This window comes from Vicugna pacos, unplaced genomic scaffold (genome assembly GCF_048564905.1).
Source record: "Vicugna pacos unplaced genomic scaffold, VicPac4 scaffold_18, whole genome shotgun sequence".
Lineage (NCBI taxonomy): Eukaryota > Metazoa > Chordata > Mammalia > Artiodactyla > Camelidae > Vicugna > Vicugna pacos.
This window is the reverse complement of record NW_027328739.1, coordinates 4510159-4582247: the sequence shown is the minus strand read 5'-3', so window position 1 is coordinate 4582247 and position 72089 is coordinate 4510159. Positions and strand designations below refer to the sequence as shown.

General features: G+C 42.5%; 2 protein-coding genes and 1 long non-coding RNA gene across 3 annotated transcripts; all 3 read left to right on the top strand.

The window, feature by feature from the left end:
• Positions 1-16580: 16580 nt before the first annotated feature.
• On the top strand, positions 16581-31905 carry LOC140692871 (uncharacterized). Its single transcript, XM_072957092.1, has 3 exons — positions 16581-16590; positions 27924-30245; positions 31734-31905. The coding sequence occupies exons 1-3, from the start codon at positions 16581-16583 to the stop codon at positions 31787-31789; spliced, it is 2388 nt and encodes a 795-aa protein (XP_072813193.1). The 3' UTR covers positions 31790-31905.
• LOC140692818 (N-acetylated-alpha-linked acidic dipeptidase 2-like) lies at positions 31808-47556 on the top strand. The gene is made up of 11 exons (XM_072957087.1): positions 31808-31819; positions 32287-32407; positions 33702-33767; positions 34567-34630; positions 35990-36057; positions 38018-38149; positions 39500-39607; positions 41505-41615; positions 41997-42058; positions 44283-44367; positions 47286-47556. The coding sequence occupies exons 2-6, from the start codon at positions 32291-32293 to the stop codon at positions 38063-38065; spliced, it is 363 nt and encodes a 120-aa protein (XP_072813188.1). The 5' UTR covers positions 31808-31819; positions 32287-32290; the 3' UTR covers positions 38066-38149; positions 39500-39607; positions 41505-41615; positions 41997-42058; positions 44283-44367; positions 47286-47556.
• A 12288-nt stretch (positions 47557-59844) lies between these two features.
• LOC140692820 (uncharacterized) lies at positions 59845-67184 on the top strand. Its single transcript, XR_012068424.1, has 4 exons — positions 59845-60119; positions 62781-62931; positions 63689-63796; positions 66936-67184. It is a non-coding gene; the product is annotated as an uncharacterized lncRNA (long non-coding RNA).
• Positions 67185-72089: the final 4905 nt, after the last annotated feature.

Below are 72089 nucleotides of genomic sequence, written 5' to 3'. Positions count from 1 at the left end.
CCCCAGAAAATGGGGCTGGGAGGGCGTGTTTCTTGGAGCAGTTTGCAAGGGGAGGAAGGAGCAGCTTCTGCAAAGTTTGGCCACAGATTAAACAAAAGTGGCCGTCACAGCACACAGAATTATCTGCTACAGGCATTCCTCACTGCACCATATAAGTGCTTTTCAGATAATGCCAAATTTCTGTGAACTCAAAACCATTTTTTGCGTTTTTTTTAAAAAAAAACCTCAAAAATTGAGTTTCAGTTCTTATCGCTTTTCAGTGATCAATGTTTTCCTAATACCATCACTTTACATTTCTCTTCCAACCTATTTCCCCCTCAGAGTTAATGGGAAAATCTGTTTTAAAAGACCATAACTGACAGCAACCGAACAATATAATCAACAAACAACCAAAAGCATATGGGCAGGCGGCCCTAAATACTAATGCACAGCACGCTTGCTATGTGCCGTGAGGCGTATGGATTAAAGAAATTGATTCTTATAACAAAGGCAAGCTGTAAAGGCTACACCTGCTCCATTGTACAGATGAGATAACTGAGGCACAGTCATCATTGTTAACTGATTTTGCGTAAAGTCACACAGCCACAAGCAGCAGGCCAGTCCTGAGCCCACACTCTCTCCATCAGAGTCCACTCCAGGGCACTTAAAGGCACACAGCAGGTAACACATGCTTTATTTTCCATAAATGCTCCTTAAATTCAACCGCAAGCTCTCACCTGAACAGCTCATTCTCAGGGCTCCCCCTGTGCACACCCACCAGGAGTCCTAAGATCATAGAAGGTGCCCAGCATTGGGGTGGCCGCCTGTTGTTGGACATCCCTCCACAGGGGTCATTTCTAAATCATAGGCACCTGCCTGGGTGGTTCTCTGGTCTATCAGGTTCCCTGGTCTGTCAGGCTCCCTGGTCTGCTGCTTCTGAGACACTCAAGGACCCAGAAGACTAGGACGCAGCCTCCAGGATGCCCACCAGGCAGCCTCCCTGACTCCTGCCACATCCTGAGCACAACAAAACACAGAGAGCAATCATACAGCTTTCCTCTCTCTGGCGATCCTATCCCACTCAGTTGTTTATGCTTTTGAAAAACAGAGCTGGAATCCTCGGAAGCTAACTTTGCTCAGGCAAGAAAAAAGCCAGGGGTACTATCTACTTGAATTAGGAATGAAAACGTAAAGAAATACTTGAGGCTGCTGTACAGCCCACTTGAAGCCTACTCACTAGACAAACAACAATTTGGGGCATCAGAAGGCAGCAAGTCTGGTTCCATTAGAATGAAAAGGAACACCAGGCTACCTAGATGGGCCCTGGGTACCAAGATGCTGAGAAAGGCAGGGCCCCTTTTGGGCTGGTGTGGGGTGGCTGGGGCTGAGCCAGAGGAAGAAAGGTCCTCTTCTGGGGATGTTCTGCTGGCAGTCATCAAAAATAGACCAGGACTGCAAACGGTAAATGCTGACGAGGCTGTGGAGAAAGGGCACCCTCCTACACTGTGGGTGCGGACTTTTGAACAATGGCCATTCTGGCTGGTGTGTGATGATACCTCATTGTCCTTTTAATTTACACCTCTCAGATAATTAGCAAGATTGAGCATTTTTTCATGTGCCTGTTGGCCATCTGGATGTCTCTGTTGAAGAAGTATCTGTTTAGAACTTCTGCTCATTTTTTGATTGGGTTGTTTGTTTTCTTGTCATTGAATTGTATGAGCTGTTTCTCTCTCATTTAAAAGTTGGGAGGGAGAGAGGTCAGAGTCGTTTGGTGGCTCTGCTCCAAAGAGCAAGTTTTTAACCTACAGGTGGTGGGAATCTGGGCTCTGCCTCGCAGCTCTGCTGTGCAAGGCCCTCACTCCCACAGTCACATTATAGTCCTGGATGGCTGCTCTGGGTTCAGCCATCACCCCAGCACTCCAAGAAAAAGGTAGAAAGAAAGGGAAAATAATTAAAAGGGTAGGGGATATACACCAGTTGTCTTTTGGAGAATGTTCCCAGAATTGCCACAAACGTTATCCCACTGGCCAGAACTGAGTCAAAGGGACACACCCCAGGGCAAGGAAGACTAGTTAACATGGACTTTCTCCTGGCCAGTGAGTGTCCATAAAAATTCTTGCATTAGAACAGAAGGCGTTAGTGGACACTAGGGGACCACAGTTGTCTCTGCTCCAAGAGCGAAGCCTCCTGAGTGGAAGTGGCGTCCGAAATACCAAGAAGAATGAGAGTTGGGATTTCTGAAGCCTTTCTCCCCCTAGGAATACTTGGTCCATGCACATCACTGGCAACAGTAAAGGCTGTGCTGTTACTTGAGTGTGTTGATGGAAGCCATGTCCAGTGATAATGATTTTTGCTTATCATTTTGACCATCACTCCTTGAATGCTTCCTACATCCCAGTCACAGCACTGAGGGGTTTTTTGTCACTGTTCCATTTAATCCTCACAATAATCTTGTGAAATTGGTGCCAACACTGAGGCCCTCAGAGGGTGAATCACTTGCTAATAATTAGAGGAGATGGAAGATAGGTAAATGCGTTACAAGAGCCTGCGGTCTCACAGGCCATCAGCACATGCAGCCACACCAAGCCTGGATGAGCAAGCGAGGGCTAAGTAAGATCCAGTCTGCCAATTTGTTCAAATGATTTATTTTTTAAAAAATATCATTTCTTAACATTTTTATTGAGTTATAGTCATTTTACAATGTTGTGACAAATTCCAGTGTAAAGCACAATTTTTCAGTTCTACATGAACATACATATATTCATTGTCACTTTTTTTTTTTTTTGCTGTGAACTACTACAAGAAAATAATGTCATTTTGCGCACATTTGTTACCCATGAAGCAGGCTGGCCTCTCGGGCTACAAATGGGGAGCGAAAAACTCATGGTGCTTGGAGACTTGTAAAGGTCACGTCAATAATCAACTAAACCCAAGAATAACTGTGATGATGTCCACCAAGGGCATCTCTGTGTCACCACAAAAGCACAGAGAGTCCCCACCTGGTCTGGTGGGTCTGGGAAGGCTTCCCTCTGGAAGAGAAACTTGGACTGAGATCTAAGGGTAGATGTTGGGTAGTGGAGGCTGAAAGTATTCTGGACAAAAAGTGCAGCATGTGCAAAGGCCCTGAAGTGGCAGGCAGGTGGCATACTTAGGGAACAGAAACAAGGATGGCTCATTAGACTGGAGTGAATATTTTTTTAAAAACATTTTTATTGATTTGTAATCACTTTATAATGTTGCATCAAATTCCAGTGTAGAGCACAAGTTTTCAGTTATACATGAACATATATATCCTCATTGTCACCTTTTTTTCTCCATGAGCTACCTTAAGATCTTGTATATATTTCCCTGTGCTATACAGTATAATCTTGTTTATCTATTCTACATTTTGTAATCCCAGTCTATCCCTTCCCACCACCCGCCCCCTTGGCAACCACAAGTTTGTATTCTATGTCTATGAGTCTGTTTCTGTTTTGTATTTATGCTTTATGTTTTGGGTTTTTTTAGATTCCACATATAAGCGATCTCATATGGTATTTTTCTTTCTGTTTCTGGCTTACTTCACTCAGAATGACAATCTCCAGGAGCATCCATGTTGCTGCAAATGGCATTATGTTGTCGGCTTTTATGGCTGAGTAGTATTCCATTGTATAAATATACCACATCTTCTTTATCCAGTCATCCGTTGATGGACATTTAGGCTGTATCCATGTCTTGGCTATTGTAAATAGTGCTGCTATGAACATTGGGGTGCAGGTGTCATCCTGAAGCAGGGTTCCTTCTGGATACAAGCCCAGGAGTGGGATTCCTGGGTCATATGGTAAGTCTATTCCTAGTCTTTTGAGGAATCTAGATACTGTTTTTAGAGTGGAGTGAATATTGACAAAAGGTGAGGCTAGAGGCATGAGGACCTGACTGTGAAGTCCACTGGAAAGACACTGGGTTTCACCCTAAGAACAACCAGAAATCTACTGAAGTACTTTAACATGAAGTGGTGTGGAGTTGGGGCGGGGAGGGGGAGTTGGGAGCCTGACACAGTTTGGGGTGCATTTTCACAAGGGAAGAACTTATCGTAGTTCCCTCTGGATTCCTTACACACAGTAGATATTTATATATATATATATGGGATGAACCAACACATTAATAGAAAACTTTGGAGAAATTCACTCTGGCTACAGTCTGGAGCATACTGTTTGGAAGGGGGAGTGAGAGGGTGCAAGGGAGGCCACTGAAGATCTATTTCAGAACCAAATGGAAAGACATGGTGATGGATGGCATACAGCCAAAGGGAGAAAATGGTGTCAGGATGGCTCCTAGGTTTTTGGCATGAGCCACCGGGCAGATGACAGCCCCATTCATCGAGACTGGAAAAAGGGCCAGTTGTGAGGATGAAGGTCACATCGTGGCAGCAGAAGCAGCTTCCACTTATACAAACACAAGCTGCGAATGCTGTCCACAAAAGTAGCAGGAAATCATGAAAATACATCCAAATGAAGCCAAAACTGTGAATCTGGGACAGGAAGGAGCCCTAGGTCTACTGCCCCTCTCCAGTCCCCTGGGCTCTGAGAGTCATCACTGGAAGCTAAAATAAAACTTCACTATGGACCCTCAACATTTGCGAACTAAGACTCAAATAAATCTGAGAAGCCAGTCTGTGTTGGCTGGATATGCACAGCATATAGTTACTGAAAGTGAACTGGTGTGGCAATAGTAGGGTAGTGAGGGGATGGTATGTGTAATGGTTTCAGGTCTTTTTAAAAAAATAAATCACCAACTAGAAGACTTTCCACCTCACTCAGCTGAGGTCCCTTCTGAGCAACTACAGAATTACCAGCAGGTTTCTGGCTCAATCTACCCCTTTTCAGCAGCCCCCACTCTCTGCCACAACCATATCTGCCAAAAACAGAGAACTCACAGAATGACCTAAGAGCTGATTTCAACAATTTATGACATCCCAGTGGCACTGCGGTCTCATCTGTCTTGAGAAGCTTGCCTATCAGACTTGATAACACAGTCTGTTCTAGGAAGGAAAGCTTATGACCCAGGGATCCCGGAGGCATAAGATTACCTGCTTTCTTATGCTGGGAGATTATTCACATACTTTAAAATTCTAAGTCTACAATCTATATATCCAGAAATCCATCTGAAGTAAGATATTCTGTTGAAGTATCTTTACCACTGGCTTCCTGCTTTCTCCTTCTGCAGAACAGGAATTTTCCAAAACTAAAATCACGTGGTTTCCCTGAGGTAAGGATGATTGACAATATCTCCCACTACAGATGGTGGAGCAGATGTGCACACAGGTATGACATCTCGCTGCAGACTAGCCGGCCAATTGGAGAGGAGCTGAGAACTGCATTCTGAAGCAATTATGAATTCTGCCCAGGGAGATCAGAGATCCATCTTGTACAGAATGGTTCTACTTTCAACCATGCTGGAGCCTAATCAAGGACTGCCCACATCTACAACTAATATTTCCCCAAGGAGTTTCTGTTCAAGAGATCCTTTGGTTAAACAATATTTGGGGTTAAGAGCAGAGTCCTTGGAGACAAACAGACCTGATATTGAATCCCTTGCTCTCTCTGTGAAAATGCAGGCAAATTACTGAGCCTCTCTCAGACTCGGTGCTTCACCTAAAACCTAATGCTATGAAGGAATGTTGTAAGTACAAATGAGGAGACGTGATGAGCGCAGTGTTTGGCAGGTACCAACACACAAAAGCATATTAGTTACTTTTAGAACTGTATAAGCAGTGCCCTGCAAATCATGGCGCAAAAACAATTCATTGTTTCCCTTAACCAGAAATAATAAGTAAGGCACAGCAGAATGAATCTTAAAAATTCCTATCAAAGGAGAAGAGCTAACTCGATGATTTGGGAGTTACCATCCAAAATAAGCAACTGTAAGAAGGATGTTTCTTAGCATTCTCCTGTCTCATCTTTTTAAAAGATGGTAGATTATTTGTTATTCTCCAAACTTCATCATGTATATTTTAAGATTTAAAATAATTGCTCTTAGGGAGGAGGGTATAGCTCAGTGGTAGAGTGCATGCTTAGCATACACCAAGTCCTGGGTTCAATACCCAGTACCTCCATCAAAAATAAATAAATAAACCTAATTACCTCCCCCAACAAAAAAATCAAAAAAAAAAAGTAAAATAATTGTTTTAAATGAAATGTTTTCCAGGAAGATAGAGCAGATTGATCCCATGCTCCTTGATGAGTCTGCCTGCCTCTAATGAGCATAGTGAGGAAGGATCAAGAACACTGGAGCCAGATATGAGTTGAAGGCTTCCATTTTGGGTCAACCTTTACATGGGCAAGTAAGTTAACCCTTTTGGTCTTAGTTTTCCGGTATGTAGAGTTATAATAAAAATATGTCCTTTACAAGGTTTGCTTCCATAACCTCTCTCCCACCCCTCCCACCCCCACTCCACCACTTCCAGCTTTATCAAGTCCCTAGAGGTACAACAAGACACTATTTTTTAAATTATTTTAAACATATTTATAGAATCTAATGCCACACACCATGGTAAAGGCTGAATCACTAAAAATAATACAATGTAATGTTTTAAAAGAGAATGTCCATGATGAGATCTGGCCTTTTCTGACCTGACCTGAAAAATGTCACAGCATTAGTACTACTGCATTCCACGGATTACAGCCGGTCACTAAGACCCACCCAGATTCAAGGGACGTGGGCAGGTACCCTACCATTTGATGGATGGAGTGCCAAAAATATGTGGGCATATTTTAAAGCAAATATGTAGGCAATATTTTAAAGAGTTCAAAAGAAAAAGAGAGAGAGAAGAAGGAGGGAGGAAGAGAAACACATGCAGACCTCTACACAAAAAGCTACAAAACATTAACAAGATTCATAAATTGAAGACCTCATTATTGGAAAGATACTAATTCTTTTTTTAATATTTAAAAAAATCCCAATCAACATACCAGCAAGCCAAAATCAACCAATGTAATTGATCATATTAACACACAGAAAAAAGAAAAAGAATATATGATTATCTCAATAGATACAGCAAAAATATTTTGAAAAAAATCCAATATTCATTCCTGATTTAAAAAAAAAAAACTCTCAGAGAATTAGGAATAGAAGAGAATCTCCTCAGCCTGAGAAAAGACATCCATAAATTTTTATAGCTAACATCATGCTTATGATGAAAGACTAAATACTTTTCTTCTAACACTCAAACAAAGAAAGGATGTTCATTCTCATCACTTCTATTTAGAACTGTAGCAGAGAATCTAGCCAGTGTAATAAGGCAAGAAAAAGAAATATAAGGCATCTAGAAGGTAAAAGAAGTAAAACTCCTTACATTTGCAAATTACATGATTGTCTGTGTAGGAAATCCCAATGAATCTATAGAAAAGTTATCAAAAGTAGTAAATGTTTAGTATTGTTACAGGAAAAAAAGAGCAAATACAAAAATCAATTATATTTCCTATATTCTAGCAATTAACAAATTATAATTAACAAAAAATACCATTTACAGTAACATCAAAAATATGAAATATTTAGGGATTAATCTGTCAAAAGTCGTGCAAGACTTGTACACTGAAAATGACAAAATATTGCTAAAATACATTAAAGATAAAACAAATGGAGAGATATACCATGTTTATGGGTCAGAAGGTTCCATTTTTTTCAGGTGCTAATTCTCCCTAAATTGATTTATGGGTTCAACGTAATCACTCATACACCAGGAGGCCAGTGTCAGCCCCAGCACCCCCCACAGCCACATGGCCAATTGGGCCATGACAGAGCCTTGCCCACCGGTAAGCCAACAGCCATCATGGGAGGCTGGGCCTGGCAGCCGGCTGGGCGGGCCAGCCCTGCCCACCAGCACACCCACAATCACTGTCCTGGCAACAACAGAAGGGCACAGGCAGGCCACCTAGGGGCACCCCTAAAGCACGTAGCTCTGCTGACCAGAGGGGAGTGTGCTGCAGCACCCCATGGGATGTCTCCTATGTAAGTCTGCTTCTCGAAAATTGGGAAACAGAACCCATATACCAAATACGTAGACATACACACAGATAATTAGGATATGAGGACACAGAGGAATATGTTCCAAAAGAAGAGACAAGACAAAACCCCAGGAGAAAAACAAAGCAAAGTGGAGATAAGGAATCTACCTGATAAAGAATTCAAGGTAAAGATGCTCAGTGAAATCCAGAGGAAACCAGATGGACACAGTGAGAAGCTCAGGAAAGAGGCAGAAACTATAAAGAACCCAACGGAGCTGAGGAATACAAAATCGGAAATTAAAAACACTCCAGAAGGAATCAACAGTAGATTAGGCGACACGGAGGAATCAGAGAACTGGAAGACAGAGAGGTGGAAATCACCCAAGGTGAACAGGAAACAGAAAAAAGAATTTTAAAAAATGAGGATAGTTTAAGAGAACGCTGGGACCATATCAAGTGTTAAAGGGATCCCAGGAGGTAAAAAGAGGAGAAAGGAGCATAGACTTTGAAGAAATAATAGCAGAAAAATGCCCTAACCTAGGAGAGGAAACAGACACCAAGGTCCAGGAATCACAGTCTCAAACAGGACGAACTCAAACTGGTCCACCCCAAGACACATTATCATTGAAATGATAAAAATTAAGGATAAAGAGAGACCCTTAAAAGCACCAAGAGAATAGCAACTAGTGTGTTACAAGGGAACTCTCGTAAGATTATCAGCTGACTTCTCAGCGTGAATATTATTAATTGGTGAATGGCTAATTTAAAACTCAATGAGCCTTTCTGCCATGGTGCACGACTTGGCTCAGCCTAGTTCAAGATGCTGACAAATTTCAGGGCTGGTGCTTGAAAGAAACTTTTCAAGAAGATGAGGTATGTTTGAACGTGTGACGATCGATACACACGGAATAGAGGTTTTGGCTTCCTTTGTCCCTTTCATGGTGGTAACAGGGGTGAGCTTTTGAGAAGGTGCCAAATATCTGTAACAGCATATATCTGCCCCATAGAGAATGTCTGTAGAATTCAATTCTATTATTTAAAATAGTTTTTCTACCAACCGGCCCCAGCCTGGAGCTTGACACAGTAACTAGATTGATGTAGTCTACAACTTCCATAAGACAACTTTGTCGACCACTTTAATTTTAAGTCCCATTTCTTTTGACTGTTTTAAAGATTATATGTCCCAAGGTACCCTTTTAAAAACTTTATGTGCTTACAATTTTTTTCTATAATAGATCATGCTAATGATTGAATTTGACCCCTTTGAAAGATGATTGGATTCCTAAGGGTCAGGGAGGAGTCTGTTGCAAAGGGCTTGGGGAGTTTTGAAGAACTGTTCTACACTTTGATTACAGTGGAGATTGGATGTATCAAATTTGGGGGTGAATTTTATTGAATGTAAGTTCTACTTCAATAAATGACTTTTGAAATTTAAAATAAAATAAAATAAAAATCAATGAAAAATAATGAATGAAAATTACCTAAGAGTTAAAAAAAGAATGAGTTAGACCTATATGTACCGGATAGAAAGATATCTTAGATATAGTTACATAAAAAGTTTTTCCAGAGAGGGGAGGGTATAGCTCAGTGGTAAAATGCAGGCTTAGCATGCACAAGGCCCTGGGTTCCCCAGTGCTTCCACTGAAAAAGTGGAGGGGAAGCTGCCAGCCACAACAGTGATGTGAGCCACAAGTTCACTTCACAGAAAACAGCAAGCACAGTGAGTGGCCCCAGCTCCCACCAATGGGACAGAAGCTCTTCCCACAGAACCAGGAACAGCCCCAGCTTTTGTGGGGTCTGCACTGAAGTCATTTTTTTAAGAAAAATAATACAAATTATAGTAACCCAATTAAAAATAAGGTCTTAGAAAGGCCCCTGCAAATAAGAGATCCTAGAGTTTAAATTTTATTAGCCTCATGGCCAACTTACCGGTACACAGAATGTAATTAAATATTGCAGAGATGTTGGAGGTAAAAATGCAAGAATTCCCAAATGGAGAAGAAAGAGAGTATTATAACCAGTAAGAAATGAAGTGTCACCTGTCAGAGGACTGTATGTTGTCAGTGATTTTACTTTAGCTTATAGCCTAAAAAAAAGTGTATGCATTCAAACCATAAACTATTAGAAGTTTACATCCAAGTCTTACTATTAACTTCAAGAACAGCAAAAAGAACGCAGCTCACATTTTTTTCAACTGATATGTTTTCAATGGAAGATTTCCTCCTGCTTTAATAATATTCTTTATGACAGACTCATTCTAACTTAAGCCTTGGAAAATTACTTGCCATTCTTGGGAGACTCTCTTGTGGGAGTACAAGGATGTGCTCAGTAGGAGATGAACGGATGAGAACCACACCGGCAGGCACGTGTGTCCAGGGAGTTGGAGCCGAGGCAGAAGCCAAGGGCATGAGGGGTGTTCCGTGAGCTCGGGGACCCTGACTAGTTCACTACCGAGTCCCAGTGTCAGGGACATAACAACCCGCACAGGGACCATTGTGAACTGAGACAGGGGCTGCGATCACTGCTCTGCCGACAGACAGTGTCCCTCCCCACAGTCCTCTGGGAGTGGCTCTTATGCCCTTTATGAAGGAAGCAAGCCAGGCCTAACCTGATTAGGTGGCTCACTTGAAGTCACACGGTTACTGAGTGGGAGAGCCTGATGCTCCTGTCTCCCCGGCAGCCCTTGATAAATGCCTATTCTGGGCTTCCTTCATCACAGCAGAAGAAAGGACAGGAAGGAAAGGGGGAGGGGAGGAGGATGGGAGCAGATGAGACCCTATGCATTCACCCTTAGGAAGCGGGCCGCTTCCCTGAGGGGTGATGGATGAAACCAACCAGGTAATTCTGGTTTCAAGAAGCCTGTGAACTGAGCCGAACATCAGGACAGGCCTGGGTACCAGGAGAGCTTCCCTCTCTATGTGCTGTGCATCACCCTCCACCTTGCCCTCTCCTCTCAGCCACATGGGCTCTTCTCCTGAGTTGTGCCAAGAAATCTTCCCCCTGGCTGGATGGTTGTCCACACAGTTACCACGGAGCTGTCCATTGTCCTGATCCTTCTCCATCTCTTTGGCTCCTACCTCATTACTATGTCCAGATCACAGGAACCTCTGATGGGGCTAAGTCCCTAAGGACACAACGTCTTTCCCTGGGGGCTGTCACCTCCTAGGGACACAGCCATGGAATTGCCACACAGGTCCCCTGCAGAGATCTTGCTCGTGGGCTTCTTCCTCCCTTCCTTGTTGGGGTCCTCTCCCTCCTCTCTCCTGGTCCTCAAAACCTGTCGCCTCCTCAAGGCCCCCTCTGCAACTGGCTGACACCATTCCCAAAGACCAGTCTTGCATTCCAGCCACACAACTTCAGACCCAGGCAGGATCCCTAATGCTCAGAGTCACACCGAGGGACCCTCACTTTTTAAAGAATCGGGAAAGGAAGAGCACGAGGACAAAAGGCACAACCCAACATTTCAGCACATTATTCTGCCACGTTGCACTGGATGAAGGGTGATGATTCCTGGTGATAGGTGAGGCACGGGGTGAGGAATGTCATAAGATGATCACGTTTGAGGCAGGAGACCCCGATTCTGGTTCTGGTTGTCTTTGAAATACCCAGTACATGTCCTGCACTCTCTGGCTAACTTTCTGTACAGCCCAGTGCAAAAGTGTATCATCTTCCCTCTTGGCCATTTCCACATGGATGACAGAGCCTACAGGACCAAGTCTGCTTATTTCCAGAACTCTCCTGGGTTCTCTAGTTTCACCAGCATTCTGAAAACCACCTGCAATTTCATGTTGGAAGAAAAGGACAGGAAAAGAAATTCAGCAAAACATTTCCCCCTAGGAGTAGTTAAGGCCCACAAATTGATTTAAAAGCTTTTGGACATTAAAACAAGTTATCACAGGTGAAGAAAATTATGCCCCTGGAGCTCAAGGTCTCATTTCCCACAGACCACAATCTCCCTTCTGTTTCACCTGATTCCTGCAATACATTGTTGGACAAAAAAAAAGGCTTATAAAATATTTAAGAACTTCCAAGAAACTTTCACTTGGAAAACTGCTGAGTTAAACCCTAGATGCTGCCAGCTGGTTAACCCTGTCCCCAGCATCCGTGACTGCTACCTACGGCCGGAGGGACAGTGTTCCAAAGAGGAGGGTAAACCCCAAATGTGGTTCATGGCGTAAGAAGCTTAAGTTCTAAAGCTTTGAGATCTTACCAGACCATGCCATGGGTACTCCACGTGCATTCTTCCATGATGTCGGTGGATTTTTGTCCCTGTAGTTTATATCACAGCGGGATAAGCTGTAAAACCAGGTCACGGCTCCAGCAAAAGGAAATACATGCTGATGAGTAACATATGAGCGAGGTGCCCCCAGAGCACGTCACCCGGAAATGCCACCTCCGGGATTCCCCTGATCACCTCGTCAGGTAGAACGAGTCCTCCCCCCATGGTGAACCCCATCTGCTCTCCTCGTTACTGAACACGGGGAGAAACATCCTCAGCGAAAGTCTGTGTCGTCTGCATCACCTCTCACTGCACAAATCTCCAAATCCAGCCCACACTTGCCGTGAGGGTCTAGAGCCTGCAAACAGTCCTTCCTGCCATCAGTATGATGAAGTTGGATCGTTTTTCATGATGCTCTAAAACCCAAAGTCAACAGAAAACACAGCTGCCCTGGTAATAAACAGGTTACAGTCGACTCGCCATTGTGGTTCTCCTCCATGATGTTTCAGTTCCAGGTGAGATTCTGGCGAAATTCTGATGGACTTACGGGCAGAAGATCCAGAAATAACCAGTTCCTGCCTTGTTCACCCAACTTTCCTGAGGAAGTCTGGACTAAGGGAGTGATGTGCAAAATATAACAGAAGCCTGGGAAGCAAAGTACAACCTAAATAAGAACTAGGAAGATTTCCAGTACTCGCAGTACGGTGACTTTTTGGCAAAGGTTAGATTGGAAAACACAGCATAGGCTCCAAGACCCAAGTTCTTTCTTCCTCCCCTAACCCTTACCTGTCCCCTCCATAATCTAGGATGGTTGGAGTCCACAGAGCAGGGAGGAAATGCTTTCCTTCCCAACCTCTAACCCAACAAATGGCCTGGCCAATTCTGATTAACAAAAAGCTCCTCCTTGCTGGTACAGAGCCAAGAGAGGTCTAGGCTGAGGCCAGTCTGATGCACAGGTGGGTAGGAATGCCCTCTCCCAAATAATGGCTCTTATTACAGTAAGTAGTGGCTTTTTTCAAGACAAACTTGTATGAATTCAACCCAACTGTTATCAATCATCATTTACAGTCAAAATGTTGCCACAAGTGTTTTTTTTTTCCTTAAGGACTTACGTTCTGGCATATTAATTACATAAGTAGAATATGATAAAATAGGATATTATGTGCAAGACACTAAGCTGGGTACTGGAAGCACACGTCAATAAATAAACACGTAAGCACTCTCCAAAGGACTTATGATCTGGAGGAAGAGATGAGAGAAACCATCAATCCCACACAGGTTGTGATGAGCACAGGGGAAGCTGAGAACCAGGTTAGGAGTCCTTGGGTTCTGAAGGTATCAGGGGAGGCATCAAGGAAGAGGCAATGGGTTCCAACAGGGCCTGGATAGATTGGTAAATAGCTTTAAATAAATATTATACATTTTCCCCAGAAGGTTAGTGCAGATTCACAACATAAATGTAGCCATTCGCAGGGGGATTTTTAAAAAACTTTTTATTGAAATGTAGTTGATTTACAATGTTAGTGTCAGGTGTATAGCAAAGTGATTTAGTTATAGATATACATACATATATATTTTTTCTTTTCAGAGTCTTTTCCATTATAGGTTATTATAAGAAATTGAATAGTTCCCTGTGCTGTACAGTAGGCCTTTGTTGTTTATCTCTTTTATATACAGTATTGTGTGTCTGTTAATCCTCAAGGCAAGAGGGTATTTTAATCAAGTGAGAAAATGAAGCAAATAGCCCCCAGGCACCCCCACGCCCCCAGATCTCAGCTCCTCTGTGTGATGGGAGGGAGGTACCTTCTGGGGGGGTGGAGAACAGCACATGGCAAGGCACAGAAGTGGGAAGGGAGAGAAGACATTGAGAGAACCAGATTTGCTGGGATGCAGGTGTTCTGTAAGGGAGGATGGAACGGTCTCTGTCTACCCTGCAGAAGCACCAGGAGGCCTGAACCTCCTCACAGCTGTGGGGGAGGGGGCAGCTGGGTTACGATGCTGCCAGAGAGAGAAGTGGTTGCCAGCTGTCCTCCCCACTTGCCCAAGCCCCATCTGCCCTTGCAGGCTAGATTCTTCTTAGCTGGGTAGCCAAGCAGCATCCGCCGCTAGGTACCAACTGGTATCCTCTAATTTCCTAAGGGGCAAAAAACACTACTTGAATCAGGGAGCCAGAAACACTGATCCCTTCAAGGGCCAAAGACACCACAGTCTGGCACCTAGACTGTAATGACCTTGACCAAGAGCAGACTACTGAAAGGACCACAGGAAGCCTGCCCGGAGCTCACACACTAACCAGTGAATCCCAAATCAGGAACTTGCAGAGGGAAAAAAACATGCACCTTCATTATCGCTAATCTTTAACAGCAGTATAGCATTTCCTTCTGTCACAAACCAGAGCAGTGTTAGCAGTACCTGTGACTTTGTCATTAAGAGAAAACACAGATATTTTCCTATCATGTTACAGTCATTGCTGTTCATTTAAAGTATCAATTTATCACTATTTCAAAACTGGTTATTAGAACCTCCACTGAATCTTGTCATTAAATGTGTAAATAAACAAGCAGGAAATTGTTTAAAAATAATTGGTTAACTATATTTCATTCGAATTAGGCTCCTTTATCATTTTATGTATTTAATGTTATGCATTTCAGTGAGCAACCCTGAGAAAGGTCCACAGGCTTCCGACTGCCAAAGTGGTCCACGGCACTGAAAATTAAGGACCGCTGGCCATAAAGGTTTAGAAGTCAGACTCAGCACCAAACCTGAAATACAGAGTGGCACTTGCTCTGAATACAATGAAGGAGTCCAGAAGGTAACTGAGGCAGGGGATGAGAGGGGCAACAGTTTCCCTCTAAGCATGTCATCCAAGAGTGGCAGCATTTTTTACGGTAACATGTGATGCAATCCTTTTTAAGATTGTGGTGGAAGGAATCAATAGGAATACAGGGTTTTGAGTCACAGAGAGAAGACAATCAAAGGTAGCATCTTTTTTCCTCAAAGAACTAAAAATAGACTTACCCTATGACCCAGCAATCCCTCTCCTGGGCATGGAGCTGGAGGGAGCTCTAATTCGGAAAGACACCTGCACCCCAATGTTCACAGCAGCACTATTTACAATAGCCAAGACATGGAAGCAACCTAAGTGTCCATTGACAGATGACTGGATAAAGAAGTTGTGATATATTTATGCAATAGAATACTATTCAGCCCTAAAAAAGAATGAAATTATGCCATTTGCAGCAAGGTGGATGGACCTGGAGATCATCATTCTAAGTGAAGAAAGCTAGAAAGTGAAAGAAAAATACCATATATCATTCATATGTGGAATCTGAAAAAAAAAAGACACTATGAACTCATCCACAAAACAGAAACAGACTCACAGACATAGTAAACAATCTTACAGTTACCAGGGAAAGTGGGTGGGAAGGGATAAATTAGGAGCTCGGGATTTGCAGATACAAATTACTATGTATAAAACAGATAAACAACAAGTCTTTACAGTATACCCCAGGGTTAATTTTATTCAATACTTTGTAGTAACCTGTAATGAAAAAGAAGATGAAAAGAAATCTGTGTATGTACGTGCATGACTGAAACATGATGCTGGACAACAGAAATTGACACAACATTGTAAACTGACTATACTTAAATTTTAAAAAAATGTAGCATCTTTTAAAGCATTTGCTTCCCTCTAAGTCAAAGGTCCTAGCTCTGCATCCAGCCCAGCCCATCCACGGGCTTCCCCTGGGCACACCTCTGACACAGCTGGTTTCTGCACTTGCTTCTCTCTAGCTGCTCTGGATGTGTATGAAGCCCCTGGTTGGGGAGGGGCCCTGGGAGTGGCATCTTATGAACTGAAAGAGCTAGACCGTTAAGAACTCTGACACTTACACGGACCAAACATCCTTCAGAGAGAAGGGTGCTATCTCAACTCATAATACCATGATCCTGAAGATGACTTGGCTGAAATCTTCCATGAAGCCAGCGAGATCTTAATTAGAGCTGTTCATATAAAAGGGAATTGCAGATCAAGACAGGTGGGGAAAACTGTGATGTTGGGGTGGCGGGGATGTACACCCAACCGGTGTGAGGGGCACAGTGCGAGGTGCATGGTGTGAGAGGCATGGTGTTAACGGAACCTTATCCTTTTCCCTTCAAATGTTGGATCACCGCAGACCCTCCAGGCCTCCAGTTCCACTCAAGTGGAAAAGGCATTGAGCTCTAAGTCTGGCACTGAGCTGAAGTCTGGCCTCAGCAGTGATTGAGGCACCAGCAGATGAGGAGAGGGAAGAGGAGGAAACGTCTGAATGAGGTGGGGGTGTGGGGCTACGGGTACCTGTGAGTTCGGTGGGGGAGATACTGTGACATCCTTCCACTGCCAACAGCAGGTGCGGGCAATGGCTGGAGGTAAGACAGACAAGCTGCTGAGGATTCTCAGAAATCAACTAGGAGGAACTATGGGGGTGGGGGAACCAGCTATACTGTCTTTGGTCAAGAAGTTAGAACCTTAAGAGAGAGAAATCTGGAAATTACCATAACTGTGGCCTCATTTCAGTAATGGATGGTCAAAGCCCACGACTTTTCCACTACAAAGTCAGGAGGGGATCGGTGCAGGTTGTTGGCTCTGGGGACCCGTGTCAAAGTTGATTTCGTGCTTAACTTAAAGTCACCTGCCCCCCTCCTCCACTTCTGAAGCAAAGCATCCAGCCTCCTTTTTGGAATCACAGCATAATGAAAACCTTATGCAATGTACAACTGCTTGTTCCAGAGTTTCAAAAATCATAACATGGCAAACCCCTCAAATTGTCTCTTCTCACTTCTTCCTCAAGAGTTTCAAAAAATTAAATCCAACATTTGGGTTCTAAAATTTTCCATCTGAAGTCATAGTTTTGCAAAGATGTCAGAGCAGGAAGAACTTGAAGGGAACTTTAAGAAAGAGAATTCTTCTAGAGAGTAATAAAAAAAAAGTAAATGACAAGTTTAGGTTAACAGAAATCAAGTTAAGTTCTTTATCAGTCTTACTATGAGGTCCTCACTTACAAGAATATCTAGTTAAGTAAATGCTCTTTTACAGTAATTGGCAATTAAACCCCAAAACAACGCAGCAGCAAACAGCGAAGAATAAGGACAAACTTGATACCCAGAATCAGTCTTTCCACTTCAAGACTCCTGTGCTTTATTAGAAACAGTGAAAATGTGGGAGATTAAGGAACAGGAGAAAGGAAAAAATGTAAAATAGTTTAACGTGTTCTTTAATAATTATGCCTTTTCAAAGAGAAGAAAGCTCAAGCCTCAATATTGAGAAAAGCAAACGTGAGATCATTCCTGTTTCAGTAGAAATTCTCCCTGAATCCCTCACCCAACAGCGTTACTTGAGAATTTAGCTGAATGCTTTCTATGCCTTGGGAGCTGTGAACAATGGCAACAAGGAGAGTAAATAATAATTCCAGGTCCTTTAACTTTCAAAACACAGTAACATGATACTTCCCAGTTGATATTAACAAATTTAACTTGTCTGATACTTTCAGTGGAAGAACCTAACATCGTCCTGGTACTGCTTGTGAGTGAGACGGCTTCGGACAAGAAGAGAAGAGGCTCGCTTTTTACGTTTCTCCCTGTTTGTATTGCTCCGAGGGCAAGGAGAGCTGTTACTGTCAGGGTCTCACCCGTTGACAGAGAGAAAGCCCATGACCGTCGGGAGGGTTGTGCCACCGCATCTGCTGGCCTCCCATCTGATTGGTAGGGCCCCCGCCCATCTCCACATTAGGACCTCCATCCTGCCCAGGATATGCCCCAACTTACAACACAGACTTTCATGTTGGACCAGGGAGAGGCTTTTCATTCTACAGTGCAGTGTAAACAACACTCATTTGGGAGTCTGGAGGTCTAGGATCTAATCCACCCTCTGCCACTAGCAGCTGTGTGACCGTGGGTGGTGACCAATTCCCTCACCTGTCAGATGAAGAGGATGGACTCCATCAGGGATGGCAAACTTACTCTGTAAAGAGCTGTGTAAGAAAGATTTGGGGCTCTGAGGGCCACATGGTCTTTGTCCAACTACTCAAATAAAAGCAGCCACAGATATTCATACTCAAGGAAGTGTGTCTATGTCCCAATAAAACTTAATTTACAAGAACAAGGAGCAGGCTGAATTTGACCCAAGGGCTGTAGAGATGTAGTTTGCCCACGCCTGGACAGGATGACTCCTTTCAACTCTTCTAGCTCTGAAATTCCAAAAATGAGGTCGGCAGAGTTAGTCCTAATGAGATAGGCCTGCGATGTCCAGGAAGAGCCTGTGGATTGGTCCAAAAGCTCTGAGGGCCACTCAGAATGCTTTGATGGTCTCTGAGCCAATAAATCTTCCCACATCTGACAGTGCAATAAGGCAAGAAAAATAAACAGTCTAAGCTTTGACAAGGAAGTAATAAAACTGTCATTAATTGTGGAAGATACAATGTGTGATCACAGAGAGAGAGAGAGAAATTATCAGGATAAGTAAGCATCAGCTGGACAGCTATCTATTCACCTCAGATCCATTCCATTTCTCTCCTGTCCTGTATGGACTGAAGGGAATACAATTTTGCAATCTCTCTTGTCCTCTGGCTCCTACATTCATTCAGCCAATGGAAGGCGTTGGCTGAATATTAGTAGGAGGTGGGGGCTGGAACAGAGTATTTTTCTCTCTCTGCTTCAAGGGACATCTCAGGGAACTACTGATTCTTTCCAGCTTCTGTAGCACATGCTGTCTCTGGTTCCACTTCTGCTGAATAATGCTGGTCTCTGGGTTCAATAATACTATTAATTTTGGTGTGTGTGTGTGTGTGTGTGTGTGTGTAATGGAGTACTACTCAGCTATAAAAAAGATAAAATAATGCCATTTGTAGCAACATGGATGGCCCTGGAGAATGTCATTCTAAGTGAAGTCAGCAGGAAAGAGAAAGAAAAATACCATATGACATCATTCATATGTGGAATCTTAAAAAAAAAAGACAAATGAACTTGTATATAAAACAGAAACAGACTCACAGACATAGAATACAGACTTGTGGTTGTCAGGGGAGAGGGTGGTAGGAAGGGATAAACTGGGAGTTCAAGATTTGCAGATACTGACTGGTACATATAAATAGATAAACAAGTTTATACTGTAGAGCACAGGGAAATATATTTAATATCTTATGGTAGCTCACTGTGAAAAAGAATATGAAAATGAATATATGCATATTCATGTATGACTGAAGAATTTTGCTGTACACCAGAGACTGACACAACATTGTAAACTGAGTATAAGTTAATAAAAAAATTAGTAATAAAAAATACTATCTTCTTTTTGAATTCTTCCAGTCTAGACATGGAAACAGCTTACTGTTTCATTTTTTTTAATCATTTGGGTCACCCCATTAATTCTCTTCTTTCAATTCTCAGTTCCTCTATCACCTGTTATAAACACTTTATATTAAGTTCTCTCTGTATAAAATACTTAGACTAGTTTCTGTTTTCCTGGCTGGAAAACAAGTTGCTATGTAATACAAAATCAATATACAAAAATTAACTTAGCTTCTCTGTAACAGCCACAAACAATAAAAAAATGAAGTTTAAAAAAGTTACTATTTGCAATAGCATCAAAAATATAAAATACCTAGCAATAAAACTAATGCAAAATATGACAATCTTCCACACAGAAAACTATAAAACACTATGAGGAGAAATTGGAAAATCTAAATAAAGAGGGAATTATTTTTATAAGAAACATACAAGCACTAACTATAAAAGAAAATATTGATAAATTAGGCTGTAATAAATTTTAAGGCTTCTAGCCATAAAAATACATGATTAAGACAGGGGAAAAAAGCCATAAAGTAGGAAGATATGTAGATATATAGATATACACACACACACATACCTACATATGAGGATTTTTTTATAATAAGGAATATTACACACAGTATGGTTAAAATTTAAAAGATTGACAGAACCTAAGATTTGCAACTCTATGAAACAACAGAAATCTCATGAACTGCTGGTGGAAGTGCAAATGAGCGCATCAACGTCTAGAAACACTTAATCACTGTGTCCTGAAGCTGAATGTACATATGCCACATTTCCCAGTGACTCTGATCCTAGACATATTCTGTGATTCTGACAACAGAAACCAGGCATGTGCCCCAATGGAAGACATCAGTTCTGAAAGCTAAAACCAAGGTCCAGCCGAGAAGTCCAACAACAGTAAATGGATAAATAATAAACTCACACAGTAGAGCAGCACACAGCTGTGAAAATAAACAAAAAAATTATGTGCAACGAGGTGAGTAAATCTCTCCAGGCAAGGTCAAGCAAAAGGAGCCTGTTCTGGACATGCTCCACTTGCCCCTCCAGATCTAGTCTCCACCATTCTCCACCCACTCCCATGGCCAGCGTGGATTTCTTCACATGGGCCACCTGCCCTCCGGCTTCTGCTGGGATCTCACCAGTTAGAAGTGGCAGGTGGGAGGGCAGGCTATTGGTTAATTGGTGGGAAGGGAGGGAGATGTGATTGGAAAGGAACAAGTGAGGGCCTTCTGTGTTGCTGGCAATGCTCTATTTACCTGGGTGATGTTTAATACTCTTTGCCTTACAATAACTTATTAAGCAGTACCTTTATGCTTTACGTATTTTTACAGTATGCTTATCATTGTTCACGATAAAAACAGCTCAGAGAAAAATAAAATAAGGGGGAAATTGTATTTGATTGCTGCATCCCATTAAATGAGCGTCTCTTTTAAGAACATAGGTGTCAAGTGTATCATTTAATCAACCTCACACAGTTCAGAGAGAAAAGCAGAAATCAGGACTGTTGAAAACTCGGTTTCCTCTGATGGTATTGAGATTGAACCAGGATATTGGTTTACAAGCCTGCAGGTGTTCTCATTGGCCCAGAGGGGAATAGGATGAAAGGCAAGGAAACAGGGAACTAGACAGACTGCAAGAGGGCACACTGAGCATGAAAAGGGAGTCCGAAAAAAGATTTTGGAAATATCCAAAATCAAGTGTAGTGTTGCAAAGGCACGTGGATGCAAAAGGGTCCAAACAAATGTATGCTTACATCTGGCCTTGAGTTCTTAACGTGGAAACAATTTCATTTGATGTTTCCTTTTGGTTATTGACTTCTGGATAATCCTCATGAAATCTCAATGATTGAGATAGGTAGGTAGGAAATACATAATGTTTTCTTGCCCAGAACTATAAAAGAAATTGCTTAACAAAGAAAGGTTATCACAATACAGTCTGGGTTAGGTGTGTTTTCTAGCCAGCAAGCACATTCCTTCCCCAAATTAAAAGCAAAATGCAAAATTTCTGGAAAATAAATGTAGATCATGGGAGGAACACAGACTGATTGAGTAGCGGTGTGATCTACCATGGGGAGGAACTACAGACACTAATCTAGGACCACTGGTTGCATGTATTTAAATCACACAGATGACATGAATGACCTGCTAGCACAGTGACATTCCAAATGCTGCTGTGCACAGAGTAATGAACCAAGAGACCCCCTCTCTCAGAGAGTCTCAAGAAGTGCCCGTTAGCCTGAAAACTCATTATAAAATTTAAAAATAACAAAACACGGTTAAGCATTAGAGGAGCTTCTCTGGTGTAAAGATAACGCAGAACCCATTTCATCACTGGAAGAGGGCTTGGTTCATAGCTTCGTCAGGAGGAAATCCCCCTGGATTCTTTAGGGGGCCTTAGTTAGGGGGGTTTGAATCCTGTGGTCAGAGCACCGAACTGGAATGGTCTAGATTTTTTTTTTTTCATTAAGCCAAGGTGTTACAGGATGTAGCATTTTCCATGAGGGAATATTTTGTCATATTCCTTGGATGATTCCAAGAGAACTAAACTGCATTCAGGCTTTTAAAATCCTGTATAGCAATCTAACCTCCACCTGAAATGCCAGATTTATTTTTCACTGACATTTGTCTGTTTGGATTTTTTTAAATGTTAAAGTTGATTTATTTTCAGAATAGATAGCATTTGTACATGTTAGAGAACTCAAATGCACACGATGTTCTGTGTAAAACTTCCCTCCCGTGCCTCTTCCCAGGCAACTAGCTCCCAATCCATGAGCCGTCAGGAGCCATCTTGGATTCCAGCCCTCAGCCTCCCCCCACCCCCACCCTGAGGGAATAACATTGGAAGGACACTACTTGCCTCTTTACAGACAGACAAACCCAGAGAGGCCCCCAGCAAGGTTAGGAGATACACCATTTCACAAGAGCAACAAAGGCTTTAATCATCTGGCCAGCCTGGTGTGGCCACTGCATCACCATGGTCCCCAAGGGCTGCCCTTTGCAGCATCACAGAGAGGTCAAGGTCTTTCTCAATTCCTGAACCCACCCTAGGAGGGTTTTTCCATCAGCCAAGACCTTGTTCTATTTACCACCGTGTTGCCCCATTAGCAAAGATGTCACTCTCCCCTATACAATTAACTGAGAACCATTTATAGACATTCAACAAAGTTCCACAGGATCAGTGTTTGCCAATATGGTTGCCCTGGGCATATTATCCATGTCTGAAATTTTACCTACTTCACGTGGCACAAATTAACAATTTCATGATGTAATGTGAAGTCTATTTCGTAAACCAATCATATGGATCTTTTGGTATGATTGACCTTATTTTCCTTCAAGACCTTCATACTTCAAGAAGAAAGAGAAAGGTGACAGACTGAAATGGGGTGAAATCTGACTGACTGTTCAAGGTTCACCAGTCATTGCTCAAGAATGGTTCTCAAGACTCAGGACACAAAGAAGATAATCTGGACTTCTCAAATGGTACCCACCAAAGAGCAGTAATCATTTCCTCGGGGCTGAGAAAGGAGGACTGAGGATATATTTTGCATTCTTCTTGTCTGTCTGCATTTTTCCCAAATAAAAGTACAATGCTTCTGCAATGTGAAGAAATTATAAGCTGTTATACTATATAAGAAGCTAATGTTCCCATTTACAGACAGCAAAACCAAAGCTGCGACAGCCTACATGACTGTGCCATTGCTCCTCCGAGATTCAGGAGGAAAATGGAATTTCAAGTGGGGTCCTCCAGGTCCCAGTCTATCTTTTAGCCCACTGACTTTGCTGTCATCTTTTATAAGAGTGCTGTGTCTTGAAAGCATCCCTCGAAGACACCGCTGAGGTTAATGCCTTAGAAAAACCGATCAAACATAACGACTTCGATAGAGATCATTTCACATTAATTTTACCATCTATTTTTCTTGGTTCACATGCTCAGAAATGTCTAACTTTTCCCAATGACACTGTTCACACTGATTCTAGTTTTTAACAACACAGGAAAAGATTTAAGCTGATCGTCTATGAGGTGAAAAGAAAATGACAGTAGAATTCAACTCTCCAGGATGGACAGAGAATATGCAATACATCTCCCTGTCAGGAACCATCAGTATTGCATTACCCAGCAACCACTGCAGCAGCTCAAGGGGGCACCCCAGCCACTTTGTGAGGTCCTCGGAGTAATCTCTCTCCTCTCCCCCACCACTCCACCCCAACTTATCTCCAGACTTTTTTGTGGCTATTAAGGTTGTCAATATAAGTGGCTTCAGAGCCCTGAAGTGTGAGTTTCATGGGGAAGAGAAATAGGAAATATGGAATTCTGAATTTCAAGAGAATAGAGGATTCTGATGACATATTTAGTCTATTCCCCTCACGGACAAGACATAAAAAAGGCCAACACTTTGAACTCATTAAAAAATGGTGGGCTTTGTTTCTTAAGAATTTGTAAAGCCCTTTGTCTAGTTGACCTAATCCTTTTTTCCAGGACAAAGGAGTTGGAGTGGAACTAGGGTCCCCCTCAGGGAGGATAGAGGAAGGGGGCCCTGTAAGTGCTGGTGACTTGCTCTCAGTCCATCAGCCCCGTTCATTAGAGCTGCTGTCTCCCCTCAAATGTAAGTGTTCCACTTCCTCCAGGTCAAGTTTCCCATGAGATACAATCTATCTCTGGTCCCTGGAGCAACTGGCCTGCCCCCTGAATCCAGAGACTGGAGGAAAATGGATCAAGCTAGGATGGCGTGTTGGCCCTTCCACCTGCCAGGAAGCCAGGGATTAGGTCCCAAGGGGCAAGTCAACAGGACAGTTTGGAGGTGATGAGTCAGAGACGTCCATCGGGTCCCAAGGAGGAGATGCGAGTGAAACATTCAACCAAGAACATTGTGGTGGCCTGAGTATGGAATGGAGCCAAGAATCCGGGGCAGGAGAAGACTGGAGCAGAGCTGGTAGGAGATGGTGTATAAAACATCTGTGCAACTTTGGATCATGGAGTCCACTGCTTGTCTTTAACTTAGCCATGGAGAGAATACCCAGGGTTTCACCTGCCTGGCTTAAAGCAGATGCTACTATTTGTAAGAATGTCCTCTACGTCTCCCTCTCAAAAGCCAGTAGGAGTTGCTGGACCGAGTTCTATGCAAAATGAAGTGCAATTCATTACCCGGAATTCTACTTTCTCTCTCCTTTCCGTGTGTCTTAGTCAAGACTCTTGGTTAAAAGCAATGGAAATTGACACTGGTGCTAAAGCAAAAAAAAAATGTGATTATCCATAGAAGTGTTGGATGGGAGGCCTGGAGAGCGAGGCCAAGGAGGAGCTTGGGCACAGTGTCTGACACCGTCATGCAGCAGGCCTAGTAAAGAGCAACCCTGCTCAGTGACCAAGTAGGAAAAACTACTTGCAACTTTTTCATAAACAAAGGGTTAATGTCCTTCATATATACACAGATCATCTGAAAACAGAGAAGAGGCCAATAACACTTCTAAGGACATGATATGTAATAAAGATGTGAACTGAGAGATCATAAGGGAAATGTGAGTGGCTCCTGACCACATGAAAAGACACTTACCCTCACTCATAATAAGAGCAAAGCAAGTTAAAACTACATTGATACTACTTATCCATAAAAGAAGAATAAAATTCTGCAACAATTTCCAAGTCCAGTGGATGGACTTGGAGGGTAGCATGCTTAGTGAAATAAGGCAAGAAAAAGACAAATTCTGTATGTTACCTCTTATAGGCAGACTCTAAAAAATAAAACAAATTAGTGAATATAGCAAAAAAAGAAACAGACTGACAGGTCTAGAAAACAAACTTCTTTTCTGCCTGCATTCCAAATATTGCCATTTCTCAGGGTTCAGCCCAAGGACATCTCTTCTCTCTCCTGAAAAGTAAAGGTACATAAAATGCCAAAGAACCCCACATTTATGCCTCCAGATTCACATACCCAGCTGTCAACTTGAGATCCCTACTTGCCATGTGCACACTCAACTCAATAAGCCTAAAGCAGAAATCTTAATTTCCTGACAAATTACCTCCCAGGCATCTCCATCTACACAGGTCTTCAAGCCTGAAGCCAACTGGAATATTGTCCACAATTCCTCTCTCTCCTTTAACCTCCATCCATGTTCAATCAACAGCAAGTCCCCCTGAGGCCACCTTGAAATGTGTCTTGAATGCATGCCCCGATGTCAAATGCCACCAACCTAGTACCAGCACCACTACCTTTCTTCTGAAATACTGCAACAGCTCCCTTTCTCGTTTTTTTTCCTTCCAATCTATTTTTCTGGCTGGCCAAAAAAAGTCATCCAGGGAGATCATACTTAACAATCTCAACCACAAGCTCACATCTTGCCACCTACTTCTGTAACCACACCTAGTACCACTCTCTTCACTTGTGAACTATAATCACATGGAACTTCCACTCCCTGGAGCAAATCATGGTCTTTCCTGTTTGGGGAGCGCCACCATTATCATTGTAAATCATAAATATTTAACAGCTCCCAGAGCGGAGGCAGCCTGTAAAGTGGAAAGAGCAGAAGAGTGTATTAGTTATCTATTGCTGTGTAACAAATTTCCTCAATTTCATTCTGTCTGCAATGAGCCCTCACCCCTGTCTCACTCACCAGGTTCTTTTACTTGATTAGTTTCTTATTATCTTGTACATTTTAAATCAAACATCATCTAATTTCCTGACCAGCTCTCATGGCTCTTAATCTCTCTTTCTATAAGTTCTTCACAGTTTATTACTGCAAATGTATTTACCTGTCTATTGCACCCCTCCCCCTACTAGACTGTAAACTCCATAAGCAAACTACCATATCACCTTTAGTCTTCATCCCAAACCCAGTGTCTAGGACAGTGCTCTGAACATATTAAGCCCTTATTAATATTTGTTGAATTAACAATCATGAGAAGACTATATGAGATTCATAGAATCAAAAAGTTATTCTGCTTAAGAACTACAAAATCAAAAGACTTTTTTAAGAAAGCTACTCATTCTTTTGCAAAAGGTAGGTATGTTATCAGTATGCCTTGCATTTAAGAAATTTATTAAACAAATAAAAAAAAGACCCAATCCAAAAATGGGCAGAAGAGCCTAACAAGCAATTCTCAAATGAAGACATGCAAATGGCCATTAGGTACATGAAAAAATGCTCAATATCACTAATTACCAGAGAAATGCAAATCATAACCACAATGAGGTATCACCTCACACCAACCAGAATGACCACCATTAGAAAGTCCACAAAGAATAAATGCTGGAGAGGGTGTGGAGAAAAGGGAACCCTCTGACACTGTTGGTGGGAATATAGTTTGGTGCAGCCATTATGGAGAATAGTATGGAGATTCCTCAAAAAACTAAAACTAGACTTACTATATGATCTAGTAATCCCACTCCTGGACATATAGCCAGAGGGAACTCTAATTTGAAAAGATACACATGGAAGAGTTTTTATGTTATTATAAAGTATACTTTAATAATTGTGATAAAGGAGAATTACATGGTGTTAAGGAATTATGTTAATGTAATGGGCTTTATGAATTCACAAATTAGCTGAGCAATGAGAGTGATTGGAATTAGATAGGCAAATCCCTTGAGGGGAGTAGGGGATTGATCTGTAAAAGATTATTTCTAAGAGTGAGAATAGCATGTGCATGCCCCTGTAGCATGAGGGAACATAGTTAAGTACGAGGATTGTCAGAAGTATATCTATGATAATGATCCTGAAGGTGAACAAGGAGTGATTTGAGGCTACTAACAAGGGTAAGGCCAAATATGTAACAGTCAACATATTATAGCAGGCTGTCCGGCGAGCCGGCCCTCCGCCCGCGCCGCGGGGTGGGCAAGCGCCCCGCGGGGGTCTCGGGCTCCCAGCCCACTGCCTGGCCTCCCTGCCACATGCTATGCGTCATCCGGGGACGCCCCTCGCCAAGAGAGACCCTCAATCACAAGTCACCCGCCCTCCCCACCCTCCTCGCCGTGCCTTGCAACCCCGCCCCCGAACCGCCCTCCCGATCCCCGTGCAGTACCCCCCGTCCATCGCCGGGAAGAACGGCAGTAACTCCAGCAGCCGTGGCGGCTCTTTGAGCCCAAGGGGCGAGCGAGGCAGCCATTGGCGGAGGCCGCTGCCTCTGGCAGTCAATCCCGCGGCCCGGCCCCGCCCCACCGGCGGAGCGTGGCAGGACGCAGGGCCGCGGGGACTGTCGGGACGGTTCCAAGATGGCCGCGCGCTTGGGGTCCGCAACTGCTGGCGGCCCCGAGCCCCGTTCACTGCCACCGCTGCTGACCAGAGACGCCGGTCGGATCGGCGACCCCGGGGGCTGTCCCCGCGTGGCGGGAGGCCGCCATGGCGACCCTGGAAAAGATGGTGAAGGCCTTCGAGTCCCTCAAGTCCTTCCAGCAGCCGCCGCCGCCGCCTCAGCCCCCTAAGCCGGCATCGCAGCCGCCGCCGCTTCAGCTCCTTCAGCCGATACCGGCGCCGATGCCGCCTCAGCAGGCACGGCAGCCGACGCCGTCTCAGCCCCTTCAGCCGGCATCGCAGCCGCCGCCGCCTCGGCCCCCTCAGCCGGAACAGCCGCCTCAGCCGGTAACGCCGCCGATGCCGCCTCAGCCCCTTCAGCCGGCACCGCAGCCTCTACCGGCACCGCCGCCCGCCCAGCCCCCTCAGCTGGCACCGCAGACGCCGCCGCTTCAGCCGGTACCGCCGCCGATGCCGCCTCAGCCCCCTCAGCCGGCACTGCAGCCGCCGCCGCCTCGGCCCCCTCAGCCGGAACAGCCGCCTCAGCAGGTAATGCCGCCGATGCCGCCTCAGCCCCTTCAGCCGGCACCGCAGCCTCTACCGCCACCGCCGACCGCCCAGCCCCCTCAGCTGGCACCGCAGCCGCCGCTGCTTCAGCCGGTACCGCCGCCGCCGCCGCCTCGGCCCCTTCAGCCGGCATCGCAGCCTCTACCGCCACCGCCGCCCGCCCAGCCCCCTCAGCCGGCACCGCAGCCGCCGAACCTCCAGCCCCCTCACCCGGCACCGCAGCCGCCACCGCTTCAGCCGGTACCGGTGCCGATGACGCCTCAGCAGGCACGGCCGCCGACGCCGTATCAGCCCCTTCAGCCGGCATCGCAGCCTCAACCGCCATCGCCGCCCTCCCAGCCCCCTCAGCCGGCACCGCAACCGCCGCCGCCTCAGCCCCTTCAGCCGGCACCGCAGCCTATACCGCCACCGCTGCCCGCCCAGCCCCCTCAGCTGGCACCGCCGCCGCCGCCGCCTCGGCCCCTTCAGCCGGCACCGCAGCCGCCGCCGCCTCGGCCGCTTCAGCCGGCACCGCAGCCTCTACCGGCACCGCCGCCCGCCCAGCCCCCTCAGCTGGCACCGCAGCCGCCGCCGCTTCAGCCGGTACCGGCGCCGATGCCGCCTCAGCAGGCACGGCCGCCGACGCCGTCTCAGCCCCTTCAGCCGGCATCGCAGCCTCAACCGCCATCGCCGCCCTCCCAGCCCCCTCAGCCGGCACCGCAACCGCCGCCGCTTCAGCCCCTTCAGCCGGCACTGCAGCTGCCGCCGCCTCAGCCCCTTCAGCCGGCACCGCAGCCTCTACCGCCACCGCCGCCCGCCCAGCCCCCTCAGCCAGCACCGCAGCCGCCGACCCCCCAGCCCCCTCAGCCGGCACCGCAGCCGCCGCCGCCTCGGCCCCTTCAGCCGGCACCGCAGCCTCTACCGCCACCGCCGCCCGCCCAGCCCCCTCAGCTGGCACCGCAGCCGCCGCCGCTTCAGCCGGTACCGCCGCCGATGCCGCCTCAGCCCCTTCAGCCGGCACCGCAGCCGCCACCGCCTCGGCCCCTTCAGCCGGCATCGCAGACTCTACCGCCACCGCCGCCCGCCCAGCCCCCTCAGCCGGAACAGCCGCCTCAGCAGGTAACGCCGCCAATGCCGCCTCAGCCCCTTCAGCCGGCACCGCAGCCGCCGCCGCCTCGGCCCCTTCAGCCGGCATCGCAGACTCTACCGCCACCGCCGCCCGCCCAGCCCCCTCAGCCGGCACCGCAGCCGCCGCCGCCTCGGACCCCTCAGCCTGCACCGCAGCCGCCGAACCTCCAGCCCCCTCACCCGGCACCGCAGCCGCCACCGCTTCAGCCGGTCCCGCGCCGATGCCGCCTCAGCCCCTTCAGCCGGCACCGCAGCCGCCGCCGCCTCGGCCCCTTCAGCCGGCACCGCAGCCTCAACCGCCACCGCCGCCCTCCCAGCCCCCTCAGCCGGCACCGCAACCGCCGCCGCTTCAGCCCCTTAATCCGGCACTGCAGCTGCCGCCGCCTCAGCCCCTTCAGCCGGCACCGCAGCCTCTACCGCCACCGCCGCCCGCCCAGCCCCCTCAGCTGGCACCGCAGCCGCCGCCGCTTCAGCCGGTACCGCCGCCGATGCCGCCTCAGCCCCTTCAGCCGGCACCGCAGCCGCCGCCGCTTCGGCCCCTTCAGCCGGCACCGCAGCCTCTACCGGCACCGCCGCCCGCCCAGCCCCCTCAGCTGGCACCGCAGCCGCCGCCGCTTCAGCCGGGACCGCCGCCGATGCCGCCTCAGCCCCCTCAGCCGGCACTGCAGCCGCCGCCGCCTCGGCCCCCTCAGCCGGAACAGCCGCCTCAGCAGGTAACGCCGCCGATGCCGCCTCAGCCCCTTCAGCCGGCACCGCAGCCGCCACCTCTTCAGCCGGCACCGCCGCCTCAACCGCCACCGCCGCCCGCCCAGCTGTGGGTCAGGAGCCGCTGCACAGACGGTGAGTCCCTGCGGGCCCCTCCCCAGCCCTGCGCGGGTCTCCATCCCTCCCTCGGCCTCCCACGAAGGCCCCGAAGCAGTCCGGGCCCCACGCCTCTGCTTTCCCGGCTGCGAAACTCGGGAAGGAACAGGGCTGTGTTGTGATCGGGGGCCGCGCGTCCTGTTCGGCTTCCTCTGAGCCACTCCCCACCCCTCTCCTCCTCTGGGCCAGGTGTAACATTTTGTCTTCCCTTTTCAACTGACGGTTTAAAACAGTGTTTCAGATAACTGTCAAAACACTGTACATGCAAAATACTAGGGTAACTTAAGGGAAGGAGTAGGAGAGAAGGGGGAAAGGAGCGAAGTTCACCGGTCACTTCTGCGGGGGAGGGTTAAGTGGTCACAGTGGTGAACGCGTAACTGCTACATGGCCCAGTGCGCTTACCATCATAGTCGTTACTGTTACTAACCCCAGACAGTTCTGGTATTAAGGAGGCATGACCACAGAACATGTGCTCATTGAGCTTAATTTTACACAAACAGTAAGTTTTCCACGGAATCAAAACAGGCAGTAAACGCCAGCTGCAGAGGACAGCTTGTGCAGGGCTGGAAAAGAGCATGGCATGATCAGAACTTTAGTTTGACTGGCTTGAAATGTAGAGGGAAAGGGAAACTTCACACTGATGAATCAGAGAGGAGATAGCTGTTTTTTATTAAACTAAAATGGTTGAATGAGCCTTGTTGATTAATGATTTGCCTTAGCAATTTGAATTTGGATTCTGCAAGTATTTTATAAGTTCTGTAAGACGCTTGTTTTAAAATTTCAGAACTCTTAAGGTATTAGAAGTTCAGTTTTATTTTATAAGAATTTTTAAAAAGTGTTTATTTAACTCAATTAGAACAGAGTTCCTTTAACATAGGAGACTTTATTATCTCATGTATTAATACCCTCTAGAGGTACACAATGAAAAATGTGATTTATAAACAGATACATACAGACACAAGGAAAACAGAGCATGTAGCTTCAGTAACAGTTTAAGAGAAAAGTCAGAAACAGAAATCTTCCCTGGTCAAAATACCAAAAAAAGCACCTGGGGCTTATATCCCTTAATTGATTTGAGCTCTAAATGGACAAATACGCATTTTTTTTTAAAAAAAAATTGCTAAGAACAAGATTCTTTTTCATGTTGAGTAATAATTTTGGAGTTTAAATAAATACCAACAATAGAGCTATGAGGGAGGAAAAATATAAAATACTGATTTTTTTATTTGATTTCACCGTAAGGTGCATTCTTAAATACATAGGAGACAACTGTCATGATTTGCACAACTCGCTTGCAAATAGTTCAACAGTATTAACAATGATTGAATTTAGGTGGTGGGCATATGGGAATTTATCATCTTATTAAACAGTTTTCTGTACTTCTGAGACTTATAATAAAACATTGGAAGGAACCTGTTAGACATAATGCTCTATGTGAAGTAATTTGTTCCCTTTGTGAAATTCTAGGAAGGTTAAAATGCATGTTCATAACTTCAAGAAAGTCACAAGCATTTATGATGTAATCAGAACTACCTGAGGATCTGTGAAACTTGGTGAGTTGGTGAATTTTTTAAAATGTCTTAAAACATTTTGTTTTTACAAAGATTACAGGAGTAAGAGAAGGTAAATCTTAATCAACTCTTAATATTTTTTTCCTGGTTGATGTGATATAATTAAATGTGGGGAAAAAAAGGTAAATTCTAAAAGGAGACAGTACCTTGATGGTTTTCTATGGAGGAAACTCAAGCAGGAGGAAGTTTAATTTAAAAACATAAATTACTGCTCTTTATAATACATTCTAAGTTGTCATTCTTTTGAATGCCTTCCTTTCCAGACAGATGTGTTATTCTGGGAGATCATCAGGACTTCTGGGTATTTGGAGGTATTGACCTAACCAGTGGAACTGCTGATTTATAAGAAGTTGTCCAGAATTTTGGAAAACTGATTAGTAGAGGTAAATAATGTTTCCATGGCAAGTGATGACAGAAAGTGACTTCAGTGAATTTTCCTTTGTTTTTAGGCAGATGTACCTAACCATGTATGTTAACAATGATTTCAAGCTGGAGACTGAGAAGAACTGCCATTTTTGCCAGCTGGGATGCAGAAAAATTTGGACTTCTGGGTTCCACAAATGGGCTGAGGTAACTAAGACAGTAAACATATCTTCTTGGTCAACATGTATCTCAGGGTAATCACAGATGTGTTCCATTACCTGATACTGTTTTAAATTGGATAAAAACAAGAAAATTTAAGAAATAGAGTTTGTTTTTGCTTTTACATCAGTTTGGCAAAACAGAACAACCTCTTAATTACTAAGCACAAACCAATTTTTTCATTATTTTTAAAATATTTTAGTTTCTATTTATATTGGTTTTGTGATAAGTAAGTAAAATCTGTAAGCTCAGAAAATAGTCAAACCTAGGAAACTACTTCTGACAAGTGAATTAGCCTATTGAAAATCTGATTTAGATCCTTGGCATTAATTTTCAAGTTTTTACAGTTTCCTTGGATTTCTTCTATCCAGGAAAACAACATGCTCTTTTTAGATGACTATACTCTGATTATAGTCTCTCCTTTATGGATTCAACACTAAATTGTAACCATAGGTATATTTTACCATTTACAAAAGTGCCTGGTTGGGGAGTGTAATACAATGATTTTGTAAATTGAATTACTCTAAAATTTCAAGGATTTATTTTTAATTCAATTATGATTAATTTTCATTTGTCACTGGCTCTTAATGCTTTATTTTAAAGTGTCTCTCATAGACCCCCTTCTTTCATCTTCTTCCCTTATGCTCTCTGTCCAGTAACTCTAAGTTCTTACATGTTCAAGGTAGGCTTGTGTATTTTTTTAAAGGCAGGCGCACCAAAAAGCACTTTCCTGTGACTATCCTCTGTTTTGTTCATTTATGAGTCCAAATTTTATAGAATTGATTTAAAGAATGTCATATCTTTCTTATTATTGTGAATGGTTTTTAAAATGCTTTCCTTCTGACTCATTTCTGCATACTTTAAAATAATAATATGAATCAAATAAGTATGGGAATAAAATCACATTTACTTGTATCACATTTGATTCCATTTATATGGCAAAGTCTTATTATTATGTTGTTGTTATGAACATGCATTTCATAATACACTTATTTAGATGAATCAGAGCTTATTCATTAAGGTCATTTACTTTTAGAAATATGTAATTTCTTGTGAACACATGTATATAGAAATACATGTGTCTTTTTATAATTTAAGCAGCTTAAAATACAGATAAAATAAATCCAAGATACAAGATAATATGCCTTGCATTAATTTAAATTCATGTGAGTTAAAAGACAATTTGAATATTGTTTCCCATTTTCTACTAGCTTCTTGATCATATTCAGCAGCACATTTACCTTTACATATAATTAAGGAATCTTTTTTATTTCTACTGTAGCTCTGTCATAATGGATACTCTGCCGCAGAATCAGCTGTCATCTATCCCATGTGGTCAAGCGCAGAGGTGAGAATTCTCATTTGTGGGATGACCACTCACAGCTTTAAATGTTTTTACTGTAACTGCTTTTATAAGGTAGCAAGCTAGAGAGAGAGAGAGAAACAGAGAGAAGAAAAGAGTTCTCTCTGCATATTCCCATGTTGTGTGATGGCATTAGTCTTCTTCTGCTGTATTTTTCTAGAATGTGTGTGCGTGTGTGCATGTATGTGTGAGAAATGTCTTGTCTTTGTCCTAATAGCCACTCTTCTCTCCCTCTAGTTTTTTTCTCTATCCTCCCCTCCTATATTTTTCTTTTTCATCAATATCTTCTCTTTCAAAAAATTCTTGATAAATCAAATTTCCAACTTCCTCACTTTTAATATGGTAAAGTTACTTGGATCCCCAACATCAAGGGATCTCATACTTTAATGTCTGTAAGGATTTCCAGAGACACCTTTTAAAAATACAGATTTCCAGGCCTTACTTTGAGCAGTCCTCTTCCAGTAGATCCAGGGTGAGGCTGAGCATCTCCGAGCCTTCCCCCTTCATATTATGGTGCAGGGGATCAGGGGCAGTTTTCCTCTGGGTCTCCCTGCTGTTGCTATTAACAGTGGCTACAGCATCACTAATATTTTTCTTTCTTGTTTTAATTGCATTAATATTATCAACCAGTTAATAGCATTTTCTTAAAATTATGGTCAAAAGCATAGGTGTTTGATTTATAATGGTATCTGCAAACCACTCTTTTACTGAATTAATTTGTTTTGCTTGTATTTCCAAAATTGTAAATGCTGTGAGATAAGTGACTGCTTTGCTTCAACTGCAGGAGAATGTGAAAACACTCCAGGAGAGAGAGGTTGCATATATCAATGCAGACTCATACACAGAAGGTAAATTTTATTTCAGATTGTCATTAAATAGTATACCAGTATTTAAGTCTATCAACTCCAACTCATAAACTAGGATTATCCTCTTTCTATGAGATGCCTCAATAATAACTCCATTTCTCCATTTTACCAGAGAGAACATTATTATGATTCAAATGAATCAATATGATTCATAACTAAGCTATTGATCCTAATTTCTTTAGTATATTTACCATTTGCCTATCTTGGATTACTACTTAAAACTTTAGTACTTTTGACATTCTTCCTGTGGAGCTATTTTTAAAAGTTGGGCTAAAATATTTCATACAGAAATAGTTCCTGTATGTATTGGAACAACTCTGAAATAAGCACCCACTACAAACTTCCTTTTGACCCTGACATGTGGCATGTGCATCTGTAGGCTTTCATCGTATTATGGTTATTTCTAGGTAAGTGTCACAGGACACATGTTAGTTACTGACATGCTCTAGTCTAAAGTCTTCATATTGAATTGAATAAATGAATAAAAACATGAACATTATGGCCTTACCACTTACCTTTGCCAAAGACCCCTAGGTACTGCTGCCGTAATGAGCAATGACCCTTACTTTTACTGCAGGAGCTGCAGCCTTAGCAGCAGAGTCCGCCTCTGCAGTCTCCTATCCTGAGTGTGTGCTGCAGCCTCTCTGGCTCCTGAAGAGTTATTTCCACCTTGTGTTTTAGTTTTAGCCAGACTATCTGCCTGTCTATTTATCTCCCTACCTATCTGTCTATTCTAAAATTTTATTTATTTCTTTTTACTGAAGTACATTTGATTTGTAATATTAGTTTCAGGTGTACAGCAAAGTTACTCAGTTATATACATATACATGTACATATACATATACATATACATATACATATACATATACATTGTTTTTAGATTCTTTTCCATTATAGGTTATTATAAGATACTGAATATAATTCCCTGTACTATACAGTAGGTCCTTGTTGGTTATCTGTTTCATATATGATAGTGTATATCTGTTAATCCTGAACTCCTAACATATCTCTTCCCTTCCCCCTTTCCCCTTGGGTAACCATAGTTTCTTTTCTATGTCATGAGTCTATTTCTGGTTTGTAAATAAGTTCATTTGTATCATTTTTTTGTTTGTTTACATTCCACATATAAGTGATAGAATGTGATATTTGCCTTTCTCTGTCTGACATACTTCACTGAATATGATAATCTGTAAGGTCCACCCTATTTTTAATTCTCCAGGAATGATGCCTTGAATTTGAAATCTGTTATATATTGTTTATAATTAGAAAATAAAGTTAGAATTAAATACAGGTTTGTAGTCCATTTGGAGGTATTAAAATTCTCTCTTACTTATTTTGCAGGCAATTATACTCTCAGAGTTGACTGTACACCCCTTCTTTTCCAGTTGGTATATAAACTGACAGAAGAGGTATGTAAATAGATCTGTTGTAATGATTTCTGATGAGTAGATAAATCAATAACTTTTGTTTTCTAAATTACTAATATTTAAACTGGTGACAGACATAGCTGATTTGTATAAACAAGAAATCAGAACGAGCTTTAATACACTACTTATGTGACATAACTATGAGAACAGTAGTGCTAGTCTCTGTTCTAATAATAGTTCCTAATAATTGTATACATTTGTTAAAATGTGCAGGGTCTATTGTTTCATGGGGCAGAGTCTCTTTGATATAACAGAAAGAATACTGAGCTGGGTTGGGGAAGCCTTGGCTGTGAAGATTGCCTTGGCTATTCATTCATTCATTCATTTATTCATTCAGGAAGTATTTATTGTGTGGTTACTATGTATCAGGTCCTATGAAAGGAACTCTAGCAGCAAAAGTGATAAAAGGACAAGGTTACTGAATCCAAATACTTTGTAATCTAGAGAGGCCACAGACCTGTAAATGAGGACTCATACTTCACTTGAATATTGGATACTATATACAGTGGAGGACAGTTGCAGAAGAGAGAAGTTAAAATCCTAGGGTAGCTGGTGAGGTTGGAAAGCATTAGAAGGTGTTTAGAGAAGGATTAGTGGTTAGGCTGTAAAATGGAAGGATGTGAAAGTGGGGAGAATGTTTCTCCTCAGAGGACACAGGACCTAATAAAGATGTGGATGTGTGAAAGAACATTTCCTGACCTCTGGGTAATGCAATATAACCTCAATGTAAGGTGTTGGTGAAAAAGCTGGTAAGAAACGGGGCCTGACACATAGGCCTAAATGTTCATAAATCTGGTGATGGTGAAATTAAAGAATCTTTAACAAGGTTGTACGTTATCATTTTTATTCATTAGAAAAATTACTCTGTATCAGTGCAGTGAATACGTTAAGCTGTAGTAAGTCTAAAAGCAAAATGGAAATAATTCCACATACTTATTTAGTACACAGGAATTTATAAATACTAGTTATTGATGTAAAAAGTACTCTGAAAATGCTACTGCACTCTGAATCTCTAAAAATTATGTGATCTACTCATTGAGTATATGTGTGCTTCATTTAAATAACCCCCATTATAGAATTTAACTGTAGAAATGTTTCTTTCAAGTAGGTATCACTTAGATGACAGTGGGAAGTAGATGTCACATCTCTGTGGTCCTGTTTCCCAATCGCCCTTCATCTTGCCCTGTCCTTTTCACTGTTAGTGTCTTTAACATCTCATCCTCCCAAGTGAGCATCCTCCCATGCCCATCACAACGCCCACCATACTGGGAAGCTTAGGTCCTTGATCCTTTTATTGAAATGTCCCATAAAAACATCTAAAAGCACGCTGAAAAGACAGCCCTTGTTGGGGAATCCTTCTCATGAGATACATTTACTCTCTGTCCTACAGAGGAGGCTCCTGCCTTTATAGGAGGGGTAGTAAGAATTTTAGGGCCAAGAAGGAGAAGCTTAGGTCTATCCCCTTTGTACATTTATTTAATAAGTATTAAATGTGTAAGTGGTTACCATAGTGACAGGATAAATCAAACATAGTTTCTGCTATTAGTGTGTTACCTGTGTAGCCAGGAGAGACTATGATCAAGAATTTTCAAATCCAAGATAGAGATTAAAATCACCAAAGGGTATACAGATAAAAGTGTGGGAAGCAAAAAATAAGTATCTTAGTTTATTATTTTACATGTTGGAATTAAACAGCCTGCTTAATGGGAAATTGCAAATTTTTTCCCATTCTAAAGCCTCTTTTACATTAATTTGAATTTAATTTTCATGCCACTTTAGATACAATATATTTGACTTTCAGAGTTTTTGTTTTAGGTAGTTTTTTAACAGTTTAACTGGGAAATTAAAATGTGTATTTAGAAGTTACATTATCAGGATGAACTAATTAATTGTCCAGAAGAGAAGAGTGAGATTTTATAATCTTGTTTGATTTGATTGTCAGTGGAAGAATCAGACATCATTCATCTGGAGAAATGCTATTGGTTGCTGAGGGCTCAATCCTGAACTGGATGATTTGATTTAGAGACATTTGGCCCATTGGCTTCACCACCAATTCGTGCATCTCTGAGTGAAGGTGGGAATCCTTCTATTTTCTACAAATGTTCTTTGCTAAACACCTGAGCCTTGTTCCACCTTTGGAGCATTGTGTAAGTCGGTTTACCTTTCTGCACTTGAATATTCTCATATATAAAATCAGTTTGACCAAGACAATCATTATGAAAGTGTGCTCCAGTGTGGTGCCTCAGCATCTGGTGCAGGGTCAGGGTGGTGGACACTGAATAGGCAAAGCTCTAGCTTCCACACATGACCCCACCTCTTCCTCAGCTGAGGAGTGTCTATTGTATTTCTTTTATATAGAAGAAGGTTCCACTGCTGTATACTTCCCCCACCCTTAAAAAATTAAGAAACCACTAGACCATCTCTAAGGTCCCCACTTAGCTCTAAACTTTTCACTACTATATATATTTTAAATGAGGTTTACAAGGAGCAGTTGTGGGTGATAATCACAAAAACTGTATTTGAAATCTGAAAGCTTGGGTTCTTCTTCTGATTCAGACCTTTTTAAAAAAAATTTCTTACTTTTAGCAAGTCATTTAACTACTTCTTAGCTTCAATTTTCTGCTCTTTGAGGGCACAGAATTAGATTCTTGAAATAGACAGTCTGTATTCTTCAGGTTTCTAGTGTGTTTTAGAAATATTTATTTGTTAGGGGAGCTAGAACAGACAGGGTTTCCACTTCAGCAGTGCAGTTATGTTTTTACCTTTTTATAATTAGAGATTGAGAAATCATTTCATTTGAAAATAAAATGATTCCATTTATTTTTTAGGAAAAGTTTAAAAACCACAGGATTAGATTATAAATTGCCCTTTATTTCTGAAATTTAATATATTTAGTTATACAGATTAAGTGGTACAATGAAGACTGCAGTACAGAATTTCTGTCTCTTATAATATAGTGTGTTAGTTTTCTTTGCTTCATGAAGGAGCTGTATGAATCTCATTAATAACAACACAGTATATCTTTGATAGAGTTCAACTTTTCTTCTTCTTTTTTCCTTTTTCTTCTTAGTCTTTCCAAATTAGGATAATTGTGGTCTCTGACATTTTTCCAGTTAAATTTTTAAAATACATTTTTATTTTTTACATTCTACAATCACTTTTGACTTTTGGAATTAATATAAGATAGAGACAGGTATGCAGACAAAACCAAACACTAAATGATAGTATTTTCTTCTAGGAAGTTAAATGTTGGTTATAATTATGCCAGGGGGTGGGGGAAAAACTTCCTAAGACAGTGGAAACTACTGATAACTTTTAAAAACTAAATCAGTTTATGCGAGTCATGCCTCCTTTCATAGGCATGTCATTATTAACAGAAAGTTTGTTGGCTGTGATTTATTCTGTCTGTGTTCCTATTTTACAGGTTTATTTAATGCTTTTGGTGAAAATCATGACAGCCACATAGATTTTAAGGAGATATCCTGTGGGCTATCAGCTTGTTGCAGAGGACCTCTGGCTGAAAGACAGAAATGTAAGTGTGTTAAACATCACAAAATTTGGAAGCTATACAGAGAAAAAAATTAGCATCCATTCATGTAAAAAATCATCTGATTAAGGCTTGAATTTTCATCCCTTTTGCAAATAGCAATCTCTTGCTAAGGTTTTACTGACGTCAGTGTAAAGGTTCAATCATCTATTCTTTTTTACTGTGGAGTAATTTAAGATCTTTGTTATTAATAATGGTTGATTTTCCAGATAAATGTACAATTCATGATAAATGAACTACATCAGTCATGATGTGTTTGAAAATGTTAAGCATATAGAAAATATTTTCTGGTAGTCTATATAGAAAATTTGTCTTGCTTAACTTGAATTTCAACTTATTTTCTATCACTGTGTATATTGATATTTTATTAGCAAAATTAAATTTATGATAAAACAAGTTTATTAAATACTAAATTTATCTTTTAAACCTATCTAAAATATTATGGCATAATTTATAAGCATATTACATTCCTAAATCTTAACCATATTTGTTTAGGAAAATGCAGCAGTTTACATTTAATTGGAACCTAATTCTTACATATTCACTAGGGTCATTATCTCTGCATCTTTCTAAAATACAGCTTCACAAATACTGCATATTTTGGGTATGATACTTAATAGTTCAATATTCTTTAGTAATGTTGTACTGTGATGCACTCAGTTAACTTAATAGCATAATTATTACATGGGTGTGTGAAGTAGATAATTATTTAATCTTAAAAATTTAGATTTCTTTTATCTTCCCTGATAGTATACCATTACTCTAACCTGGCTTTGTGATAGATTATTTGTTCACATTAAAGTTCTGGTATTAAAGAGGCTGAAGTCTTTGTTTCTCAATTGAGGTTGTTGTCTTAAATTTTTTTTTAATTTATTTTTTTGCCAGTGGACTAGTGGAAGTTAACCAAATAGACTAACTAGCAATTTTGCTGATATTGATGTTAATTAGCAAAGTGCTGATATTTTGGATTTTTAGCTTGTTGTATATAAACTTCATTGAAGAATTGAAATTGTTCTTAGGCAAAAATATTGGGTGCACATTAATTACATTGGAGAGGCAAAATCTTTATACAGTCATCTCTCATTATCTGCTGAGGATTGGTTCTGAGACCCCCTCAGATACCAAGTCCATGGATGCTCATGTCCTTATGTAAAATGGCATAGTATTTTTATATAATCTATGCACATCCTCTTGTATACTTTAAATCATCTCTAGATTACTTTTAGTACCTAATACAATGTAATTATTTGTAAATACAATGTAAATGATATGTGAATAGTTGTCAGTGCATAGCAAATTCAAGTTTTGCTTTTCAGAACTTTCTGGGAAAATTTATATATATATATAAATATATATATATATATATATATATATATATATACATATACATATATACTTTTGATCTATTGTTTATACCTGTGAATGCAGAACCAATGGATACGGGGAGCTGACTGTACCAGCTTTTTGTTGATTCTTAATGTAGATGGAATATTTTCAGCATTGTAAGAATCAACTCTGAAGTGATCAGTTATAAATATTAGAAATTAATTTAAAAGCTTGAATTACCTTCTCAAAATCTGTGAGATATTGTATAGTAACTTGGCCCTTCTTTTTCAGTTTGCAAGAAATTTAACTTTAGATTTAGATGAAGGATAGAGTTCTCTAAGCTGGCTAATTATATAAGGAGAGAGACTTGTGAAGTGTACAGGAATTCCTACAAGTTCAAAGGACTTTAATGACACAATCTCCTCCAAATAAGAACTTAATCCAGAATGTAGTTGTTTGAGGAACTAAGTAATTTCACAAGGGCAGGTTGTAATAAAATGTATTATACTTCAGAATATAAAAGTAATTTTCCTCCATAAGAGTTTCTTTTCTTTAGTTTGCTTCAAGGTATTTGATGTTGATGGTGATGGAGTTCTCTGTAGGGTTGAACTGAGAGACACGTGGTTGCACAGAGGTCTGGAAGGACAACTGCACCGATGATACCCTGGTAAAGTCTGATTGTATACATCTTCTTGCATGTAAACTTCCAACAGGAACATAGAGTGAAGAATTTTTTAAAAGAGGTTGAGAAAAAGATTTCTTACTACTTCTAGATTCTATATTATGCTACTCAAAATATTCATAGCCAAAGATGCAAAATTGGGAAGAGAATTTACCTTAGAAAATTTAATAAACTGAATGTATTATGTAAAAAAAAAATGAAACCACTGGAAAATTGTCATAAATTTTTAAGGTAAACAAGCAATCTATTTCTGGAATTAAAAAAAAACAAAACTTGACCGAAAAAATATTTTATACTTCAGCTACTGTCTAATAAAAATGATACCTTCTCTTTCCTAACTACTGATTTGGGTTTCTGGTTTTAAAGGAATTACTTGTGGATCTATCCAACATTGTAGAGACACATAGAATGCACATGACACCACAAAGGTGAGTCTAGCAGAGACTAATTTATTCTTTTCTAAAAATACATTATATTCTGAATTGGTATACATACCTTACATATACATACTTGAATCTCTTCTGCATCATCCCTGCTAAATGCTTATTTGGACCCGTGGTTACAATAACTCCAAGTTGTCCCTAAGGAAAGCCCATTCGACCTTTAAACAACTCCATTAAGTGTTATTTACATAAAAACATTATATTTTATAAGCTAGGCATTTTGTAAAAATTAAGTAGAGACAGCCCTTGCCATCTGTAGTTTATAATCTTTACTTCTCCCAGTTTAATACATTATGGTAAGACAAAACTTATATTGAGCAAAAGAAGCCACAATAAAAGAACACATTGTACAATTTAATTTATATGAAGTTCTAGAACAGAGACAGAACTAATGTTAATAAGTGTTACAATAGTGATTTTGGAGATGGGTGAGTTAACTGAGAAGGAGCATAGGATATCTGGGATGATGGAAATTATTTTTCATCTCAATCTGGGTGGTGTATATAGTTTTTAAATTTTTTTTTCAATAATATTGGTGAGGGTCTGTCCTAAGTTCTTTAATAGCAGCCAGAATAAGTGTATAATAGCAGAAACAAGCATGTACTTTACAAAGAATAAAGCCTTGAATTTTTTTAGTTTCAAAACATTTATTAAAGATATTATAATAGGTTTGCCTTAATGTCTATGTATCCCTGTGAAACTGAAGATAATCCATATATGTGAGACACATATGAGTTAATTTGACCCTTTCTATTCAAATGTTGACATGTACCAAGTTGCAAATGGTAGGATGTAGACCATAGTGGCCTTACACAGGCTTAGAAAAATAAGTAACATTTTTTTCAATCACAAATCCAGAAGAAATCATCATAGTCTTATTAACTGACACTCAATAGAAATAAATAATAGAAATGAATTTTTCAGGGCTTGATCTTTGTTTGGCAATTCAGATAACCGTCTTCATTTACTTTTCTGCCCAAAACTAAGGTAGCCATTTCTATTTGGTATATATGAAAACAGAAACACAGGAAAGTTTCTATTAGGAAATACCTTATGTAGAGATACAATTTCCATCGCCTTTCTTCTGGGTGTTTGATAAGTATGGAGGTTATCATTGCTGTCTATTTTTATATAAGACCGAGTTTCTTCTTATGGCTGTACTTTTGAACATTAAAAAAAAGATCATTTAGCTGCTCCATCTCCGTGTAACCATAATAATGAAATGGTAAAAATTTAGAATAGATTTTGGACCTTTCAACCAAACCTATTACCCATATTCACTGGTGACTAGACGGTGACAATATTACCCATTATTTTGTACCATTACATTGGTGTTAATATACTTCAATGGAAGTTGCATCATGAAAGCCATTAATTACCATCACAGTGCTTTAAAATCTTTTCTTGTAATAAATGGTAATATATATTGAATGAATACATGAATATCATTAATAGTAAATATTATTAAATATCTTTAAATAATAAATCATTAGATAATAAAAATATAATTAAGTAATAAACGCTAAGAACATTATTATTCATCTAGGATTGTTAAGGTGATTGTTCAAAACATGAAGTAAGAAGCATTTGGTTATATTTTTGCCTGCCAAGAAATATTGTCTACTGTATATAAATGTAATTTTTGGTACACTTTCACACCAAAAAAAAAAAAATACTGCTTTACTCAACTTGTGAAAGTAATGTTACATTTTATTTTGAGGAAATGTTAATATAGATACTCATTTATTATATATATTTAGTTCTTTTAAATCTCTTAAGAAGTCTAATAATATTGCCAGATGTTTTAAAGATCTTAGAAAATTGTTAGGGTCAAAGGGCATAATCCAAAGAGTTTGGAAAAATGCTTTCAAAGTTAGTAAATAGTCCTTTTTCTCTACCCAGAACCTTTTGTGGGTTCTGTTAGTAAACTTCACCTTGAACCAGAAGATACTGTGAGTTATTTCCCAGGTCTTACTGGAGGAAGATTTTTGGTGATAAATTGCCCACGTTATGAGTGACTACTTCAGAGTTTGGTTACTTTTGAACTTATTCTTGCTGGCCTACTTTCGGATGAATACACAGCATCTACATTAAATCATTAGTTTTCTTTCAGACAAATGACCATTGCAAGTTTAATAAAACAAATTTAATTCAAATAATATAAGAAAATGAAGATTTAAGATATTCTTAAATATTGTTTCTCTTTCAGAATGGCCATCTTAACTCTAGAAGAATATCAGATCTGGAGTGTGAACAATGTTCTTGCCAATGAGTTTTTGAATCTACTTTTCCAGGTATGTTTAAGGTAAATGACAGAGACCGAGGGCAGTGGTACCAGTAGTTCTACATCTTTTCCATTATGTAGTAGTTAGACAACTAGACTACAAAACCATATATTGTCAAAAGAACTGCATTAACTTGTACACCACCAGCAGATGGTAAGTTAGAGCGTGCGTGCTTCTTAGAGTCACAATGTGCATGATAGGAAAGTAGAGTATAGCTGATAATGTTTATCTTAATAACTCATGATAGAGCAGATTGTAGACATATAGAAAAGCATTTAAAATGTAAAAGCCATTATAATTTGCTATTTTTCTTTACTTTTTTTTAAGACCCTCCCTAACAAGTAAGGCATTGTGGACAGAGACATAGATCATAAGTTGGCAGCTGTAAATTTTTCACAAAGTATACCATCTTTCCAGTTAGGAGGTTATTTTAGATGCAGAGCTGTTTCTTAATTTTCTTTCTTTCTTTCTTTTTTTCTTTTTTGTAATTTAATTCTTTAGAAGGTCCAATAAAGATTGAAGGAGAAAGGAGGAAAGAAAAGCTGTCAGGGGTGAACATGAAATCATAAAACTTGCCAGATTTTAAGTATTTTTCCAGTTAAAGTAGTTCTCTTTGCTCCAATTTAAAGAAACAACTTATAGTTTCCCATTTTTCATAATTCTTCAAAAATATATGTTGATTTAATAGTATTTTACAGGGGGGAGGGGTGTGAGTAGGGACAGACTGGAAGTTCAAGATTTGTAAATACTGACAGGTATATATAGAATAGATAAACAAGCTTATACTGTATAGCACAGGGAAATATATTCAAGAATTTGTAGTAGCTCATGGTGAAAAAATATGAAAACAAATATACGTATATTCATAAAGGACTGAAAAATTGTGCTGTACACCAGAAATTGACACAACATTGTAAATGGACTATAACTCAGTTAAAAAATAAAAGATATAACTGTTAGAACACTATAAAAAAAAGTAGTATTTTAGATTTTTTTTTATTTTATTCTCCTTTTCTTATAAAAGCACCCCTATGAAGATCAATAAGGCTTGATATCTTCATATCTATCATGATCCTCCATTGTGAATACAGAGTAACCTGCCTGTGGCACAGCTATGTTAGAATAAATGAAAATTGAACTCTTCCTGACAGCTAATATCTAATGTATATTTAAAGCATATGAAATCTGATAAGCCTGTGATGCCCATTTAAATCAATCAGTTGCTCCACTGTCAATTATCTGCCAGGATCTAAGTTGATATGTCTTTATAAAATATAAATACATATAAAAATAATATAAACCTACTATAAACAGAAATGACTTGGTTAGTAATATGAAAATTGAGCAGCTATTTTTATCTCATTTAAAATGATGCCCTCAATTACTTTAAGTTATCATTAATTATATAGATATTTTGACCACTGAAGTTTGTGTCTGAGTCATGTTGCAGCTCTTACATAGCAAAGCATTTCGAACTTTTATATTGCCTTTCCTATTTTCTCATGCTTATCAGGGACTTGCATAGGCACTATTTTTTCTATGACTCTATAAACAGATGTATGCCTGAAATTTTCTTTTGTGTCTCAGGGTTTCTAGCATTATATTACTGACAGATTTTTTATTGGTTAGCAATCTAATTTTTTTCTTGGTATATATAGTCCTTTCAGTCCTTTCAAATATATATATATATATATATATGTAGTCAGTTTTCAATTTTGTGTCAATTTCTGGTGTGCAGCACAATGCTTCAGTCATACATGAACATACATATATTCATTTTCATACTCTTTTTCACCATAAGTTACTACAAAACATTATTGGATATAGTTCCCTGTGCTATACAGTATGAACTTGTTTATAAATTGGGAGTTTGAGATTTCCAGGTACTAAATATTAACATTACATTTTATGATGCTCACTTTATCCCATATTCAGACATGCTTTTAAAACTTTATTTTCACTTAATGTATAAGCAAGCAGGCTTACTCTAAATTGTTTTATTTTCTGTCTGTTTCTAAAATAGAATTAGCTAATAAATTCAGTGATAAAAGCTTGAATTATACTTTTATTTTATTTGCCAAGATCCCACTCCTGGCTGACCATTTTGGGTATTTAAGTATAAAGTAAGTAAATGTCAGTAGAATTAGGAAACCATTCCTGTGGTAATATTATTTTCAGTCCTTTCAAATAAACTCAGTGCCCAATATTTTGCAGAGGAAGCATTCTAAACATGACCAGGATCTTCTATCTTATACGTTTGTCAGAAAGTATCAAATGTTAAACAGTTTGATAAACAGAATAGTGCACCACACTGACCCCTACCTATATCCATGTTCTAATCCTGAAATCTGTGAATATGTTATTTTACATGGCAAAGGGTATTTTGCAGATGTATCAGGTTAAGGACTCTGAGACAGGGAGATTAGCCTGGATTATCTACATGGGCCTAGTCTAACAACAGGTGTCCTTAAAAATTGAAAATCTTTCCCAGATGTGGTCAGAAAGATATGACTTTGGAAGAAGGATTAGAAAGCTGTAAAGCTGTTAGCTTTGAAGATAGAGGAAGGGTCATGGGTAAAGAAATGTGGGTGAACACTAGAAGCCGGAAAAGACAAGGAAATATATTCTTCCTTTGACTTACAGAAGGGCATACAGCCCTGCTGACATCTTGATTTTTAGCCAAGTGATACCTGTTCCTGACTTGACCTACAGAATCATAAAATAATAAGTTTGTGTTGCTTTAAGCTGCAAAATTTGTGATAATTTGTAACAGCAGTGATAAAAATAAGTATAGGGGAGGTAATCCAAATTTATGGATTGGAGGGTTCAACATTTTAAAGATGTCAGTTCCCCTTCAACTGATTCAAAGATTTATATGTGCACATCAAAATCCCCAAAACTTAATTGTTGTTACTGTTTCTTTGTAGAACTTGACAAGCTGATTCTAAATACATAGAGAAGCTTGAAGAGCCAACAATAGCCAAGCTGATATTAAAGAACAATGTTAAAGAACTTATTATAAAACAATATTAAGTCTATGTGATAACTACCTAAAGTTAGACATATAGACCAATGGAACAGTATTGAATTAAACCCTGTACCATACATGAACAGTAATTTTAGATAGATTATAAATCTAATAAATTTGAAACAAAAAGCAAAGCATCTGGGGGAGGGTAAAGCTCAGGTGGAATGTGTGCTTAGCATGCATAAGGTCTTGGGTTCAACTCCCAGTACCTCCATTAAAATAAATAACTTAATCCCCCACCAAAATAAAGCATCTAGAAAATAGTGTAGGAGATATTTTAATGACTTTGAAGCGGCAAAGAGTTCTTAAACAGGACACAGCACTAAACATAAAAAAAGAGTTTTAAGTTAGACTTCAGTAAAATTAAGAATTATTTTTATCAAGAGATACCATTAAGAAAGTGAAAAGCCACATGGTGCGAAAATATATTTGCTATATCTATATCCACCAAAAGACTTGTATCTAGGGCATATAGAGAACAAAAACCAGTGGAGAAAACGGCAAAACCTCAATATTAAAATGTGCAAAAAAATTGAACAGGTGCTTCACACACAAAAAGAAAAATCCAAATAAGCTATGAAAAGTGGCTGAGCTCTTTAGTAATAATAAAAATACGTACTAAAACCACACTTGGAACACCATTAGACATCCACTAGAATAGTTAGTTGTTAAGTGATATGAAGCATTGGTGAGGGTAACATGCAATGGGGACTCTTACACATGGCCAGTGGGAATATAAATTCTTACAAATAATTTGAAAGTAGGCTTTTTGAATGAAAGTTATATATGTATATGTGTGTGTGTGTATATATGTACACACACACACATATACATACATACAAACACACACTCCCTGTGTACCTTTCAGAAGCTTCTACATCAGAGCACAAAAGGACATCCAGAAAATTCTCATAATCACTATTTGTTATAGCCCCAAATAGAAAATGACCCAAACACCTGTCAACAATAAATACATAACCATAAGTGGTGGCACATGCATACAAGTTGTATACTTTAAAGCAATAAAAATAAATATACTAGTTTACAGAAAACACTAGTGGATGAATCTTACATAATGTTGAGTGGAATGTACGGGACTAAAAATTTCAAAAGCAAAAAAACCAATCCATGGTGGCTGAATTTAGGATGGTGAATCCATCAAAGGGGTGCCATAGTATCTGGGAAGAAACCCAAAGTGGAACAGCAATGTTCTGTTTCTTGACTGGATGAAGGTTACATAGATGTGTTTACTTTGTGAAAAATCACTGAGCTGTATACTTAAGATATGTTCACATGTAAGCATGTATATTATATTTGCATTTTTTAAAAAAAATGTTTGCTTGCAAAAAAAGATATCCAAAGCCTAAGTATTTATCAGTAGGAGAATGGATAAAACAAATGATAGTATATTCAAACAATGGAATACAATTCAACAATAAAAAAGAATCAACTACTGATACAAGGATGAACCTCAAAAGCCTAATTTATACATTTCATTGTCAGGTAAATTTTAACTCAGAAGGTAAACAAAACTATAAGCAGGCATGTGCCCTAGGGGGAGGGGTGCTGAAGCCTTTGTCTCCTCAGACCTGTGCCATTACTGGCACATCTCGCAAGAAGAGAGGCAGGGCTCAGCCACAGCTACCATCTCCTCCTGTGCATATTGCCAGGGCGGGGGCAGGGCTGAGACCTGAATCTGCACGTGGGGGCCCCACAACCTTTTAGGCAGGACTGAGACTTGTTTATAGCCTGAGGCAGAGAGGATTTTTCTACCCTGACACCTCAGAGAACTTGTGCCGCCAAGGGAAACAAGGAGCTCAGATTTGGCACAGAGTGTAGGCGGGGCTGTTCCGTGGTCTTCCCTGAGCCCACCTACAGACCGCCTACCCGAGGCAGAGCAGGCAGCTGCACAGAGCAGCGGAGCGACCAGCACCAGGAGAGGGCAGGTGGGCAGCCACCCACCTTCCTGGCAGGAACACAGCACCTGACCACAGTGCTGGGACAGGGTGTGATCTGCCCACCTGCTTCCCCCTAAGCACAGCATCTGACTGTGGCATCAGGAGGGGGAGTGACCTGCCCACCCACTGGATAAGAGTTCAGCTCCTGACCTAGTGTTAGGAGGGGGCACAATCTGCTGGCCAACAGCCACTGAGAGCAGCACAGATGAGGGTGCCAACAGAAGGCCTATGAAACAGCAAGCTGAGTTCGTGAAGCAGGGCAAAGACACAAAGACCTCTCGATAAAATCATTAAGGGCACACCATCTCCAGGATAAGTAGGTAACTGCTACTCCTTAAGCCACGGTGCCAGAGAGATATGAGCAATGTGAAGAAGCAGAGAAACCACTCCCAATGAAAAGATCAAGAGAAATCCCCTGAAAGCATGAACAAAGAAATAGACATTGATGGTCTATTAAATCAAGATTTCAAAAAAGAGTGATCAAAGTACTGAAGGAACTAAAAGAAATAGTGTTTAGGTATATAAAATGTATCAAAAATGAAATAGAAACTATAAAGAAGAACTAGGTAGGATTAGTAAACTCATTGGCTGAGATGAGAGCTGACCTAGAGGCTGTGCAAAGCAGACAAGAAAATACAGAAGAATAAATAAGTGACCTAGAAGACAGGACAACAGAAAGCACCCAATCAGAACAGCTGAGAGAAAAACAAATGAAAAACAAAACAATATACGGGACCTATGGTGTAATATAAACTGTGCCAATGTATGCATAATAGGAGTTCCAGAAGGGGAAAAAGAACAAAGCGGATTGAAAAGGTATGGGAAGGACTCATGACTGAAAATTTCCCAAACCTAAAGAAGGAATCATATCCAAGCACAGGAGGCTCAGAGGGTCCCAAGCAGGAAGAACCGAAACAGACCCACACCAAGGCATATCCTAATCAAGATAGCCAGATTCAAGGATAAAGAAATGATCCTAAAGGTAGCAAGAGAAAAACAAAGAGTGAGTTACAAGGGAACCCCCATAAGGTTTTCAGCTGATTTTTCTACACTATTTACAACAGCTAAGACATGGAAACAGCCTAAAATGTCCATCAAAAGATGACTGGATAAAGATGTGGGATATTTATATGATGGGATACTATTCAGCCACAAAAACTGACTACATAACGCCATTTGCAGAGATATGGATGCTCCTGAAGAATGTTATTCATGGTGGAGCAGTACAGAAAGAGAAAGAGAAATACCATGTGAGATCACTCATGTGTGGAATCTTAAATATATGCAAGATCTTGTGGTAACTCACAGCAAAAAAAAAAGTGACAATGAATATATGTACGTTCATGTATAACTGAAAAATTGTGCTCTACACTGGAATTTGTCATAACATTGTAAAATGACTATTACTCAATAAAAAATGTTTAAAAATAAATAAAATAAAATATAACCTTTAAAATACTGTATAATGAGAGGTGTGATGTTCTAGTATCTGTTCTAAGAAGTACGTTAGACACACATAAGAATAGCCAATGGTCAGAAAGATCACATGTTATCAGCTACCACCCCATGCAAATTAATGACATTTAGCAGATATTCATATATGTGTGTAAATATATAAAATAGGTATTAGTCTATATGTAAATCAAATCAAATATATTATAATCTAATGTAAAATCATATCAGCAAAAGCACTGTGCTGACATAAGTGTCTTGGTGTAAACAGATTACAATTTTTTATTGAGTTGTCATAATGGGATAATATTGTGAACCAAGTGGAAATTGTAAAAAAAAGTTATCCAAAAAAAAAAAAATCCTGACTACATGAAAAGATGCAGTTACTATAAGGCCTTTCCCATTATTTACTATCAGTGTCAGAAAGTCTTGGAATAAGTTAGGAGAATTAAAAACTCTAACAAGACACAAGAATGCACTCTCTGTTAAAGAAAATAAACGAAAAGAAAAAAACAAATGAATAGACAATTAAGGTCCTACAGATAAAAATACCAATTTTTATGGGAAATAGCCTTAAAATAAAAAATAAGGAGATTATATTCTAATTTCACCTTTTGAATTAAGATATACAAAATTTAGCTGAATACCTTCGTATTTTGCACTTATGAAGAAAAAAATGTATTTGCAATGAAAAAGCAGCCATTACCCTGCCTTTTGAGTATTCTAAAGTTTTAGGTCTGAATATATTTCATCTTAAATGATCTTAAGCACTATGCAGTGGTTGGTGTTTTAAAAATACCACTGTGTGTGGAACTTTTAAAGTGCTTCAAAAAATTTATATTTTTGTAATAATTTAGCAATGGCCTGGATATTATTTTTAAGAAGACAACTCACCATGGAATACTGCAAGATTTTTTCAATGAGTTTATATTCACACATGTTTAAGATTGTCACTGTATTATGAGAAAATGTCAACCGTGGCAGTATTTTGACTTCAAAATGAGATAAGCTGAGAAGCATATTTTAAGTATAAACTAAATGATAGCACTCCTTTAAAGACAAGAAAGTAAAAGCATGGTAAACTCTGACTTTGACACACTTAAAATATAAAAATTAACATAATGTAATTTTACACACTTCTCTTTAACTCTCAGTACTTTCTCAGCCCCTTTCCCATTACACCCGCGTCCCCGCACCTGACCCTTGGTGTACACACCTCCGTTCACACGGGGGAAGGGGGGACCCGGGCGGTGAGGACCAGGGGCGCGGACACCCCAGCGGCCCCGATGGACACGGGCACTCACCCGCTCCCGGCGGGCGAGGAGAATAGTCGAAGCGGGCCCGCCAGCGCACCCGTCCCCTCCTGCCCTGCTGGCCGGGGCCCCAGCTCGGTCAGGTCCACACACACCCCGGCAGGAAGCGGGCTCAGGCCGTGGGAAACCGGCGTAACTTCAGACAGAGAGCGGGGAGCATCCTCCCGCAGACACGCAGGCAGCGGTGTCCCGGAGCCTCCTTGGCGCCGCCCTCTCAGCCCTGAGGAAAGCAAGCTCCGCCCCCAGGGAAGACGCTGGCTGCTGACGCGGACTGCGCATGCGCACCGCCACCTAAGACACGCTGGCTTCGTTCGCCCCCTGCAGGTCCTCGAGGGCGGTGCAGGATACTCGGAACTCACTGTAGAACACATGACCCCTCCCAGCCATGATGCTAAATCAATGGAAATCTCAGTGCCCTGGCCTCTTTTTTAATGGCACTGGTGATGCTCTCATCCAGCCATGCCTGCTCTCTTGCCTGGCACATGCCTCAGTCCTTGGAATCCCGCCTGAATCAGATTCTGTTCTGGAGGAAGGACAGGTGCAGAAGAATCTCAAAATTCCAGACTTAGAAGATGACCAGGAACCCAAACTCAACTCTGTCAACTCCCTGGGGTCCCCTGAGGAGTGTGGTTTTCTCAGAACCATCTGCCCTGTGTCAGGAGCAGACCAAACCTCAGGTAGCTTAGAGAGGCTATCATGCAGCACATGCTTTGGATGGTTCTCAGTTCTGACCTGCATGATCTTGAGACCCTTTTGTAACTCCTAACACTCTGTTTTCTCATACCTATAGTGATGGTTATTGATGACTGAGTTAAACCTCTTACAATGCTGAGGTGCTATTGTTCCTTGGATAACAGAATATTTTGAAGGGATCAACTGTTTATCACTTCCCCCTAATGAAGTATGTTTTTAAAACTAGAAATTTTTCAGGGGGCACTCAGGTCCTCCTCTTGCACCAGTTCCTGAGGTGTTGGCAGTTTCTGCTCTGAGCTCCAGATCCTGATCCTGCCGGTGGTCTATGGTGATGCCAGTGTGTACATGCTCTTCCTTTTGCACCGGTGTGGAAAGGAGACAGCCCTTCCCCTACATGAGGCTGCAACACGCTGACACTCAAAGCAGGCACAATGAAGAACCAGCTAGAGTCCCCGGTACCAGCTGTCCCAGGTAGAAACGTCACCTTCACCACAGTGTTCCTGTGCTCCTATCAGGCCTTCACTACTCCCAGCAGGCCATGCATGAGCAGTGTGACAGTGTGACACCTGCACAGCATGGTGGTGATGATCCCACCTTATCTGTTTCTTTTTGGAATGTCCCCACACCTCTCTGAGCTTCACTTTGCTCTTCTCACAGGCAGAGTTGTACAGGCATGAACCTCACAGGGTTATGGTAGGTAGTCACGGTAGCTGCTCACCCAGTGGCAGGCTCTGCCGAGAGGGCTGCTGGGAGTGCTGTGTGTCTTCACACTTGTCCTTCACTCTCCCCAGTGAAAACACTCTTGGCCTTATCCTTCCCTGGTCTGCGGCCTTTCTGTGCTTGCAAAAGAACATGGAAACTATCTGCAAAGAAGTTTTGAGGTTCTGTCCATCTGGTCCAGGAAATGCTGACTCTCCGTGATGTGCTGTTGGGTGGGCTCTCATGGGAGGGGCTTGGGCAGGACTTCCCTTTGCAATAAGCTGCCCCACCCAGCCCTTTCCATGATCCAGACTCCTGGGACCAGGGTGCAAATCCCCAGCTCCGCACTTGTCAACCATGTGACCTGGGCAACTTTCTCAAACCCAAGCTTTGTCCACCCACGGTTAGCAGAGATGGGGGATAACAGGATGTCCCGCACAGAGTGTCTGTGCAGATTAAGTGAGGTAGAACAGACAGAACAGTGGTGGGGCCTGGCCCATTGGTTGACAGAAGGGAGCTCACCATGTGCAGCAAGTTCCATGGGTCACCCAGCAATCTGCCCAGAGGCTTAGCCACTCCATCGCTATCATGCATCTGAAGTCCACTTAACCACATGGGAGAGAAACAAACACATATTCTGAGTGTAGCTACCACAGGGAAAATTGCATCTGAGCGGGGAGTAATACCAGAGGGTGATCAGGATGGGGGAAGATGCCCCCTGGGTTTGAGCAGACTGGAGCTGCCCTCCAGAGCCTGGGGTTAGTGAGGATGGGCTTGTAGAAATGCCCCTTTCCTTTACCCATCAATGCTGGGTCCTGCGGGTACTGAGTCCCATAATCGGTGTGCTGCTTGGGTCCTCAGCACAGAGAAAAACCCAGGGGTTCCCACAAGGCTTCGGCCACATCCTCTGCTTCCTGAACTCCCACTCTGGTGACCCCACCTGGGATGCAGAGATGAGGTGGGGCAGGGACCTGTGCTGTCAACATCACTGCTCTACCCTGGGAATCTGGCACACAGTAGGTGCTTGGTAAGACATTGTTGAATGAACAGCAATACTGGGCCAAGTTTCTGTGGGTGTCTGTGCCCCCAGATCAGGGACCCCTCAGGGCCCACCTCACAAGTGACATGAAAATAATAATCCCACCAGGAGCAATAACAGTTCCTCAGAATAAATGGGCTTTTCCAAGCACTCTCCACCTGTTGCAAAGGCCTCCAAGCAGGGAAGTGGGCTGTCAGGGGCAGCACTGCACTCTCCACTGTAACAAGGAGAAAGCCAAGGGCCACAGAGAGGAGTGCCTTTCCAGTGTCACTGCTCACTTTCCCACCTTTTGGGAGACCAGGAGGCTTTTCTACTACATTCTGGCTCTGAAGCCCCAATACTGTGTGGACATGCCTCCCTCCCCGGAGCAAGGAACCACTAAGTGACCTGTCACTTGTCACCAAGCAGACAGGCTCATTCCAGCTCATTGTGCCACCAGCAGGTTGTGCTAGAAGCAGAATCCTCTGGGAGACATCACACTCTCCCAAGCTGGAAACAGGTGAACAGCTCACAGGTTTCCTGAAGAGGATGGTCACATGGCCTTGATCTGGCCGATCAGCATTTTCCATCCTCCCTGGCCACTGTGATTGGCTCAAGGCTGGGCACCAGCCCAATCAGGCTCCACGGAGGTCAGGCCTAGTTGCTGGAATCCTGGGAGCAGAGAAGTTCTATTTCAGTTGGGAGTTGAGGGGTGGTGATGTCAGCCTGTGGCAGTTGGTGACTATCTTGCTTTATAAAGGCAGAGCCATGTGAAGATGACACCAGTGGCAGAGCCCAGAGGTGGGGAAGGATGACTTTTGTTGATGTCACTGAGCACCAGGTACAGACCTGCCTGAAGCTATCTCCCTGTGGACGTCTCAGTTAGTCATTCTCTCCTGCCCTGTTTGCTTCTTAAAGCCACTTTGGTTTTCTGTCACTAGTTTTAAGAAAAAGTTTGACTATTCCTTCAAGCTGGCTAAATGGAGACCCTGGAACTGCAACAGTGAGGTGACAGGCAACAATGTGGCAAATAGACTCCAGAGGCCTCTGTTCAAACAGGGGATTGTAAATGACAAGGGAGAGTACACATGGCCTCAGTGAACAGATTTGCTACTGGTAGCTCCCAGTTCCTGGATATTAGAGTGCATGCACTCAGCCAAGTCTCAGCTCTGCTGTCACACCTGCTAACCCACAACTCTCCTCTCCCACCTGCCAGGCCTAGGGGGGCTGGACACCCCCGGGCACCTGAAACAGCCCAGGGCTTTGTGTAGTAATTTACACAGGCTGCCCCCAGTTCTGAGGGTGAGGGTGACTGGGTTCCAGTTTACAGAGAAAACAGACTAGACGTTCTCACTGGTGAGATGTGGGGGTGGGACCCCAATCTACCATCTGACCTATGACTTCGGAGTGGACAGCCTCCCCACCCTCAGCCAGGATGCTTGCTAAGCCTCGGGGCTCAGGAGTCCTGTTCCCTCCATCACCCCTCCTGGAGGTGAGAGTGGGGGGCTCTTCTCTATACAACATTCACCCCTGCAGGGGCACACGTGTGACCTCACAGTCTGTCATCCCTTCCTTATGACCTGGACCTCCTTGATGTGTGAGCACTGCAGATCATGGGTGCACACGTGGGCAGGTGCACCATGACTGAGAGGACAGCACTCCAATTTAAGCCCCCTCCATGCTCAGATGATTACATCCTGGAATTGAGGGGTTCCCAGGGGTCAGGTGGCCAATTCTGGCCTTAGGGGCAAATTCTTATCACCCAGGGGGCTAATTTTTAAATTAAATTACACATTTACAATTCAATAGTCAAGCCCCTTTCTAGGCAGCCTTGTAGCCTCTCAGCTTTTACCCCTCGCTGTGACCATGTTCTAAGCTTCAAATTGAGTGCCATTATGGACATGAACATGTCCCTGTCATGTGTCACCTTCACAGTAAGCGGCCACCCCAAACTCCCCTCCCTTCCCCTTGTCAATATCTCCACACAGGGAGTAGGGTCCTTTTGATGCAGTTGTGCAAATGTGCGAGCTAAGGGTTTAGAATGTCCAGGCTAGGAGGGGTCTTCTCCACATGGCAGGGCAGGTGGGCTGGCAGGGGGTGATGGTTCACTTGTAAAACCTCAGCTGGTTTCAGGCAGTGACCACAGACTGGCAGCCAAGGGCTCAGCTGGTGCAGAGTAAGCGGATTAAATGCGTTCACCCAGACGCCTTGGGAGTGGCAGCCCTGGAGTACGACTACAAGTGAGGAAGGTGGAGGGTCCCCAGTGCCTGGACCTCCAACTTCTAAAAATCAGGACTGAGATGTGGCTTTGAAATCAGAACACTGGAATTCAAAGCTTCCCCCACCACTTTGTCAATAATTCAGAGCAAATCAGCCTCAGTTTTCTCACGTGTAAAATGAGAACTTTGAAGCCTCTCCCTCTGAGGGTGTGGAGGGAAGTAAATGCGGTGACAGCAGAGCACAGGAGCTGTCTGGGCTGAGCCTGCATACAGGCAGGCCTTTGTTGCTGCCATGACCACTGTCTTCCAGGGCAGGGTCTGCACTCGTTCCCTGTGAAGGTCCAGACAGTAAACATTCTAGGCTTTGAGGGACCTACAGTCTCTGTCACAACTACCACCCTCTGCTGTTGGAGGGCAAAGGCAGCTCCTGCAGTAGGTAGTCCAGGCTCGCACCCCCGCTTCCTGACATAAGTATTCCTGAGATACAATTTTCACATAACTTTGTTGGCTTTAGGTGTGCAGCATAATGACTTGTTACATGTGCATATTGTGAAATGATCAGTTCATTAACTTTACTTGACGTCTGTCATCACCCATAGTGACACACTATTTTCCTTGTGATGAGAAATTTTAAGAGGTACTCTCTTAACTAACAAATGCACAACGCAGTGCTGTTAACTACAGTCACCTTGCAGTACATTATGTCCCCAGGACTTGTTTATCTTCTAACTGGAAGTTTGTACATTTTGATTATCTTCCCGAATTTCAATCACCCCCTGACTCACCTCTGGCAACCACCAACCTGATCTCTGTTTCTATGTGTTTCGGTTTATTTTGTAGATTCCACATATAAATGAGATCATAGGTATTTGTCTTTCTGTCTTATTTATTTCACTTAGCATAATACCCTGAAGGTCCACCCAAGTTGTCACAAATGGCAGTATTTCACTTTTTTAATGTCTGAATAAGATTCCATTTTATATACATATATATGCATCACGTTTTCTGTACCCATTCATCTGCTGATGGACACTTAGGTTGTTTACATATCTTGGTTATTGTAAATAATGATACAGTGAACATGAGGGTGCAGTTGTCTCATTGACATAGTGATTTCATTTCCTTTGGATATATTTCCTGCAGTGGACTTGCTGGATCATATGGAAGTTCTAATTTTAAATTTTGGGGGAGCCTTCTTACTCTTTTCCCGAGTGATAGCACCAATTTACATTCCCACCAACATTGCACAAGTTTCCCTTTACTTCACACCACCACCATCACTTGTTATCTCTTGTATTTTGATGACACCCACCCTGACAGGTGAGAGGGGGTATCTCATTGTGGTTTTGATTTGCATTTCCCTGATGGTGAGTGATGTTGAGCACCTTTTCATGTACCTGATAGACATCTGTGTGCCTTCTTTGGAAAAATGTCTATTCAGTTCCTCTGCCCACTTTTTAAATCAGATTGCTTGTTTTTTGCTGTTGAATTGTAAGAGTTTTTTATATGTTTTGGGTGTTAACCCCTTATCAGATATATAGTCTGAAAGTACTTTCTCCCCTTCTGTCTGTTATCCTACCCTCTGCTTTCTGGATGACAGGGGTCCAGGCACTTGGGAATCTCTGCTTCTCACGTGTTTCCAATGGTGGGTGGGTGAGGGCTGTGTTCTGATAAAAGTGTGCACAACCGTGGGTCACTACCCCTTAGTTTAGAAGGTGGGCTCTGAAGAGTGCAGTGTGGGCAGGGATGTTTCCCTGAAGTCATCATTTGGATGGTCATGTGCTCTGGAACTCACATCATCTAGCCTGGGTGTGATGGGGGAATTTGCAAAGGGAGGACCTTGTAGCTAAGACACTGACCAGGTGATCTTGTGTCTTGTTGGAAGGACCTGGAAAAAAAGTTGTGTGGAACAGGGACTCCTCCAGGTCACAAGGCTCAGTTCAGACTTCTGGGATGCAGAGACCTGCTCAGAGCCACTGTCACTGAGGAGGGAAGGGCCTCAGGCAGGAGGGAGGAGTTGCTGGATTTCACTTGCCCTGTTTGTCAAGTTTCAGCTCTGGTGATGTGTGGAACATGGGCTTAGCTTTGGGAATGTAAGAGGAGAGGTTCCTGGGGAAGGGCTGACTTTTTCCTCTGATTGAGGTCCTACTGTGTGCCAATCACAGCAGTCCTCTGAGTCAGGGCTGGAAAGCCAGGCACAGAGAGGTCAGGGAGTTTCCAAGTCACACAACATTAGGGGCATCATTAGGGTCTGATGCAGACCTGACGCCCAGCCCACATTCTCTCTCCTTTCTCAGGACCATCATGATCCCACATGTCAGAATCACCCAGAGAGGCCCAGGTATGGGCACTGGGACCTTTCCTGCCTAACATGCCAGGAGCCTTAAGAGGGACGACAAGACACTTCCTGAGTCCATGATGCCCAGAGGCTGCTCTTAGCAAGAGGCTCAGCACACACTCCTGGATGAATCCTAGCTCTGTCCTGAGTCACTCTGTCCTCCCTGCCTCAGTTCTTCTGCCCACATGGGGCTGCAAACAGCAGCCACTTCACAAGGGTCTATGGAACCTCCAGGATCCTGGAAGCAGCGCCCTCACACAGGGAGCACGGTCTCCTTAACTTTTCCTCACCTCTTTGCTGGATGTAGAGTCCCAGAGGGGCACTGGCTTGTCCCAATTCTCACCCCAGATCAGGGTCCAGCAGGGGGTGGTGTCCAGGCTGGACTCTGTCCTCTGCCCCTTTTGGGGACCCTCATTCATTGCCCCTTTGCTGCCTGGACACTGTCTTCCAGGGGCCACTCTGTGCCTCCCACACCTACCTAGCATCCACCCACCCTGGGTTACTCCAGCGCCCTCTGGCCCTTGGCCACACACCTACTCCGTGTTGAGTGGAAATGAGGTGACCGACATGCTGGGCCTCCTGGACAGTCTGGAGGAGCCCGATATCCCCAACCTGCCCACCACACCAGGTGCCCAAGATGGGGAGAGGGTGTGCCTCCATTCATACTCTGATTTGCTCAGATTCTCAGCACCTACTTTGCTGGGTGGATATGGGGGCAGAGGTATGATGTAAAAGCAGGAGACATGGACAGCAGACCATGAGAAGGGGGCTAGCCCAGGCTGGTCTCATAACCCCCTTAGATTTGACTTTATCATCTTTAAAGTGGGACAGACTCTTGTGAGGTGAGCAGGATCCTGACCCATAGCCAGGCACTGTCCTACACACCTTAGAGAAGCTTACTGACTCCTCATGAAAATCTGTGGGGCAGGGACAGGCATTATCACCCATTTCTGCAGAAGTAACTGAGGCGCAGAGAGAACAGCTGAGGTGACCACCCCAGATTACAGAGCCCAGGTCATCTGGTTCCAGTGTCCAGGCTCATGGTAAGTGCCCATTCTGGGTTTTCCTCCTCCCTTCATCCTCCACTGGGACCCATGGCCGCAGCCTCATCTCAGTGTGATTGTTCATGGGGAGCAGGGTGGTTGCACTGAGGGCCCGTTTCTCTGAGGACTGCTTTCCCAGAAGGCTCAAGGGGTTGACTGTATTCACTACTGGACACCCAGGCCTGGGCCCAGGCCAGCCACACTGCAAAGCCTGAATCAGTGATTGTTGAGTGAATACCTGAACCTCTGCGTGTATCTGCATGTTGCCCCCATTTCCTCATCTCCACAGCTGGCTACCCGGCCAAAACGTTGTGTAATCAGGCCTGGGCCAGGGACAGTCAAGGGGACCAGAGCTGCTCAGCTGGGGACAGGAAGCCTCAGGGGCCCTGTGGCTGTCCCAAGCACCTCCTGGGGCAATTCACAGGGAAGCCCAGACAGCTTCCAGGAACAGCAATCAGGTCCCAATCCCAGGGGTATAGGGTAGGTCTTGAGGGGTGTTCCTGAGACTGACTTTGTGTATGAAGGGGGCCTGGGGGTCAGGCTGCTTTCAACGTCCATTCCAGGCCCACACCCCTGCTGGCAGCATGGAGCTAGTCATAAAGGACACAGGTCGTGGGGCCAAGGCTATAGCAGGGCTCTGCTCCCTCTCTGTGGCTCAGTGTCCTCATCTGTAACAGAGAACTAGTAACAGGGCCATGGGAGGGCTCACTGAGACCCTCCTCTGTGGCTTTGGTTGGACACTGCCCTCTCTCTGCTCAGTGCCCTTCTCTGTAATAGAGAACTAGTAACATTTTTCTTAGCCCGTTTTGGCCCCATTTTTCTGAGTCTCTTTCTACATTGGGCCCAGGGCTTTCACAGAGATCACAGACTTGGGATGTAATCAGAGTGTGGTCACAGCCCTAGTGGTCTCAATTGAGGCCAGAGGAGCTTCAGGGGGGGTGGGAATCCAGAACTGCTTCATGGAGGAGGTAAGATCTGAGCTGTGTCCCCAAGGATGAGCTGTCATCTAGCTGAGGCCTGGCATTGAGCAGGACCCATGTACATGGTTAATGAGGGTGTGAATGAATGGATGGGCACCCCTCTAACAGAGAGTGAGGGGGAAGTCCCCTAGGCCAAAGCAGGAAACACAGGGCACCCTGGGGGAGCAGAGGGCGGGGCTGCAGTGTGATGCCTGCCTCACCCTTTATGGGTGTCTTGCCACCACTTTAGCGTGTGTTCTGGTGGATTTAGAGCCCTTTCCTCTCCTCTGCTAAAGTATCCTGCTCTTCATTCCCAGCAACATCCGCCTGTGTCACCTCAGTGTCCCCAAGTGGACCTGGACCTGTCTTGTGGGAGATTGTGAAGAGGGATTTGGTGTGCATCCCAAGAATGAAGTGGGAGGGAGAGGATAATAGGGACCTCCATAGGGGATCATGGGCTGGGAGACATCGGAGGGGTGGGGAAGGCAGAGCCTCAGAGCTGTAGGATCCTGCTAGTGGTGGCTCCTTCACGAGGGGCTTCACAGGAAGGAAGCAAACATGGGGTAAAGGCAGAGCTCAGTTTGGGGCTTGCTGACATGGAACAGCTCATCACAGAGATGTCCAGAGGAGCTGGATGTAGGGAACGAAGATGCCACTGATGTCAGGGTCAAAGCCTGAGACCCAGATGTGGTGGGGCGGTGGTGCAGGGGAAGGGGCTTGAGGATATCAAGATGTTCATTCATTGGGGTCCTCAGGGTGGGGACCTTCATGTTCATTTCATAGCCACCTGGTGCCTGACAGAGTTAGGCTTAGGGAGGTCAGAGTAGACACGTGCCGATAACCTAGATTCTCCTCTTTCCACATAAAGTCCCTGGTGTGAAGCCAGCAGGCACTCTTCAGAGTCATACACCCTCACCCATGGGCTCTCTGTGTGCCTAGAGCCCAGTGGCCCCTTACCTCCCACTCCCCACTGCAGGACCCTTTGCACACCTGCATTTCCACAAGCTATAAAACATCTTCTCTTGCTGTGTGTTTACCCTATGAAACCTCATTGCCCCAGGAAGAGAGAACTCACATCCTTCCCTTATTAAATTGGTAAAGCCTTTTGTTCAGAGAAGCCCCTGACAGATCTCACAACCAACAAGGTACCTGTGCATGAATTGATCATGCAGCCCCCTCCTCCTTGTGTGCACAGCACCCCCCCAATAACAGACCCCACACACTCAACATTGGCTCTCGTGTAGGCACCTCTTGCCTGTGTGGCCTGATGTTGCCTATAGCAGTGTCCCTATTGAACTTTCCTAAACCCTTCTCAGACGCTGGTAATTCTTTACCAACCCAAGTAATTAGCCTGCCATTGTGCCCACAACACCTGAAACAGAGTTGACTAAATTATGCAGACTGATGATGCAGGTTAATTTGCTATAAAGGTGAAATCAAGGTTTACAAATGAAAGCAACATACATACTCAAGGCAGGACTAAGAACTCACACGGATAACTAAGACCCTCCACATACATCCCACTTTGCCCTTAGGGCCTTTGGGATGGCTGCTCTTTCAGCCAGGCTCTGTCTCCCCCTGCTTCTTAAACACCTCCAGGAATCTGCTCAAATATCCTCCCTGACCTTATTTTTCTCCATGGAACATATCACCTCCGGACATTGTGTATATTTTACTTAATTTTCTCTGTGTCCCCCACCAGGCTGTCTGCTGCATGAGGATGGAGACCTGACTGCTTCACTACCTGCTGTGCCCGGTATCTGGAACCCACCCAACACAGTAGGACCTCAGAGATTGTGTGACGGGTGTGTGATCACTGTAGGCCACAGACAAAAGCCTTCCCAGCAGTCATGGTAAGAGTCATTCATACTCTACTTACTGAGCCCTACTGTGTGCTGGTTACTGACCTGGGTGGGAGGCATGCAGTGGATTAGACACAGTGAGCACACACAGCATGTTAGGAGGGACCTGTGCTCTGGAGAGCACATAAGGCTGGGGGAAGTCAGGAGTGCAGGAGTGGAGGAGAAGAGGGCCAGGTGGAGACAGTGGTGCCAGAGGAGACAGAGAGGTGGGGCCCAGGTCGTGTAGGGCTTTATGGCTCCTGTGAGGGCTTTTCCTCAGGGCAGCGGAACCATGGCTGGGTACGGAGCAGGGGCCCGTGTCCTGAATGCTATGCAGGAAATGGAGCAGGTGTCTGCTGGGGAGATGTGCTTGGAGGAGGCTGTCCCTGTAGACTGTGCAGGCAGAGAAGGCTCCTCTGAGGAGGTGACATCTGAGCTGAGCCCTTGTATGGACCGTGTTTCCACCTTCTGTAGACTGGATGCTTTCATCTGCCCTGCAGCCCTGTGCAGGACACACCCTGTTCTCAGTCACCTGGACTTGGCCTCCTGCCTCCCTTGTGGGCCCTCCCACCCCAGAAGGAGTCCTTCTAGATCTAACTCACTACCTCCTCCACTGGACTTGGACTCACACTGAGCCACTGTCCACCTGCCCAACTCACCCAGAGTCAAGTCCAGAAACTTGGGGGAGCCCCTCCACCACAGAGCCCATGAACTTACTCAAATGGCCAGTCCTCAGCCTGCTCACATGCCTCACACTCCCCTCCTGCAGAAACCCTGTGACAGATCATGTCCACAGCACCCTGCTCCTCCGATCCTGACCCCAGGCTTTCCCATGGGGTGTGACCCCGCATGGGTTGCAGTCCCCTCCTCCAGTCTGGTGAGTAGAAACTACCTTTACTTTTTTCTTTTGTTAATATATTTATTTTTTTAATTTTTATTTTATTGAGTTATAGTCAGTTTGCATTGTTGTGTCAATTTCCAGCATAGAACATAATTTTGTCAATTGTGTTTACTCTTTCAAGAAACCATCTCTTGGCTTGATTTTTTTCAAATGTTTCTTATATCTCTATTTTATTTATTTCCTCCCTGATCTTTATTATTTCCTTCCTTCTGCTTACTTTTGTTATTTTTGCTCTTCTTTTTCTAATTCTTTTAGGTGGTAAGTTTGATTGTTTATTGCAGTTGTTCCTCGTTTTTGAGGTAGACCTGATTCTCTCGCTATAAACTTCCCTCTAAGCACTGCCTTTTCTGGATCCCATAGGTTCTCTATGGTTGTGTTTTCATCATCATTTGTCTGAATGTGTTTTTTATTTCTTCTTTGATTTCATCATCCACCCATTTTTTTTTTAAAGTAGTATGTTGTTTAACCTCCATACTGTCATTTATTTCTCCTTTATTTTTCTGTAGTTCATTTCTAGTTTCATGGTATTGTGGTCAGAAAAAGTTGCTTCAAATATTTTCTATCTTCTTCAAATTGTTAATACTTCTTTTGTGACAAAGTATATGATCTATCCTAGAAAATGTGGTATGTGCACTTGAGAAGAATGTATGTTCTATTTTAGGGAAATATAATGTTCTGAAAATATTACCCAAGACAAATTGTTCTATTGTATCATTTAATTTCTATGTTGTCTTATTAATTTTATGTATGGAATATCTGTCCAGTGATGTTAATGGATTGTTAAAGTCTTCTACTGTGATTGTGTTCCGATCAAATTTTCCCTTTTTATCTGTTAGTATTTTCTTGTTATCTGTTATGTATTTAGGTGCTCCTATGTTGTGTTCATATATGTTAATGAGTGAAATATCTTCATCTATGACTCCTGTAATCATTATAAAATGTCCTTCTTAATCTTTCTTTATAATCTTTGTTTTAAAGTCTATTTTATTTGAAATCACTGTTGATATTCCTGTTTCTGGTCATTTCCATTTGTGTGGAATATCTTTTTCAATCCTCTCACTTTCAATCTATGTGTGTCCTTCTCCCTAACGTGGGTCTCTTCTATACAGCGTATTGTAGATACTTGCTTTATTATCCACTCTGCACTCTATGTCCTTTGATTAAAGCATTTAGTCCACTGACATTTATATTAATTATTGATAGAAATGTGTTTATTACACTTTGAACTTTGTCTTGCAGTTCATTTTGTATTTCCTCTTTGTTCCTTACTTTTTCTTTTTGTGGTTTGATAATTTTCCTTTTTATTATCTTGGTGTCTTTTTAGTTTTGTGACTCTATTGTAACTTTTTGGCTTGTGGTTAACCTACTTTGTACATATATTAACCCATTACTATATCTGTTTGTTTTAAACAGATAGTAATATAAGCTCAAACCCATCCTACCAAGAACAAAAAAGAGAGAGAGACAGAGAGAAAGAGAGAGAGAGAGAAACCTGTATATTTTCTTGCTCGCCTCTCCCACGCTTAATGATTTAGATGCCCTCTTTTATGATTTCATGTTTATTCTGTTGTAATTCATTGTAGCAATCACCTTTCCAATTATGGTTTTCTCCTTTTTGTAGCATCCTGCTTCTTTTCTATTTAGAGTAGGTCTTTCAATATTTCCTTTAGCATAGGTTTAGTGTTGCTAACTTCTTTTAGTTTTTGCTTGTCTGTGAAGTTCTTTATCTCTCCTTCTATTCTAAAGGATACCCTTGCTGGATAAAGTATCCTAGGCTGCATCATTTTTTCATTCAGGACTTTGAATATACCTTGCTTCTCCCTTCTGGCCTTTACTGTTTTTGTAGAGAAATCAGCTGAAAGTCTTATGGGGGTTCCCTTGTATCTCATTCTTTGTTTTTCTCCTGCTGCCTTTAGAATCATTTCCCATTCTCAACCCTGGTCATCCTGATTGTAATATGTCTTGGTGTGGGTCTGTTTGGGTCCTCCTTGTTTGGGACGCTCTGTGTTTCCTGTACTTGGATATCTGATTCCTTCTTTAGGTTTGGGAAGTTTTCAGTCATGATTCCTTCAAATATCTTTTCAATCTCCTTTGTTCTTTCTTCTCCTTCTGAGACCCCCATTATGAGTAGGTTGGCATGCTTTATGTTATTCCATAGGTCCCTTATATTGCTTTCATTGGTTTTTATTTGTTGTCTCTCAGCTGTTTTGTTGTCCTGTCTTCTAAGTCACATATTCATTCCTCTCAATTACCCAGCCTACATTTTACATCCTTTACCTCAACTCTCATCTCAGCAAATGAGTTTTCCAATTTTCACTGGCTCCTCTTTAGAGTTTCAATTTCGTTATTTGACATATTCTCTGTCTCTATACACAATCTCTTTTAGTTTCTTCAGTACTTTGATCACTCCTTTTTTGAAATCATCTAGTAGACTATCAATGTCTATTTCATTGATTGTTCTTTCAGGGGGTTTATCTTGTTCTTTTAATTGAGACAGGTTGCTCTGCTTTTTTATCTTGCTTATATCTCTCTGGCACTATGGCTTATGGAGTATCAATTATCTACTGTGGTCTTTTAAGAGTTTACTTATTTATATAAAATGGATGCAGAAATAAAACTAAGCACAAAGAAATTAGTTTTAAAAGCAGTATAATCAATAACAGAAGAACATATTGAAACAAGATAACAATTGAGTTGGGATGAATTTTTAAAATATTAAAGGAAGAAAAAATATTTGACAACAGAGTATAATCACAACAGAAGAAAAAAACAAGGATAAAAATGAAATTAGACAAATTGAAAGATAATAATAAAAGTATTTTAAAAGAAAATTTTAAAAGGGATTAAAAATAGAAATATAAAAATTATTTAAGAAGTAACATTTAAAAAGTAAAAGAAAATGGAACAGAAAAAGAAAAGAGTATGTTCCCGTGGAGATTGTGTGCCCTTAGTAATTTTATCAAGAGGTCCTTCTTAAATATGTGTGGTTACCAAGTCTTACTTCTGTGCCTTTTGTCTGTTATCCCTTTGGTTAATGATGTGGCCATTAACCTGTTAACCAGAGCCTACCCTGGCTATTGAATGGGGACTCCTCTTTGTTTTGTGGTTGTCACAGCTCCTGCCCTTGCCTTGCTTCATGAACTCAGCTCGTTGTTTCCAGAGACCCTCTGGTCACACCCTTGGTCTGTGCTGCTCCCAGTGCCTGTAGGTAGACATGTCACATCTCCTCCCAGTGCTGCATCTTGGTGCTGCACTCCTGCATGGTAGGTGGGCAGGTTGTGCCCCTTCCCAATGCCGTGTCCAGGTGCAGCAGTCCTCCACAATAGTTGGGTTGGTTGCTCCCATATTCAGTGCAACTCCCCACTCCACATCTGTTCCACACTCTGTGGGTGGGCTTGAGGCAAATGGCCACACCAGCCCTAGTCCCTGCTCTTTGCCAGAACTTTGCTCCTTGTTCATTTGTCTTAGAGGTGTGAGTTCATAGAGGCACCAGGACAGAAACTTCCTATATGTCTGGGGATGTAAACAAGTCTCAGTCCCACCTATGAGGTTGCAGAACTGCCAGGTACATATTCAGGTTTCAACCCCATGTCTGCCTGGGTGGGTATGATGGCTGTGGCTGAGCCTCATCTCTCTTATTCTGAGAAATCACCAGTTATGTTGCCATGAGTCAGCAGAAACAAAGGACGAAACACCCCTTCCCCCAGGCAAGCCAGCAATATTGCTTTGCTTTATTTTTTTTCTTATTTTATGGGAGGCCCAGGCTGTTTTGACCTGTATACAATCCAAGCAGATGTCCACAGCACACTGCAGTCCCCCAGGGTTACCTATGTACAGTCATCCAGAGTCTGCCTGGATCCAGCAGCCTGTCCCTTCCCATCCCTGATTCACTTCTAGGTTTGGGGGTTGTTGTCACACTTTGTGCCCATTTAACTTAATTCTGTCAGTCAAGGGTGGTTCTGTACACATCTGGGCCTCAGAGGTTCCCTGTCCATCCTGCTGACCTCTCCGTTGGAAAGAGGGAGACCCAGTCAACCAGCACTATCCCTCCTTTGCTGCTCCCTCTTCAAAGGACCAACCCCAAGCCATTTTGCATTTTCTTCCTTCTTTTTTCCTTTTCTCCTACCAGATTGGTGGCACATTTTGTCTTTTGAAGATGGCAATGTTTTATCAAAGTTCAGCAGATGTCCTGAGTGGATGGGTGTGTCTGTGAATGTCAGTCTTGGTGAATTTATTGGAGAGGATAAGATACAAGCATCCTTCTACTCCACTATCTTGGCCTTTCTGCAAGAATATACACTCTTAATAATTTTGTCATAAGGTTATTTTTAACTATGGGTGGTTGCCAAGTCTTCCTTCCACGCCTTTTGCCTGTTATCCCCTTTGTTGGTGGTGTGGCTGGTGTTCTGGTGGCCTGAATCTGCCCTGGCTATTGAGCAGGAGCTCCTTTTTTTCCTGTGGTTGTCACACTCCTGCCCATATCCTGCTGTGAAAACTCCACTTGCTGGTTCCAGAGGCCTTCCAGTCTTGCCCCTGGTCTGTGTCCCAGCATCTGTAAATGGGTGGTCTGCACCCCCCACCAGATGCCTGGTCCCAGGACCACACTTGTGCAAGGTAGTTGGCAGGTAGCTCCCCTGCCGCATTAGGTCCATGCTTTGTAGGTGGACTCAGAGGAAACAGCTGCACTAGCCCTCACCCCTGCTCTGTTCCAGAACACTGCTTCTTGTGCATTTGTCTTAGAAGAGCCAACTCAGAGAGGCATCGGTGTGTAATGGTCCCTTCTTCTTGGGACTGTAAACAAAGCTCAGTCCCACCTATGAGGTTGTGGAGCCCCTAGGTAGGGATTTGGGTTTTGACCCCTCCTCTACCTGGGAACCATGCACCAGAAAATATGGTGGCTATGGCTGAGCCTTGACTCTCTTCTCCCAAGAAGTCTCCAATAATGGCACTGTGGGTCTGCAGACACAAAGGCTATGGCTACCCTTCCCCCCAGGGCACACCAGCAGTGTTTTCTGCCTTTTTTTTTTTTTGTATTTTATGGGGGACCCAGGCTATTCTGTATACTCTCCCAGCCATGGCACACAGAACATTGCAGTCCCCCAAGTTTTCCTCTGTAGAGTCAGCCCAAGTCCTCTGCTCAACTCAGACAGGTGTGTCCCATCCCACACCTGCTGGTTCGCATCTAGGGCTGGGGATCGTTGGGACCCTTTGTGCCCCATTAACTTATTTCTGTCAGTCAAAGTCTATTCTATACAGATCTGAGCCTGTGAGGTTCCATCTCCATCCTGCTGAACTGGCCAATGGAGTTGGAGAGACCCAGTGTATTAATGCTATTCCTCCTTTGCAGCTCCCTCCCCATTGGAATGGTCCAGAACTATTTTCCTTTTTCTTCTTTTCTCCTGTTCTCCCACCAGATTTGTGGAAAATTTTATCTTTTGAAGAAGTCAATATTCTGTCAAAGTTCAGCAGGTGTTCTGGGTGGTGGGTGTGTCTGTTGATGTCACTCTTGGTGAATTTGTGGGAGAGGGTGAGCTCTGAGCATCCTTTTTACTCCACCATCTTTCCTCCTCCTTCACTCTTTTTCTTTTGATTGGAACATTTAGTCCATTGACATTTATAGTAGCTATTTTATAGATGTGGGTTTATTGCCATTTTGAAATTTGTTTTCCAGTTGATTTTGGTAATTATTTGTTTCTTTCTTTTAATTATTTTTATTTTTGTGGTTTGATAAATTCCTTTTCTATTAGCTTGGTTTCTTTTTGGGTTTAATGACTCTAATATATACTTCTGATTTGTGGTTACCTTGTCATTCAAGTATGGTAACCCCTTACTTCATCTGTTTGGTTTTAGTTGATAGTCATGTGGGCTCAAGTGCATCCTAAAAAGAAAGAAGACAAAGAGAAAAAAGGAAAAAAAAGAGAAAAAAATATATATTCTCTTGCTCTCCTCTTCCACCTTTCATGATTTTGCTATTCTCTCTTTCTTGTTTGCCTTCTTGTTTTCTTTATTGACTTACTGACTTATTTATATCCTCATGTTTTCCCTTGCAACTCACTGTATTTATCGCATTTCCAATTATGGTTTCTTAATTTCTATAGCTTCCTGTTTATTTTTTATTTAGATTAGAACTTTCAAATTGTTTTTTAGCATAGATTTAGTACTGCTGAATTCTTTTAGTTTTTGCTTGTCTGTGAAAATCTTTCTCTCTTTCTGTTCTAAAGGATAGTCTTTCTAGATAGAATATCCTAGTTTGCAGCCTTTTTCTTATTCAGGACTTTGAATACATCTTGCCACTCCCTTCTGGCCAGAAGATTTTAGGTAGTGAAATCAGCTGAATGCTTATGGGACTCCCTTGTAACAAACACTTTGTTTTTCTCTCACTGCCTTTAGAATATTTTATTTTACTTTAACCATTTTAACTATAGTATGTCTTGGTGTAGGTCTGTTTGGTTTCTCCTTGTTTGGGACCCTCTGTGCCTCCTGTACTTGGATAATTCTTTCCTTCTTAAGGTTTGGAAAGTTTTCAGTCATGATTTCTTTAACTATCTTTTCAATCCCACTTTCTCTTTCTTCTCCTTCTGGGACTCACCATTATGCATAGGCTGGCACACTTTATATTATCTTGCTTTAATTGGTCTTTATTGACTTTTCTGTCTGCTGTTCTTTTTGGGTTATTTCTTTTATCTTGTCTCCTAAGTCATTTATTCATTCCTCTGCATTATCTAGTCTTCTTTTGATTGCCTGTAGTTGAATTTTCTATTTTTAACTAGCTCTTCTTTATAGTTTAAATTTTCTTTTTAAAGTTTTCTGTCTCTATTGATAGTCTCTTTTAGTTCTTTCAGTGAGTTGATCATTTCCTTTTTGAAATCTAGTAGACTATCAAAGTCTATTTTACTGATTGTTCTTTCAGGGGATTTCTCTTGTTCTTTTAATTGAAAGTGGTTCCTCGGCTTCTTTATTTTACTTATATTTCTCTGGCTCTATGTATTTCTTTTAGACCCGTTTCTGAGCTGTGATATGTAGTAGGCAGGGTTGGAGCAATTCAGTTGTGAAGAAGAATAGGCAGAAGATGTTCACTGGGGAGTTCTCTCTGTGGTGTTGCCTGTCACTTGTTATGCAGACTTACAAAGTACTATTTGTTGATGTTGGCTTTATCCCTGCCTTAGCTATGGGAATGTCAGCCACCTACTCTGGTGCCCCTCAGGTTCTGAGCCCCAGGAAACATCAGTGCAGATCCAGCAGTGTCAGTCCCTTGGACCTGCCTTAGCAAGTGTGCAGTCACACACATGAATTTGTGGTCCACTACAGGTTCACCTCAAACCCCAATCCCGCACCCACATATGGAACCATACACCACCCTGTTGTAAATACCCTCACTGGCCACCCTTCTTGAGTCAGAACTCCACTCACTGCCTGTAAGTCTCAGAGGTGTGGATCCACAAAGTGACCAGATACAGCAAATCCACCCTCTCTGCCTGGGGCTGTAAACAAATCTCAGTCCTGCCTGTGAAGTTGCAATGGCACAGGGTATGGCGTCAACATTCAGCTCTGCCTTTGTGCAGCAGTGTTGGCTATCACCAAGCCCCATTTCTCTTCTCATGAGAACACACCAACAATGGAGCCAAGTGGAGAAAGTGACTTTGGCACAGCTGTGTTTCATTCCTCCCCCATTATACCAACATTGGTGCTTTTTTATGAGAGTTTCAGTCTGTTCTGTTCCACACACACACACACAGCCAGAGCTCACACTGCCCTCTAGTTTCCTGAGGCTGCCTCTCTGCAGTGTGACCCAGCCCTCTGCCTGGGCTCTTCACTGACTCCAGTAGCCAGTTCTGGCTCATCCCTGCTAGCTCATGTCTAGGGCTGGTCATCACAGGGACCCTCTGTGTCAGTTTTCCCCAGTTCTGCCTGCCATGCAGTTGCCACTGTCTCCTCCAAACCTTGGAAGCTCTGCTTCTTTCCTAGCTGATCTCCCAGCTAGAGAGGTTGTGTCCCAGTGTGAGTGTGCCTTTCTTCCTATGCTACTCTTTCCCTGCAGGATCAGTTCTGCACTGAATTTTTCTTTTCTCTTTTTACTCCTTGCCATATTTTGTGAGAATCTTCCTGTATTTCAAAATAAGAGACACTCTACCAGAGTTCAGGAGGTTTCTGTGCAATTCAATGTTTTTGTAGATGTAATTCTTTGTGTATTTGTGGGAGAGGTCAAGCTGTGAGTCTGTCTACTCTGCCATTTTGGCTCCTTCAAATTTTAAAATAGGGCTAGGTCTTT

What these genes read in the sequence shown, in the direction of transcription:
- LOC140692871 (XM_072957092.1), top strand. An exon ending in CAGGAGCCGCTGCACAGACG is followed by an intron (nt 30,246 to 31,733) that starts GTGAGTCCCTGC and finishes GTGAAATTCTAG; the next exon opens with GAAGGTTAAAATGCATGTTC.
- LOC140692818 (XM_072957087.1), top strand. Translation starts at nt 32,291, where the DNA reads ATGTACCTAACCATGTATGTTAACAATGATTTCAAGCTGGAGACTGAG. An exon ending in CCATGTGGTCAAGCGCAGAG is followed by an intron (nt 33,768 to 34,566) that starts GTGAGAATTCTC and finishes CTTCAACTGCAG; the next exon opens with GAGAATGTGAAAACACTCCA. An exon ending in TGCAGACTCATACACAGAAG is followed by an intron (nt 34,631 to 35,989) that starts GTAAATTTTATT and finishes CTTATTTTGCAG; the next exon opens with GCAATTATACTCTCAGAGTT.